Source organism: Nyctereutes procyonoides, unplaced genomic scaffold (assembly GCF_905146905.1).
Source record: "Nyctereutes procyonoides isolate TBG_1078 unplaced genomic scaffold, NYPRO_anot_genome, whole genome shotgun sequence".
Classification (NCBI taxonomy): Eukaryota; Metazoa; Chordata; class Mammalia; order Carnivora; family Canidae; genus Nyctereutes; species Nyctereutes procyonoides.
Window position 1 is genome coordinate 1,611,073 of NW_026575033.1, and position 60,948 is coordinate 1,672,020.

Below are 60,948 nucleotides of genomic sequence, written 5' to 3' on the forward strand. Positions count from 1 at the left end.
AAACAATGGAAAAACTAATTACCCAATGTAAATGTTAAACCCAGAGTTAAAGAGTAAGCCCCTCCTTATAGGATTGGCTAATTAAAAAAAAAAAAAAAAACCTTCTAAAACTCTGTTGGAAGCAAGAGGGGAGGGTGGTCCTTTTCCTCCCCTGGGAAGAGAGACTACTACTTTATCTATGAAGTAGCTCCTTTCTTACTTGTATACTTAACAAATTTTTGTCCCTTTCTCTACATGGCTTGCTCTTGAATTCTCTCTCTCAAAAGGTCAAGAACCCTCTTGGCGAGGGGTGTAAGGCCCTCCATCTTGGCCTGTCTGGCATCACAACTATGATAGCCATTAGAACAAGTATTAATAACGTTGAACTTACTTTTGAATTGCAGTATTATAAAGTATTAAACCAAGATTTTCAAAGATAATGAAGTACATTCCATCACATTGCTTTTACCATATGACTGTTACTATGAGAGCAAAAAGGTTTGTTGGCGCTTTCATAATAGTAATTTTTATTCCCTGTTGATTGCATATTTAATTTTAACTTTTCTTTTTGTTTTTATTTTTCTGCTTCATGATAACATATAACATTAATGCACACTAATAGCACATTGAAGGGGGTATATGAACAAAACCTTCATACTAGTATGGGATGGTCAGTCAAAAGCTTAGAGACCAGCTAAAGGAAGACCAATTGAATTAGTGAGAATATTTAAAACGAGTTTTGTTGCTTTCAGTAGTCCATAACTATAAGTAGACTAATGATTACTGGGAAACAGGCCTTTTAAGCACTTTGGACATTCTCACCATTTAGTATGTTTGTGTCATCATGATATTCATTAACATTTATTGATTGCCTGCTCTGTGCCAGGGGTTATTAAAGCCTGTGACATGCATGTATTTTGCTAATCCCCACGACAAACCCCTAGGATCTCATATTATTATTATAATTGAGGAAACTGAGACTTCTAGTCTTGAATGAAAGCTTCATCATAGCCAACATTGTGTGATTTCAGAGTCAGGGTTTGAACCCAGCTTTTAGCCATCATACTATACTAATGGCCCTTCCTCAGTTTACAGGGAAAAAAAATCAGGAAGATGGAGAGAATTTTCCAAATTTTTAGTTTCCCCCCAAAGAATTTTTTTCACTGTAGTATATGTTACCACTTGCTTGCTAATAAATTCTAGCAGATGACATGATTAATGAGGAAGTAGCTAACTAATAATGAAAAATCTCAGAATTTTTCTGAGTCTTGCATAGACTTGAATGTTTGACATCATTTTATGCACACAAACTTAAAGTTTTTATGTTATGCACAGTTTGGTAGTACATTGTTTCTGATTTGTGAGACAGAATTAACTATATGAAAGTTTTATGGGTGAGTCTTAGGTATTTTGCTAACTGATCAAATTGAGAATTCTTGGTACAGTAAAAAGGAGAGAGAAATAGAAACCTGGTTTGTAAAATAGTATTGAGTTTCTGCTTGAAGAATGGATGGATTTAGATCAAGAAGAATGGAAAGGAGATGACAAAAAACAACAACAAAAAAATCATATAAAATCTAGAGAAGGCTTGAGTTGTCCTGGAGGGACCAAGGAAGTCTATGAAGCATTTGGAAGCTGGAAAGTGATGAGCTTCATATATTTTAAAATGTGTTGGATAAGTTAAAAGCACTGTGTCAGTCTGATAGAACTTTCATAAAATGTCAGAGAGAATTGCTTTTTTTAAATATGTTAATTTTTGACAGAATTATTTTGTCTGATATAATATGCTAGGTTTGGTACCACATTACATTTCGTAGGTAATTATATTCTGATGTTGTTGGAACCATTTATTTTTATTCTAGAACTATCCCCTGGGCTTTTGAAGAAATAAAGCAAGCCAGTGAATGGGTAAGAAGAACTGAAGGACAATATCCATCTATCTGCCAACGGCTTGAGTTGGGTCAAGATTGGGACTCTGCCACTAAACAGCTATTGGGGCACCACTTCTCTTTACAGACTTCTTAATTACAGTCAGGGCTGAATCAACTGAAGTTGTTTTTTAAACATTACTCATGCTTCCATGTACAAAATAATCAGATATCTATAGATACCTATAATGAAGTTTAATTATGATTTTATTCAGTATAGCACTCACTTTAAAATAAACAGAAACAGGGGTGCCTGGGTGGCTCAGTCAGTTAAGTGCCTGCCTTCAGCTCAGGTCATGATCCCAGGATTCTGGAATGGAGCCCCCACATGAGGCTTCCTGCTCAGCAGGGAATCTGCTTCTCCCTCTCCCTCTCCTGCCACCTCGTACTCTCTCTCCTTTTGCTCACTCTATCTCAAATATAAAATCTTCTTAAAAAGTAAAAAATAAAATAATTGATTATTTTAATGAACTAAGAAGTGATAATAAAATTAATATTACAACATTACAGATTTTTTGTGTTTAAAAGTTTTAAGGTGATAAGAGACACATCTGGCTGGTCCTGGAGCCTCATTTCCTTCTCCTCTTTAAAGACTCCAGTAGAGAACGGCCCAGCTGGACTTAGTAAGCTGGACAGAAACAAGGTCTTGGCTGATGTCAGTGTTCCTGGCGTGCAAGCCTGTTTCCTGGGTCATGAGTCTCCAGACCTTTGCCCTTGTATGCATGGTCCCTGGTGTGGTTCCTTTTTTTTTTTTTATAAATTAATTTTTATTGGTGTTCAATTTACCAACATACAGAATAACACCCAGTGCTCATCCCGTCAAGTGTCCCCCTCAGTGCCCATCACCCATTCACCCCCACCCCCTGCCCTCCTCCCCCTCCACCACCCCTAGTTCATTTCCCAGAGTTAGAAATCTCTATGTTCTGTCTCCCTTTCTGATATTTCTCACACATTTCTTCTCCCTTCCCTTATATTCCCTTTCACTATTATTCATATTCCCCAAATGAATGAGAACATACAGTTTGTCCTTCTCCGATTGACTTACTTCACTCAGCATAATACCCTCCAGTTCCATCCACGTTGAAGCAAATGGTGGGTATTTGTCGTTTCTAATGGCGGAGTAATATTCCATTGTATACATAAACCACATCTTCTTTATCCATTCATCCTTCGATGGACACCGAGGCTCCCTCCACAGTTTGGCTATTGTGGACATGGCTGCTAGAAACATCGGGGTGCAGGTGTCCCGGCGTTTCATTGCATCTGAATCTTTGGGGTAAATCCCTAACAGTGCAATGGCTGGGTCGTAGGGCAGGTCTATTTTTAACTCTTTGAGGAACCTCCACACAGTTTTCCAGAGTGGCTGCACCAGTTCACATTCCCACCAACAGTGGAAGAGGGTTCCCTTTTCTCCACGTCCTCTCCAACATTTGTTGTTTCCTGCCTTGTTAATTTTCCCCATTCTCACTGGTGTGAGGTGGTATCTCATTGTGGTTTTGATCTGTATTTCCATAATGGCAAGTGATGCAGAGCATTTTCTCATGTGCATGTTGGCCATGTCTATGTCTTCCTCTGTGAGATTTCTCTTCATGTCTTTTGCCCATTTCATGATTGGATTGCTTGTTTCTTTGCTGTTGAGTTTAATAAGTTCTTTATAGATTTTGGAAACTAGCCCTTTATCTGATATGTTGTTTGCATATATCTTCTCCCATTCTGTAGGTTGTCTTTGAGTTTTGTTGACTGTATCCTTTGCTGTGCAAAAGCTTCTTATCTTGATGAAGTCCCAATAGTTCATTTTTGCTTTTGTTTCTTTTGCTTTCATGGATGTATCTTGCAAGAAGTTACTGTCTCACATTTATATCTTTCATCCACTTTGAGTTTATCTTTGTGTATGGTGCAAGAGAGTGGTCTAGTTTCATTCTTCTGCATGTGGATGTCCAATTTTCCCAGCACCATTTATTGAACAGACTGTCTTTCTTCCAGTGGATCGTCTTTCCTCCTTTATCGAATATTAGTTGACCATAACGTTCAGGGTCCACTTCTGGGTTCTCTATTCTGTTCCATTGATCTATGTGTCTGTTTTTGTGCCAATACCACACTGTCTTGATGACCACAGCTTTGTAGTACAACCTGAAATCTGGCATTGTGATGCCCCCAGATATGGTTTTCTTTTTTTAAAATTCCCCTGGCTGTTCGGGGTCTTTTCTGATTCCACACAAATCTTAAAATAATTTGTTCTAAGTCTCTGAAGAAAGTCCATGGTATTTTGATAGGGATTGCATTAAATGTGTAAATTGCCCTGGGTAACATTGACATTTTCACAATATTAATTCTGCCAATCCATGAGCATGGAATATTTTTCCATCTCTTTGTATCTTCCTCAATTTCTTTCAGAAGTGTTCTATAGTTTTTAGGGTATATTTTGAGAACCATTTGAATGGTAAATGGTTCTCCAACCTTTTATTTTCAGGTTGTAGGTGTGCTTTTGTCTAAAATGAGTCTCTTGTAGACAGCAAATAGATGGGTCCTGCTTTTTTATCCAGTCTGAAACCCTGCGCCTTTTGATGGGGTCATTGAGCCCGTTTACGTTCAGAGTTACTATTGACAGATATGAGTTTAGTGTCATCATGATATCTATTTAGTCCGCTGTTTTTGGATTTTTTTGTGTGGATTGTTCCACTGAACTTCTTCTTAAAGGGGAATTTTAAGAGTCCCCCTTAAAATTTCTTGCAGAGCTGGTTTGGAGGTCACATATTCTTTCAGTTCCTGCCTGTCTTGGAAGCTCTTTATCTCTCCTTCCATTTTGAATGAGAGCCTTGCTGGATAAAGTACTCTTGGTTGCATGTTCTTCTCATTTAGGACCCTGAATATATCCTGCCAGCCCTTTCTGGCCTGCCATGTCTCTGTGGAGAGGTCTGCTGTTACCCTAATATTCCTCCCCATGAAAGTCAGGGACTTCTTGTCTCTTGCTGCTTTAAGGATCTTCTCTTTATCTTTGGAATTTGCAAGCTTCACTATTAGATGTCGAGGTGTTGAACGGTTTTTATTGATTTTAGGGGGGGATCTCTCTATTTCCTGGATCTGAATGCCTGTTTCCCTTCCCAGATTGGGAAAGTTTTCAGCTAGGATTTGTTCAAATACATATTCTGGCCCTCTGTCCCTTTCGGCGCCCTCGGGAACCCCAATTAAACGTAGGTTTTTCTTCCTTAGGCTGTCATTTATTTGCCTTAATCTGTCTTCATGGTCCCTTAATTGTTTGTCTCTTTTTTCCTCAGTTTCCCTCTTTGCCATTAACTTGTCTTCTATGTCACTCACTCGTTCTTCCACCTCGTTAACCCTCGTCGTTAGGACTTCTAGTTTGGATTGCATCTCATTCAATTGATTTTTAATTTCTGCCTGATTGGATCTAAATTCTGCAGTCATGAAGTCTCGTGAGTCCTTAATGCTTTTTTCTAGAGCCACCAGTAGCTGTATAATAGTGCTTCTGAATTGGCTTTCTGACATTGAAGTGTAATCCAGATTTTGTAACTCTGTGGGAGAGAGGGCTGTTTCTGATTCTTTCTTTTGGGGTGAGGTTTTCCTTCTAGTCATTTTGCTCCGTGCAGAGTGGCCAAAAACAAGTTGTATTGGAACACGGGGGAGTATCTTCTGAATCTGTAGACTTTAAGTCCCTTGACTTCCCTGGAACTGGTCCGTCCGGCTGGTCTTCTGGGGGAGGGGCCTGCTGTGCTGATTTTCAGGTGTTAGCACTTGGGGGAGCTGCTCTGTCCCAGCCTGCTGCAGGGCTCAGTGGGGGTTGTTTACCCCGTGAGGTCCCAGGAGGAACAGCCGCAGTTGCTATAGCAGCTCTGGAAGCCTGGATTCAGCCTCCGCAGAAAGTACGGGGCTCTCTGTCCGCAGGGCCTGGAGGCACCGGGGCGGGGCCGCTGATCTGCTCAGCTCGGGGCAGGAGCGTCCTCGCTGTCCTGGGCCCTCCCGGCCTCTGCCTGTCCCGGGGGAGGCCGGATCCTGGGCTGTGTCCCGGCGCCCTGTGCTCCGGGGCCTGCGCTGTGGGATTCGCGCTCCCGCCCCGCAGCCCCCTCCGCGGAGCCGCCGCCCGAGCCCCTCCGAGCTGCTCTGGCCGCGCTGCAGCCCTTAGGGAGCTCGGCGCACTCTCCCGGCCCAGGTGTCTGTTAGTGTCCCCGGGAGCCCGAGGGCATCCCCGCCCTCCTGGGTCCTGCTCTAACTCCCTGCGGGCCCCTTTCCGCCCGCCCGGGAAGGTTGGTGCAGCTCCTGCTTCTCCGGGACGGGGCTCTCCTGTCCTGGGGACACTCGCCCCGGCCTCAGCCCGGCTCCTCGCGGGGCCCCTCCCCCTCGGAGGCCTTTTGTTTCTTTATTTCTTTTCCCCCGTCTTCCTACCTTGATAGAAGCGCGAACTCTTCTCACTGTAGCGTCCCAGCTGGTCTCTCTTTAAATCTCAGGCCGAAGTCGTAGATTTTCAGGATGGTTTGAAGGTTATCTAGGTAATTTGGTGGGGACAGGTGATTTGGGGACCCTACTCTTCCGCCATCTTGCCTCCCTGGTGTGGTTCCTAAACTATAGGTCCCTTGATACATTTTTGTCACTTAGAAAAGCTAGGTATCCTAAGTAATTCTTTCATGGATCTATCTAAAATCGTAAAGTCCTCTAGATTTCCTCCTATGTTATCTTGTAGAAGTTTTATAAATTTTGCATTTTATTTTTTTTTAAATTTTGCATTTTACATTTTGGTTTATGATCCATTTCATTTTTCATGAAAGCTGTAAGGTCACTTTCCACCTTCCTCCACACTACCACTTCCAGATTACCTCTATCTTTATGTAAAAAAAAAACCCTGCTTTCATTGAGATTCATTCTTTTGGCTGTCTTCCAATCTGTCCTCATTGCTGTCATTTGCCATATGCCCAGTTCCTACCCTCATTCACATGGTTCAGGATTTCCCTTTCTACTGCCAGTCCTGCCTTCATCTTGAGTGACTTCCATTAACCTGCCGTGTGACCCTCCTAATTCCCTGGACTAGAACCACAGCTATAATTGAGGGTTGGCAGAATGCCTTGTGATGCACTCAGAGGATGGGAAGTTTGTGAGGAATTACTGTGAGGCCTTCTCCATCTGCCTGTCTCCCTGGGAGGTAGATGTAAAACTATTTCTCATCACCTCCCAGTTCTGAAGTGATGTAAAGCTCAGGAGACAGTTGGAGACCAAAAATCCTAGCTGCATTAAGAATTGACTCCTCAGCAATGAGGTGTCCCACAACACACATCAAAATTATCTAGCTCCTTTCGGGGTGTGGGACAAGGACCAAGGGGAGCTGGCATCTTTGACTACTCTTTCTCTTGCTGTTTATGTAAGTAATAAACCATCTAAATCTAAAATGGCTTGTTATGTCTTTACTGGCTAAATCAATCAGGTCTTGCCCTTTGCCTTGTCTGCTTATTTGATATAATCACAGAAGATAAACTCTTTTCTTGTTCTATCAGATTAGAGGATAAAAGACTGATAGTACCTAGTAGCAGAGTGTGTGAAGATAAATAGACTTATGTTATCACTGGAAACATATACTAGTAAATGTATTTGCAATTTCTCCAAATTTAAATCACTACCCTCCTTGATCTAAACATTTCACTAATAGGAATTCCACTTCTAGAAATTCATCTTGCAAAAATATGGACACACACACATGCATGTGTTATATATGCACATATATATATTTCAGTTGCAGAATAATATGCGATAGAGTTCATTTAAAAATTATATAAATGGGTGTGTATACATGTATGAGATAAAAGTCTGTCATGTCATATTCCAAACTGGTTACCTTTGAGGAATAGGAACTTTGTTTCTATCCTATATATTTGAATTGGTTAAAAATTTTTACAGTGAATATATATATATATACATATATATATACTTAAAATTTTTATTTCAAAAATACATAAAAGCCAAGAAAATAGTATAATGAACATAAATCCTGTCATTTAAGAGATTTTGCCAGGTTTTTATAAATTGAGAACAGTCTTCTCTTCCCTCTTCTTTTGCTATTGACTTGTTAAAGAAACAAGGTCAGTTGTCCTATAGGATTGTCCCACATTCTGGATTTGTCTGTTTCCATTTTTTTCTTTCCCCATATTTCTTGTAAACTGGAAATTTGATCTAAAGTCCTGAATAGATTAAGGATCAATATTTTTATCAACAGGAGCCATATAGTTTGGCTGTTCTTTTAGCAATGCTAACAATGATCAGTGAGTTTTCCAATGTGAAGCTGTGTTTCCCCTACAACCAACAAATAGTCTGTGAAGAGATTCTTTGGCAGCCAATTCCTCATCAGTCTTTCACCTAACAGTTTTGTTGCTGAAATTATTTTCATGAAACATTGTGATTCTCTATCTTTTCTTCTACGATTAACTGAAATTCTTCTGAAAGAATGAGCTTTCCCCATCAACTAATGTTGTTTGATTATAGTATTTTTTAAAACTTACTTCAAGGGACACCTGGGTGGCTCAGTTGGTTAAGCATCTGCCTTTGGCTCAGGTCATGATCCCAGAGCCCTGGGATGGAGCTCTGCATCCAGTTCCTTGCTCCTTGGGGAGCCTCCTTCTGCCTCTCCCTCTGCCTTCTGCTTCCCCTGCTTGTGTACTCTGTCAAGTAAATAAAATATTTTTAAAAATTACTTTAAAAAGATAATTATTAGAATTGTTGCGTATCTTCTTTTATAGGTTAAGAGTCTGTGAAGGGCAGAGGGACTGTTAAGAGACAACAGGCCCAAAATGGAATTATCTGTGCCAAGTCCCACATCAGCAAACCAAGGCTTGATACCCAACCTAACTGCAATTTCAGCCTCTTCTGGGAATAGAATCTTAACCAGTAGTCTGGAATTTCCTGGTAATACTAGTGAGGTAATCCTCCGGATAGAACTCATCCCTCCCCCAAAAGACAGTGAATTGGTCTGAAATAATCCTTTCTTTTGTTTATGATTTCCTTGCCCCACCCCTGTTCTGCTATGAAAAGCCTGTCCTGCATTGCTTTGGAGCTCCTTTCTATTTGCTGGATAGGATGCTACCCCAATTGTTGAATAAAGCCAATAAGATCTTCAGATTTAGTCAGCTGAATTTTAATACCATGTTCTATTGTTGTTTGTATTGTTAATGCTTGGTATAGTCATGGTACACAGGATGCATTTAGTGAGCTAAACAAATAGTGACCCTACTTAAGATCTGATGAGCCTCTCCATGATGTGGGAAACAATGGCAAATGAAAAATTATTAAATTTCCTACTACTTACAGCCCCTTGACAAGTCCTTGAAACAGATAGAGTGACCTTCCTCTAGAGACTCAGCTGCCTCGATGTTGATACGTTGCTAAAGGCAAAAGGCAATCTTAGTCCAACTCTCCAAGATCTTGAGAATCTATCTTAACATTAAAAATTCCTTCAGGAAAAAAAAATTCCTTCAGAAACTTCGTCTCTATCCTACAAGACACGTGTTGGGGATCATCCCCCAAGCATACGGCCTGTTGATATTCATCTGAAGGTTCTCATGACTAAGGTTTATTAGACATAATAAATGACCTTTCCCAACAATAGCCAGCCCCCTCAAATCCTGGAAACCTTGCTTCCAAAATTCCTTAGAGACTGAACTCTCTCCCTAACCCCCTCCCAACTTGAAAGTATACAACAGGTCACTCCTCATGACCCCGGGACAGCTCTTCCTGCCCACAGGTCCCCTCTGGTGCTTTAATAAAACCACCTTTTTTTTTTTTTTAAGATTTTATTTATTTATTCATGAGAGACACAGAGAGAGGCAGGCAGAGACATAGGCAGAGGGAGAAACAGGCTCTTCAAGGGGGGCTCGATGTGGAACTGGATCCTCAGACCAGGATGATGCCCTCAACCGCTCAGCTACCCAGGTGTCCCAATAAAACCACCTCTTTGCACCAAAGACGTCTCAAGAATTTTTTCTTGGCCATTGGCTTAGAATCCTAACGTCTTTCCTACATCATCCAAATGGATCTGCTGGACCATAGATGATTCTTCAGTCAACTTCAGAGTTCATTTAAAAGAGTAATCTTATAAATTAAGTCCACCATTCAAAGAAACACAAATGAAAAACTCCTTGGGGCACCTGGCTGGCTGTCAGAAGAGCTTGCCATTCTTCATCTCCAGGTCCTGAATTTCAGCCCCAAGTTGGGTATAGATAACGTAAATAAATGACACTTAGCAGAATAAAAAAATCAAAAGCTCGATACCACAATTTTATTTGAATCCAAAGTGAGAAAACTATTTTACCCTTAGGTGGGTTATCACAGCAACTCTGGGTGACTATCTTTGTCAATCATCTGTAAGGTGGACAAAGTAATTTTATCACGTCCAGATGTTTTCAATGGGGGAAAAAAATCCCTAGAACTTGAAAAACAATTAGTTCTGGCCTGATACTTAAAATTTTTTTCCTATCTGCAGACAATACTAGACTATAACAGCACTGAGTGATGTTTGTATCGTCCACACGCGTTTAACGAATCTCAATCACACCGCATGCCCGGCCCGCTCGGTCCCGGCAGAGGTGGGCTCCTATTTTGGGGAACCTCGCAGCTGTCCGTCCCCTCAGGGCGGCCGTCAGGTCCCAGCAGCGGTCGGTTCCCTCAGGCACAGCCGTCAGGTCCCAGCAGCAGTCGGTCCCCTCAGGCGCTTGAGCTCCTCCAAGGCGAACAGCCGCCCTCCGCGGTGCCCCGGACGCCCCTTCCCCGCCGGGTGAGCCCGCCTCTCTCCCTTTTCACCGGCGCCCAGACAAGCCCCTCCCTCTCCGCCCACCCAAACCGGCCGTTCCTGCCCTTCCCCCCAGGAGCTCCAGAGCTGCCCTGCCCCGCGCCTCCCCAGCGCCGCAGCTGCCCAGCGCCTCACTCTCTGGGCCTATTCGCCCCGCCCTTCCTCCCGGGCGCCCCTCGGCCCGCCCACCCACTTCCCGTAGACTCCGCGGGTCCAGCGCGCCCGCCTCGACGTGATTGGTGGCTGTGTGTGTCGCTCCAGGGTCCGGAGGCCGCTATTGGCGGGTCTCCCTAGCAGCGTCACGTGGATTCGGGCCAAGCGCGGAGCGCGAGAAACGGCCAGGCTGTGTGTCGCAGCCGCTCTTCGTCGGCTGTTTGCTGGGCTCCGATGATGGCGGCGGCGACGGTCGCCGAGGGAGCGAGCGTGAGTGCGAGTCCTGTCTCAGGTGCCGCCGGCAATGTGGAGTCTCCTGAAGCTGAAGGAGAAGGTGTCGGAGCAGCGGGCGAAGAGAAGGACGCTGCCACAAGAGGCGCGGAGGCAGCCGGAGACAGCGAGGAGGACGGAGAGGATGTATTCGAGGTGGAAAAGATCCTGGACATGAAGACGGAGGGGGTAGGTGTGCGGCGGGGCGGCGGCGTTGGGCGTGCAGGGCGTGCCGGGCGTGCGGTGAGGCGGGAGCGGAGGGGCTTCTGCGGAGGGCGGAGGGCGGCCGTGCGTACACGGGGAGCCCTCCCAAGTTGTGCCCTCGACGTGGGCGGGAAGGAGCAAGATCGCTGGCGCCCGGCCAGCGTGCGGGTGTCGGGGGCGGACTCCGGCTGTGGCCGCGGGCTCGTGCGGGTTTCGGGAGCGGGGCTCCTTTCAGGAACTTTGGCCGGGTTGCGTGGCTGGGGGCGGGAAGCATCGGAGGTCCGCCGGCTGCCGCAAGATCCGCGGCGGTGTCGGCGTGCCTCCTCGAGAGGGCCGCTGCTCTGCTCCGGGAGGAGACTGTGGGCCGGTTCCCATCCCCGTCCGGGCTTCTTGTCGTCCGTCCAGTGCTCTCCAAAGCTTTGGTCCGTCTTCTGCCTTAAAATCCACGGGGATTCCCGTTCATCCCCAATTCATCCCCGAATCTCGCCCGAGAGGGTGGCGTTTAGAGGCCTTCCAAGTCTGGCCGTTGTCTTCCCTCTCACTTTGTTACGGGAGCGCAACCACAGTGTAGTCCTGAACTCCTCAGTCATACTGACCCTAGACCCCCCCATTCTCCCGCCCCCCAGCCTCTCAGGTCTCTGAGGATCAGTTTCCCTGGGAATCCCTGCGGAGTGAGATCTTCAAGTTTGCCCTCCTAGCAGTGGGTCGGACCTCTGAGCTTTAAAGCATTATTATATACGTGTTTGTCTCTCTCCTGCATGGTAGGCTCACTGGTTAAAGGAAATATGATTCTTACTAATTTTTGTATTACTGGTACTCAGAAGATTAAATGACTAAATGAGTCATGGACTGCAGGGTGGGATGGAGGAGAGAGGGTGCACAAGTAGGGAGACAGTCTGTGTCAGTAGGTAAGTGTGAGGTGACCAAAGGGCCCGTATGGTGATAGGGTCTCTGTCTTCTTTTTATATTATCTATTATTTTCTGTTTGACTATTCAGCAAACTTTTTTTTTTTTCTTCACACGCCGTGTGCTGGATGCAGCGTTAGGTACTGAGGATATGGAGATTAATTGTAGCATACACAGTTGCTGACGCTGAAAAATTTGTCGGGAATAAATTGTTGATATCCAATGTATTACTATTATTGCTAGTTGCAATACAGTAGATAGGAACTTTTTTTGGTGTAATTTTTCCAAATATATAACTAAAGTAGCTTGAAATGAGAGTAGATCCAATCTTGGGCTGTTTTTTATCTCCTTCATCTAACACAGTGCTTGGCACATAGAAGATATTTAGAAAAATATTTGGTTAGGAAAGTAATATCTTTAAAGTTAAGGTGATTCGCCTGTAAGTATAATTTTTATATTTTTAAAAATTTATTTAATTCCACTATAGTTAATATTCCTGGTCCCAAACAACTGTAGGAACTGTACATATTCTAGTCAAAAGCAGATGAAACTAAGAAGCTTAAATGTGGAAGACAGTAAACGATGTAAAGTTAGGTGAAAAATCTAGTTCTCAGTGCATTGTATTTTTAGGTGCTCTTGAGAATGATTTATAAGATGAAAAGTATTAGCTCAGCAGAACAGGACTACACTGGTTACTTTTTAAGTACTGCTAAGGGAGCCAGCCAATTGAAAACCATAAGGGTCCTGGTAGCTGTTTGTTTGGCTTCCTTAAGGTCTATGGTATTTCTGTTCATAAGCCATCAGACTGGTATTCTGTTACTAAAACTGTCATGATGATGAGTGATGGGTTGGAGGAATGCCATTAATGCTACATTTATATATTAGCCATGTTCTTTATTTCATTTTATTGCTAAATGTAATTTTTTGTATGTTTTCAGAACAGTTAAATTAATCTGACAGATCTTGGGGTTTTGAAGCCAAAAGCTGGCACTTTTTAATATTTATGGGAATTTGACTTGATTTTTTTAAGTGTATGAATATTTTAATTATATAACTTAGTAAATTATCATAAAGCCAACACCTGTATAACCTCCACCTAAGTCAGGAAATATTAGACTGCTAGTCCTAGAAACCTCTTTTGAATCCCATTACCGTTCAGTATTCTCTTCCATCCCCCAAAATCACTGTCCTGAATTATTATATGGTAATACCTTTCTTGCTTTTGTAATTTTTCCGCTTAAGGATACCTTCCTTGATACTTGAGTTTAGTTTTACCTTTTTGAGGGGGCACTTGAGTGGTTCAATCAGTTAAGCATCCTACTAGTGATTCAGCTTGGGTCATAATGTCATGCTTTGTGATGTCATGGTTTGTGAGATCGAGACCCACATCAGGCTCCACACAGGGCATGGAGCCTGCTTAAGATTCTCTCTTCTTCTCCCTCTGCCCTTCCCCCCTCTTTTTTTTTTAATTTTATTTATTTATTCATGAGAGACACACAGAGGGAGAGACACAGGCAGAGGGAGAAGCAGGCTCCATGCAGGGAGCCCCATGTGGGACTCAATCCCCGGACTCCAGGATCATGCCCTGGAGACGCTCAACTGCTGAGCCACCCAGGCATCCCCTGCCCCCTTAAAAAAACAAAACAAAAAAAAGGTTTTTTGTTTTTTTAGGTAAGCTCCACATTCAGCGTGGGGCTTAGACTTAAAATCCCTGAGATCAAGAGTCTCATGTTCTATCAAAGGAGCTCTCCAGGCCCCCTCAAATTATATACCTCTGATCTTAATTTAGCTATAGCTCATAAATTATGTTTATGCTATGTTTTTATTCAGGTAAAAATATTTTCCAATTTCCATAAATTATGTGCAAATATATTGCCTAATTTCCAAACACTTGAGAGTTATTAATAAATATTTCATGTCCTTTAAAAGAATTATTTTAACTGACATGTATTTATATATTGTTTAACACTGAGTATTTGTTTAATTAATTGGGTTATTTAAGACCTAATAGTTGCCAACAAGCAAATCAGCTGTTACTTAAGAATTTGAAACTGGAAATATGGGAAACTAATTTGAGAATAATTTGCACACATGAGCAATTCTCAATTTCATATTCCAAATATTATTGATTATTGTAACTGGCATTTTTTATGGTATGTTCTTGTCAATTTTAAGGCAACACTAAAGCCTGGAGTGGCTCAGTCAGTTAAGAATCTGCCTTCAAGCCCAGTCATGATCCCAGGGTCGTGGGAATGAGCTCCAAGTTGGGCTCCCTGCTCAACGGGGAGTCTGCTTCTCCTTGCCCCCACACTGTTTGTTCTCTACCTCTCGCTCTCTCTCAAATAATAAAATATTTTAAAAAAGATTTTATTCTTTCTGTGGCTGAATAATATGCCATTGCATATATATATATATATATATATGCACATATATATGTATTTCATATCTTCTTTATCCAATCATCAATCAGTGGATACAGACTGCTTCCATATCTTGCTATTATAAATAATGCTATGAACATCAGGATGCATTCATCCCTTTGAATTAGTATTCTTGTATTCTTTGGGTAAATCCCCTGTAGTATGACTGCTAGATCATAAGGTAGTTCTGTTTTTAACCTGCCATTAGGCTTATGTATAGTCTCCTCTGCATATGACAGTTTATATTAAGTTGATGGTCATTTAAGGTAAAACCCATTCTTTTCTCCTCCCCTGGTTTCTAGGTATATGTTAATAAATTTTTTCCTTTTTCTAAAATTTAAATTCAATTTGCCAACTGTTAGTATATTTTATATTCTTTGTGTGTGCATGTGTATGTCAGTGTGGGTTCCCTGGCTGATTTTTTACAGAAATAGTCATTTTTATTCCTTTTGTATTTCATACCTATTTACTGTGACTTTTGGTCTCCTTTCTACTTCAAGAGTTCCTTTTTAGATTTCTTGCAGTGGTCACAGACTCCTTTATTTATTTATATATTTTTTAAAAGATTTTATTGATTTATTCATGAGAGACAGAGAGGCAGAGACACAGACAGGAGAAGTAGGCTCCTCAAGGGAAGTCTGATATCCTGGGACTCTGGGACCACACCCTGAGCCAAAGGCAAAAGATTCAACTGCTGAGCCACCCAGGCATCCCTATTTTGTTTGTCTGGGAAACTCTATCTCTCCTTCTATTCTGAATGATAGCCTTGCTGGATATTGTATTCTTGGCTGCAGATTTTTCCCATTCAGCACACTGAATATATCATGCAGATTTTTCCCATTCAGCACACTGAATATATCATGCCACTCTCTTCTGGCTTGCCAAGTTTCTGCCAAAAAATCTGTAATCTTATGGGCTTTCCCTTGTAAGTTACTGACGACTTTTGTTTTGCTGCTTTTATGATTTTTTTTCTTTATCACTATATTTTGTAGATTTAATTACAACTTGTCTTGGTGTGCATCTGCTTTGTTGATTTTGTTTGGAGTTCTCGATGCCTCCTGGATCTGAATATCGGTTTCCTTCCCCAGTTTAGGGAAGTTTTCAGATATTATTTCATTAAATAAAATTTTCTGGCCCCTTTTTTTCTCTCTTGTTTGGGACTCCTATAATATGAATGTTGATTGATGGAGTAACTAAGTTCCCTAAGTCTGTTCTTTTGTGTAATTGTTTCTTTTGTTCACCTGATTACTCTCCATTACTCTGTCTTCTTGGTCACTAATTCATTTCTCTGCTCTTCCGTGCTGTATTCATTCCATCAAGTGTGTTTCTCATTTCTTTTATTGAGCCCTTTATCTCTGCTGTGTTATTCCTTATCTCTATGTTAAGGGTATCACTCATGTTTTCCACTCTTTTCTCAAGTCTAGTGAGTATCCTTACAATCATTGCTTTAAATTCTCCATCAAGCATGTTACTTATATATGTTTTGCTTTAGATCTCTGGCTGTGGCCTTGTCCTGTTCTTTCATTTGGGATGAGTTTCTCTGTCTCATTTTGTCCGCCTCTCTGTTTCTCTTAAGAAAGTCAGCTGTGTCTTCTGCTCTTGAAAGTAGTGAGTTTATGAAGAGGAGGTCCTGGTATGCCCTGCCATACAGTGTTCCCTGTTCACCAGAACCTGGCACTTAGAGGAGAGTATCCTGTGTGTGTTGTTTACACGTTGCTGTTGTATCTGTGTCACTTTTCCTCTCAGTGTAGTCATTTGTACTGACTCTGCCTGTTGTGGGCTATGCTTGCTGTCTGTGGTGTTAGTGGGACCCAGGCAGGCCAGCTCTGAAGGGGCGTATACATCAGGGAACTTTGGAGCAGGGCAGGGTTGTGAGCAAAATTTCATTTGGGCCACTAGTCCTGTGCTAGATCCCCTGAAGCACTGAGGCAGCTGGGGGCTGTGCCCTTGAGTGGCAGGGGGTGCAAGGTTGGGCATCTTGCATGAGGATGACTGGGTATGGCTGAGCCCAGCACATGATTGTGGGTGGGGGTGTTTGGGCGGGGTGCACATGGCGCTAACAAAATCCCCTTGAATGCAAGGCTTAGCAGGCTTGGAGTGGGTGACTCCTGAGGAGAACTCATGGGCATGGCATACTGCTAGCGGGTCAGGTAGCAAGTGTCTATGCAGCTCCCCTTCTTACAGGTGGCTCTGTGTTTATGCTGGTGGGTTGGGGAGGAAAATGGCACATGCAAGCTCTTTTGTTTTCAGAGAGGTCCCCCCAACATGGTCTGAAATCAGAATGAACAAATCTGCTTCCTATTTCCCCCTGGTATTCCATAAACTGCTGGGTTTGTTTGTTTGTTTTTTAAGATTTTATTTATTTATTCATGAGAGACACGGGGGGGGGGGGGGAGACACAGGCAGAGGGAGAAGCAGGCTCCATGCACGGAGCCTGACGTGGGACTGGATCCTGGGTCTCCAGGATCATGCCCTGGGCTGAAGGCGGCACTAAACCGCTGAGCCCCTGGGTTGCCCTAAACTGCTGTTTTTATGTTGCCTCTTCACACGCTGTTGTCTTTTTAAGGGCAGCAACCCACCTATCACTTACCCTATCGCTCACTGGTGGCCAGTGCAGCGTTAAAGTCAGCTGACTTTTTAGGCTCTGGGCTTCAAGCCCCACTGGTTTTACAAGCTCACAGAATTCAGCTCCTTTGGGTTTGTTTGTTTGTTCCTCTGGTTTTTAAAGCCAAACGTTATGGGGTCTTCTCCATGTGAGATACCTGGTTTGAGGACCTGTTTCTCTGCCCTCTTCACACACACCACTCCCTCCAGCTGATAGTCTCTCTCCACCTTTCTGACCTTCCAAACCTTTCAGATGCAGCTTTTTCTCTATATTTAATTGTGAAGTTTGTTCTGCCAGTCTTCAGATCACGCTCCAACTTATTGACTTGGATGTGGAGGATATCTAGTAGTAAATGTGGGCCAGGGTGGACTCAGGGTCCTCTTACTCCACCATCTTCCTAAGCTCCTACCAAAAAAGGAATTAAGAAAACAATTCCAGGGGCACCTGTGTGGCTCAGTCAGCTAAGTGCCAACTCTTGGTTTTAGCTTAGGTCATGATCTCTTGGGTCCTGGGATTGAGCTCCCTCCCCCTTTGACTTCAGGGCTCAGTGGGGAATCTGCTTGATTCTTTGCCTCTGCCCCTCCTCTAACACATGCCTGTGTGCAATTCTGTTTATAACAGCATCTAAAAAAATAAAATACTTCTTTTTTTTTTTTTTTTTTTAAGATTTTATTGAGAAAGCATGAGAGTAAGGGGGAGAAGCAGACTGCCACTGAGCAGGGAGCCTGACAGGGCTCTATCCCAGGATCCTGAGATCACGACCCCAGCTGAAGGTAGATGCTCAACTGACTGAGCCACCCAGGGACCCCTGAAAGAATAAAGTACTTAGGAATAAATTTAATCTACAGACTAAATGACTTGCAAACTTACTACAAAGCTGAGTGATTAAAACAGTATGGTACTGGTATATGGATAGACCTAGAAAATCCAAAAATGAACCTATATTTCTATGGCCTATTGATTTTTCATAAGGGTATCAAGTGCAATCAATAGGGAAGCAAATTGTGCTGAAATAGCTCGATTTCCACATGCAAAAAGGGGAGGTTGGACCTACCTCACGCCATATACAAAAATTAACTCAAAATGAATTTAAAGAGAAACCTAAATTTAAGAGGTAAAACTATAAAATTATTAGAAGAAAACGTAGGGGTAAATCTTCAAGACCTTGGATTTGACAATGCATTGGACGTAACTCCAAAAACACAAACAGGAAAAAATAGGTAAAAGGACTTCATCAAAATTAAAAATATTTTGTGCATCAAAAAACAGTATCAACATAGGGAAAAGGCAACCCATAGAACTGAAAAAAATATTTGCAAATCACCTCTGACAAGGGATTAATATCCACAGTATATAAACAACACCTACAATTCAAAAATAAGACCAAAAAAGTAAAAACAAACAAGACTGTCTACTTAAAAATGGACAAAGGAACATTTTTCCAATGATACACAAATGACCAATAAGCACATGAAAAGATGCTCAACATCCTTAGGGAAATGCAAATCAAAACCATGAGATATACTACCTCACACCAGTTACTAGATGGCTGTAATAAAAACATGGAAAACAAGTGTTTGTGAGAATGTGGAGAAATTAGATCGTTCTTACACTGGTGGTGGGAATGTAAAATAGTATAGCTGCTGTGGAAAACAGTTTGGCTATTCTTCAAAAAATTAAACAGAATTACCTCATGGCCCAGTAATTCCACTCCTGGGTATACACCCAAAAGAACTGAAAGTAGGAACTCAAACAGGTATTTGTTTAACCATGTCCAGTAGTGTATTGTTCACAATAGCCAATAAATGGAAACAACCTAAGTGTCCATCAACAGATGAATGGTTAAACAAAATGTGGTGTAAGCATACAATGATATACTATTCAATCTTAAAAAGGAGGGAACTTCTTATACAATCTGTAACAGGGATAAACCCTGAAAACATTGGGGTAGGTGAAATAAGCCAGAAACAGAAAGACATTTATTGTATGATTTCATTTACATGAAATACCTAGAATAAGTAAATTCATAGAGACAGAAAATAGAATGATGGATACCAGGGCTTCAGGGGAAGGGGACTTACTGTTTAATAGAGACCGCTTCAATTTGGAAAGATGAAAAAGTTCTAGAGATGGACAGTGGTGACAACTGTATCTGTGAATGTACTTAATACCATTTGTTTCTATGAATTTACCCTTAAAATGATTATAATGGCAAAATTTAAGATATATGTATACCAAAAACATAGTAAAACTACAATAAACAAGATTTTAAAATTATCTATAGTGTCTTTTGCCTATTTTCTCATTCATGTATAAGATTTTTTTTTTTAAAGATTGTATTTATTTGTTCATAAGAGACACAGAAAGAGGCAGAGACCTAGGCAGAGGGAGGAGAAACAGGCTCCATGCAGGGATCCTGATGTTTGACTCGATCCCGGAGCTCCAAGATCACGCCCTGAGCCAAAGGCAGACGCTTAGCCGCTGAGCCACCCAGGCGTCCCAAGAATTTTTCTTTTTAATGTTTCATGACTATCAAATCTTTATCATATATATTCCAATTTTTTGCTTCTCCGGATTTCTGGTTTATCATTTCTGCTCAATACCCAATCTGACTGAGAAGAATATATGAAATAGTTTTCAACATGAACTGCAGAGCACCATTCTAGCTTACACTTAACACTTACCTGATTTTATTCATACAACCACTGAGGCAATAAGCTTTCCAAACCAAAGCCGTGCTACTCCCTCACCTTTTACTCTTCAACATGCCTACACTGCCTTTCAATTGTTCTGTCACCTATTGAAAGACCAACATCAGCAGGATGTTGGATTGGAAACTAAGAAGTAATGGGAAAAGAGTACACTTAGATTCTTAAGTTTTAAAGATAATCCTGAAAATCCTCATGATTTTTTTTTATCCTCATGATTTTAACATCATAACTAAGTCTAAATTGATACACTTTTATGGTTCAGTTAAATAACAGGGTGAAGTGACAGTGCTTATATCAACTAAGAGTATATGTACATTTTTTTAAGCAAAATAGTATGCAAAAACAAAACCATTATATATAACTTAGTGCTTCTATGAAGGTATAGTTAAAACTGAAGATAAAGGTGAGACAGCATGGTTTAAGAGGCCTGTATGAGCGAAGGGGAAAGAAAAGAAGTCTTAGTCAATAGTATGCAGAACTGCCTTTAAAAAGCATTTTTGCTTAGTCTTGGTAAAAGCACAATAATGGTGTATTGAATAAAATGATCCTAATTTGTGGGCCACGTTTTTTAAGTAGGCTCCACCCTTAATGTAGGGCTTGAACTCATGATCCTCAGATTAAGAGTCGCATACTGTTCTGACTGAGCTAGCCAGGCACCTCTGGGCCACATTATTTTTATGTGTGCATAAAAACAGTAGTACAGGAGACGCCTGGGTGGCTCAGCAGTTAAGCATCTGCCTTCAGCTCAGGGCATGATCCTGGAGTCCCGGGATCAAGTCCCACATCAGGCTCCCTGCATAGAGCTTGCTTCTCCCTCTGTCTCTGTGTCTGTCATGAATAAATAAAATAAAATAAAAAATAACAAACAGGAGTACATCTGTTACTTAGGGTAGCTTTTTTTTTTAATTTAAAACCAATTAACAGGGGATCCCTGGGTGGTGCAGCGGTTTGGCGCCTGCCTTTGGCCCAGGGCGCGATCCTGGAGACCCAGGATCGAATCCCACGTCGGGCTCCCGGTGCATGGAGCCTGCTTCTCCCTCTGCCTGTGTCTCTGCCTCTCTCTCTCTCTCTGTGTGTGTGTGTGACTATCATAAATTTTTAAAAAAATAATAAAAAATAAAAATAAAACCAATTAACAAAAAATAAAACCAATTAACATATATTATATTATTAGTTTTAGAGGTAAAATTTAGTGATTCATCAGTTGCATATAACACCCAGTGTTCATTTACATCAAGTGTCCTCCTTAATGCCCATCACCCAGTTACTCCATCCCCCCACCCCTCAATGTAGCTTTTAAAAAGTCTTATTTACTTTAAAATGAGACAGGAAAAAATATATATACATATGTGTATATATATATATATATACATATATATAAATAAAGATAAAAGACAATATTAATGAGGATATGTATGAAGGTATATATGGGAGATTGTATATAATTCTTCTATCTTTTCTGACAATCAAAAACAGTAAAAACTAGTAAACATTTACTTCTACATTGAACACAGTTATAAATTTACTGCTAATTATCAATTAAATTCAGTCTAGTCAATGAGAATAAGGGCATTAACAACCATTCTCAAGTATTAAGTAGCACATCTCAATTCTACCTCCAGATTTAATTTGTTGATAACTGTTCCTGGTCTTTATTTCAGCAGTTTTGTTTCATTTATTATAGAAACAAATATTAGAGGATCACTATGTCAGGACCTTTGAGTCTTAGATATACAACAGTGTACAAAACAAGTGAAATCTGTGAATTATATGTTCTTGTATAGAAGTCCTGTAGATACAAATATTGCCCAAGCTTTGCCTTGTATTAAATTTCATGATAGCCTTGAGATTTAAAAACTTATATTCAAAATGCCAGAAACAGTCTATTTTCTTGGTAGCCAAGTTTTCTTTTAGCTTAATCAGTAAGCCAAACCAAGAGGTAGAAGATGGTCCTCCTAGCCTTCTGGATCGTATACAACTAGATAAGTAGTTAAAATTTTTTGTTGGAAAAGTGGATTCAAGTTTATGGTGAACATGAAGTGTTTAAGAAAAAAAGTCTCTAAGCATTTCAGTGGACCCCAAATGTGTTTTATAAAAGTAAAAATATCTGGTCTTTCAGTGTTGCTTGCTTGCTTATGTACGTACGTGTGTATGTGTTTTTAAGTAGGTTCCATGCCCAGCACAGAGCCCAACGCAGGGCTTAAACTCACAACCGCAAGATCTAGACCTGAGTCAAGATTAAGAGTCTGACACTCCACTGACTAAACCACCCAGGCACCAGGCACCACAAAGCTGTCTTTTTTTTTTTTTTTTTAAGTAGGCTCCATGCTGTGCACTAGATTGTGTTACTTGCATATCCCTTTGGCACTTTATACACTGCACAGCGTTGGATAACTTCACATATGCAGAATCTGGTTAAGTGCCGTTGGGTTTTATTTTTTAGCTGAATTACTCTTAAGCTGTATAATTTTTACTAGTTACTTTATCTAGAAGCTTCAGTTTCCTCTTCTATAAAATGAGTAATAGTACTTCACAGGGTTGTTGTAAAGATTAAATGAGCTAATAAATGCCAAGATTTAGTCCATGGATGACAGATTGTAAAGCCCTTGACACAAATGTAATTCTTCTTTTGATTTGTTTTCAACCATTTAAAAATGTAAAACCATTCTTAGCTCACAGGACGACCAAACCAAAATAGGAGACAGGCCCTGCTACACTTTGCTGACGTCTGATATACGGAGATGAGCTCTTTTATCTGGTGGAAATAGAGCATCTTCTCTTGAAATGTGTTTTCTGATAGTGTGTTTTAACAGTGTTTAGGTGGCTTTATTATTTGATCCCACTGATATCTCTTTGGGAAATTTATTTTAGCAGTGTGACCAAAGATGTATGAGTATGTAATAGCTTTGCTTATGAAAACAAAATCAGAAACAAAACAACCTTTGGTTTCCAAAGGGACAGTTTTTGTTGTACTTTTTATTGTATTTAGAACAATCAGTAAAAATCATGTTTTTGAAAAATAGAAAAACAAGAAATGTTCTATAAGTGAAAAAACAAAGTAAAATGATAGTATTATCCCAGTCTTTTGAATAATACACATAAAATACGTATTTATAGTTATATTTGTAAATGTAAAGAGTGAAGGAAAGATCAAACTTTTAGTATCTGTGAGTGATTTTTAAAAATTATAATTTATTTTTAAAGTTTTATTTAAAATGAGTTGACATAGTATATTATTAGTTTCTGAGATAGAATTTAGTGATTCATCAGTTGCATATAACACCCAGGGTTCATTACATCACATGAACCCTCCTTAATGCCCATCACCCGGTCACCCCATCCCTCCCCCTCCTCCCCTTTAGCACCCTCAGTTTGTTTCCTGTAGTTAAGAGTGTCTCATGGCTTGTCTCCTTTGATTTTGTCTTACTGTCTTTCTCTCCCTTTCCCTATGTTCATCTTTTAGATTCTACATAGGACTGAAATCGTATAATTGTCTTTCTCTGACTTATTTTGCTTAGCATAATATCCTCTAGTTACATGCACGTCATTGCAAATGGTAAGATTTAATTGTTTTTGATAGCTGAATAATATTCCATTGTATATATGTACCGCATCTTCTTTATCCATTCATCTGTTGATAGACATCTGGGCTCTTTCTGCTCAATCTTGGCTATTGTGGACATTGCTGCTATAAACATTGGGGTGCAGTTGCCCCTTCGAATCACTGTTTGTATCCTTCGGATAAATACCTAGTAATGCAATTGCTGGGTCATAGGTTAGCTCTTCTTTTTAACTTTGAAGAACCTTCATACTGTTTTCCCAGAGTGGCCGTACCATTTTGCATTCCCACCAACCGTGTAAGAGGGTTCCTCTTTGCATCCTCACAAACATCTATTGATTACTAATTTGTTAATTTTAGCCATTCTAACTGGTGTGAGGTGGTATCTTATTGTAGTTTTGATTTGTATTTCCCTCATGATGAGTGATGTGGAACATTTTTTCATGTGTCTTGGCCATTTGTATGTCGTCTTTGGAGAAATGTTTACTCATGTCTTCTACCCGTTTCTTAAATGGGTTGTTATTTGGGTGTTGAGTTTGATAAGTTCTTTATAGATTTTGAATACTAGCCCCTTATCTGATAAGACAATTGCAAATATTTTCTCCCATTCTGCCAGTTGTCTTTTGGTTTTGTTGACTATTTCCTTTGCTGTCCAAAAGCTTCAATAATCTCAAGTTTTGCTTTTGTTTCCCTTCCCTTTGGAGAGGTGTCTAGCAGGAAGTTGCTACAGCTGAGGTCACAGAGGTTGCTGCCTGTGTTTGCCTCTAGGATTTTGATGGATTCCTGTCTCACACTTAGGTCTTTCATCCATTTTGAGTTCATTTTTGTGTATGATGTAAGAAAGTGGTCCAAATTCATTCTTCTGCATGTGGCTGTCCAACTTTCCCAACACTGTCTGTTGAAGAGACTGTCTTTTTCCCATTGGATATTCTTTCCCGCTTTGTCAAAGGTTAGTTGATCATAGAGTTGAATCCTCATTTCTGGGTTCTCTATTCTTTTCCATTGATTTACATGTCTATTTTTGTGTCTGTACCATGCTGTCATGATGATCATAGCTTTGTAATACAGCTTGAAATCAGGCATTTTGATGCCCTCAGCTTTGGTTTTCTTTTTCAGCATTTCTCTGGCTATTTGGGGTCTTTTCTGGTTCATACAAATTTTAGGATTATTTGTTCCAACTCTGTCCATGGTATTTTGATAGGGATTGCATTGAATATAAATTGCTCTGGGTAGCATAGACATTTTCACAAAATTTTTCTTCCAGTTGTGAGCATGGAATGTTTTTCCACTTCTGTCTTCCTCAATTTCTTCCATAAGTGTTCTGTAGATTTCAGAGTATAGATCCTTTACCTCTTTGGTTAGGTTTATTCCTAAGTATCTTATCGTTTTGGGTGCAATTGTAAATGGAATTGATTACTTGATTTCTTTTTTTTTTTGTCTCATTGTTAGTGTATGCAGGTGACTTCTGTGCATTGATTTTATATCCTGCCATGTTGCTGAATTCCTGTTTGAGTTCTAGCAATTTGGGGGTGGAATCTTTTGGGTTCTCAACATAGAATATTATATAGTCTGAGAAGAGTGGTAGTTTGACTTCTTTGCTGATTTAGATACTTTTTATTTCTTTCTGTTGTCTGATTGCTGTGCACTGTTTAAAAGCAGTGGTGAGTGTACATCCCTGTCCTGTTACCAACCTTAAGGGAAAATCTCAGTTTTCCCCTTTGAGGATGATGCTCACTTTTGTTTCTTCGTATATGTTTTTTATGATACTGAAATGTATTCCCTCTGTCATTTATGGGTGATTTTTGTTTATTCCTGCTTTTTTTGATTTTTAGATTACTCTTTGCTTATGTTATCAGGGAAAGACCTCGATCTTCAGTTTATGAAAAGTAGATCAGTAATACTGTTTGTTTATTTTAGTTTTTAAAAAATGAGATATAATTGACATATACCATTAGTTTCAGGTATACAGCATAATGATTCTATACTTTTATACATTGCAAAATCATCACAATAAGTCTAGTTAACATCCGTCACCTTACATAATTACATTTTTTGTGTGTGTGTGATGACAACTTTTAAGATCTGCTTTCTTAGCAACTTTTAAGTATGTAGTACACAGTATTATTAGCTTTAGTCACCATGCTGCATGTTATATCCCCATGACTTATTTTATGACTGGGGGTGTACCTTTGACCCGCCTTCATCCATTTCTTCTACTTCTAACTCCTGCCTCTGGCAACTTCCAGTCAGTTCTCTTTTTCTGTGAACTTGAGTTTTTGTTTTGTTTTCTTCCATATTTAATTGAGATCATGAAGTATTTGTTTTGCTCATTTTACTTACTATAATGTCTTTGAGTTTGCAACATGTTGTCATGGCAAGTTTCCATTCCTTTTTATGGCCAAATAATATTCTAGCGTGTAGAATTTTCTTCATTCATCTGTTAAGGATATTTGGGCTATTTCCACTTTTTTGGCTAATGAAATGATGATGCAGTGAATGTGGGGGTACATATGTCCCTTTGAGTTAGTGTTTTTGTTTTCTTCGGATAAATACCCAGAAGTGGAATTGCTGGATCATATGGTAGGTTTTTTTGTTTCTTGCTTTTTTTTTTTTAATTTTTTTGGGAACCTTTATACTGTTTTTGCATAGTTACTATACCAGTTTACATTCTTACCAACCGTGCACATGGGTTTTCCTTTTTTCTTAATCCTTGCTAATACCTGTTATTTCCTGTCTTTTTGATACCAACAGGTATGAAGTAAGGTCTCATTGTGGTTTTGATTTGCATTTCCCTGATGATTAGTGATTTTGAGCATCTTTTCAGATATTTGTTAGCCATTTGTATGTCTTCTCTGTTGGCCATCTGTATGTCTTCTTTGGAAAATGTCTATTCAGGGACGCCTGGGTGGCTCATACGTTTAGCACCTGCCTTCCGCCCAGGGCATGATCCTGGAGTCCCGGTATCAAGTCCCACTTTGGGCTCCCTGCATGGAGCCTGCTTCTCCCTCTGCCTATGTCTCTGCCTCTGTCTCTCTCTGTCTCTCTCTCTCTCTCTCTCTGTCTCATGAATAAATAGTAAAATCTAAAAAAATTCTATAGGGAAATGTCTATTCAGATCTGCCCATTTTTAAATCAGATTGGTTTTTTGTTATTGGGTTGTATGAGTTCTTTATATATTTTGAATATTAACCCTTTATCAGATACGTGATTTAGAAATATTTTCCAATACAGTAGGTTGCTTTTTCATTTTGTTGGTGGTTTCTTTTGTAGTATAGAAGCTTTTTAGTTTGATATAGTTCCATTTGTTTATTTTTACTTTTAGTGTGACACTTTCCTTAAATGCACTTGCTTCAGGAGGTGAATATACTTTATAATGATATTAATCTCCATTTCAGGTTCATTCATATATTTTCAGGATTATATGTTTTTGGAAATTTAATCATTTAAATTATCAAGTTTAGTGGCCTTTATATGATTGTTTTTAATTCTGTAACAGGGTAAAATCCTTTATAAAGTTCGATGGAAAGGATACACATCAGATGATGATACCTGGGAGCCTGAGATTCATCTTGAGGACTGTAAAGAAGTTCTTCTTGAATTTAGGAAGAAAATTGTGGAGAACAAAGCTAAACCAGTCAAGAAGGATATTCAGGTATCATGTTTTATTTCTTTTTCTTTTTTTTTTTTTTTTAGTATAATAAACTTCCTATAAATTTTACTGACATAAAGGAATGTGCAGTAAAGAATTTACAAATAGGGGTGCCTGTGTGGCTCAGTCGGTTAAGCGTTTAATTTTGGTTCAAGTCATGATCCCAGGGTCCTGGGATTGAACCCCACATCAGCTCCCTGCTCAGTGGGGAGTCTGCTTCTGCTACCTCTGCTGCTGTTCCCCTACTCGTGCTCTCTCTATCTCTCCCTCTCGAATAAATAAAGTCTTTATAAAATTTTTTTTTGTTTTACGGAGGGGTTTCACCACAGTAGTGTCTGTAAATATCTGTAAATATTTGATTAGTCCCCCTCTCTATTTAAATGTAGGAATATTGCTTATTTAGGACTTAGTAAACATCACAGAAATTAGAAATGGTTTCTAACCTAACCCAAAAAGGAGTACCTGGATGGCACAGTCAATTAAGCATTCAACTCTTGGTTTCAGCTCAGGCCATGATCTCAGGGTCAAGAGATCAAGCCCTGCATCAGGCTCCGCATACAGCAGTGAGTCTGCTTGAGATTCTCTCTTCCTCCCCCTCTGCCCCTCCTGCTTGTGCTTTCTCTTTCTTTCTCTCTAAAATAAATAAACATTTTTAAAAACTAGCTAAATAAAATAACCGCTCAAAATGGTTGTTAATGCTATTAATCAGAAAATATGCATAATGTAGAAATGGTATTTGTTCATTAAAATGCTTTTCATCATTTAACATTTGATTCTCTTTTTATCTTTTTATTGACCATCAAATATTTTAAACTAAAAAAATATTGAGATGCTATTTAACATACGTATGTGTGATATGGTCTAGCCCTTTGTTTTTAATGGACAGATAATCGACAGATAGGAAACCACTGGTCTGCCTTGAGCTTCAGTGGTTGATATTATATGACAGTAAACCTCTACTGCTCTGCTACATCAATGTTTTACTATGTATACCTTGTTAGGTTTTTTCCTTTATTTGGGGATGGCATTTTTAATAAACAGTGTCTGATAAGGTCTAGACCCTTATTTATAAAGAATTTTATTAAGGAAAATTTGAACATACAAAATTGGAAAGAGCACTGTCACGAGACTCATATTCATCATCAATGGCAGTTTACAGTACTTGGCTATTCTTCCTTTTTCTATCCACTACTCCCCCTCTCCCACTTTATTCGCTATATTTTTTTGTTTTGTTTTGTGTGTGGGTTTTTTGTTTTGTTTTTTTCTTAGAGAGAGGGGAGGGGATGGGGGGAGGACTAGAGGGAGAGAGAGAATCCCAAGCAGGCTTCAAACTAAGTGTGGAGCCCAGTGCAGGACTTGATCCCATGACCCTAAGATCATGACCTGACCTAAAATCAAGAGTCGGACACTTATCAACTGATTCACCCAGGCACCCCTATTAGCTAGAATATTTTCAAGCCAATTCATGATTTGATAAAAATCTACATATTTATATATCATTAATAATCTTACTCTAAGCAGTTTCTTCCCCATGTTTATTTGATGAAGAAACCACATCATTTTCTGTATGCTAGGTTTGGCTGCATGCATGGTGGGTTTTAAAACGTTCCTCTAGCCCCCATATTCCTATAAACAGATAGCTAAATATGGAAGCATGATTATATTAACATTTAGGTGTTTTTTGTTTTTTGTGGGGTTTTTTGGTAAGGATAGTTGTAAAAGTTGTTTACCTCCTGCACATCAGAAAGCACATATTTAGTTCACTCCTTTACCGTGGGGTTAATAAGACCATTGAAATTTGGTATTTTCAGTCTGATCCTTCATTAGAAAACTCACAGCTTTTCATGTGTGGGTTTTAGGAGCCATTAATCATTGCCTAGAACCATTCTCTCATTAAAGGGTGGGAAATAGTGATTTTTTTCTAAATCTGTCATTCATCCCTCTGTGTTTATTAGCAGGAGTTCTGGAGACACAGGTTAATAAATAACCTAATATAAGTAATCTTTGAGACTGAGACTCTTGTTCCTCAGTAACCTCTCATCCCATGATTTTAAAATACTTTGATGCTTCTTACCTCAGTTAGTTATTCCTGTGATGGTTGTAAATACTGATTTTTTTCTTTTTTTTTTAATTTTTTTCTAATTCTCTTATTGTATATTTTTCATTTGTGTTTCATAAGGAATAGCTCCTCCCTGGAAATTTTTTTAGTATCAGTACACACAGAATCTTCATGTCAGTCATCCATTACTATTGTTATTCATATTGGTGATGCTAAAATGGTTCTAAATTTGGCCAGTAGGAGCCAAGGCAGGTCTTGTGTCCTTTTGATATTTCCCTTTCTGTTTTGAGCATATCATTGCTTCTGATAAAATGTTGCAGTTTTCCTGCTCCATCCCTGTTATCTATCATTTCTCCAAGGAATCCTGATTCTTTATAGAGGAGGATAGGATTAAAAACCAAGATGCTACTAGAGTATGACTATTTCCAGGCCCTTTAAGTAGACAGAAATAAAGGAAAAAATATGTGAGTTTGTTTAAATCATAAATTCATATTGGTATCTGTGGTTTCAGTCCATGACCTCAGGGTCTTCCGCCTATCCTACCTGGCTGTAGTCTGTTTCCCTTTTCCTACTGGAGAACTCCGGTTCCCACCAACATGGTATATAGTCATTTACTCAGTCCTACAAAAATGAGAAATTAGTTTCAGATTTGCTATACCTGGGGTGCCTGGGTGGCTCAGCAGTTGAGCATCTGCCTTTGGCTCAGGACATGATCCAGCAGTTCTGAGATCGGGTCCCACATCAGGCTCCCTGCCTGGAGTCTGCTTCTCCCTCTGCCTGTGTTTCTGCCTCTCTCTCTCTCTCTCTCTCTCTCTCTCTCTGTGTGTGTGTGTCTCATGAATAAATAAATAAAATCTTTAATAAAAAAAAATATTTGCTCTACATACTACTGTAAAACACCAAATTTATTTGCAATTCTTTTTGTCCATATGTAAGTATATTCACTGAGGATGTTTAGTGTTCAAAAGTTCTTTAGGTTGATTTTTTTTTCTTTTCAGTGGTTATGTTATCAATTTGATAAACAGATTCATTTGATTGTTAATTAGTATCATTCTTCTTGCTGCCTTCCCTCTCTACATATCTGATTTGAAGTACTGTCCCTTTACTCTCAGTTTAGAACTACAAGGCAATCCGCAAGAATACTATGTGTTAATATCTTTTTACCATTCTTTCCCCGTTATTTTGATAGGTGCTTTATTATCAAGAGTCTTTAGTGACTGTTACATACTATACTCTCTTATAGCCATCATTCAGTCTTAATTCTAGGAGCAAATATCCATTTAATTTCTACTTATCTTTATTTTGATATCTATCCAGTCATTATTGGTTATCCAGAAGCATCAGTTATCATTATCTGGGAAGGTGTTAGAAATGTAGTCTCTGGGCTGCACATTGTTGGATAGGAACCAGCTGCCTGTGTTTATGGAGTTTTTTGGTTGGGTTTTTGTTTTTTAAGATTTTATTTATTTATTTTAGAGAGAGAGCAAGCAGGGGGTGGGAGAGGGAAAAGTAGCCTCTGTGCTGAGCACAGAGCCCAAGACGGCTCAGTCCCATAACCCTGGGATCACGACCTGAGGCAAAATCAAGAGTCTGATACTTAGACACTTAACTGACTGAGCCATCCAGGTGCCCCATGCCTGGGTTTTGATAAGCCCTTCTGCATTCTGATGCCTGCTAAGGTTTTAGAACCACCTCTGCAATAGAAGGGCTCGTGAGAACAGTATTCCCAGAGTTCTTGTATTTCATAATAATTGTTGGCATCTTTATATCTGAAAGCCAGTTTGACTAGATATAAATGCCTTGGCTCAAATTTTCTTTTGTTGAATATCTTAACATGTTATTCCATTATCATCTGGCATAAAATAACTATTCTCTAAAGATGAATGTGAATTTTTCTCTTCTAAGTGATTTAGTTTGTCTGATGCCTCAAAATTTTTATTTTCTCTACTTTTTTTTTTTAGATGTTATTTATTTATTCATGAGATATACAGAGAGAGGCAGAGACATAGGGAAAGGGAGAAGCAGGCTCCCTGTGGGGGACCTGATATAGGACTCGATCCCAGGACCCCGGGATCACACTCTGAGCCGAAGACAGATGCTCAACCACTGAGCCACCCAGGCATCCCCTCTCTACTGTTTTGCAGACGTGTCTTTCTGGCGTGCTTTTATTGTTTTTAGAGTACTCTGTTCCTTAGTCTTTCTTATAACAGCATAGTAAAATATTTTGCCCTAATAATTTTCTGCTGCTTATATTGATACGAAATTACTTTTTTCTGAAATTTTGGAAGGCAAAAGAAGAGAACAGGATATTTTTTTTTTAGCTTAAAGGCTCCTCACCCCCATATCAGAATCTTCTCTTTTCTTCGTTTCTATTTTTCTTGTTCTACTTTACTTGGAATCTAATCTCAGCAGTTTCTCCTCATTTGGGGGCTTAGTCTTGGAAGTCCTAGTCTTGGAAACCAGTTACTTTTGAGATTTACAAGACCTAGACCCAAGCCAGCCCTTAACACTGTCCACAGACACCTGCAGGTACCCTTGCACATGTGCAGCTTCTGCCGCTTCCTTCCACTCTTCTCAGATTGTTCTGTCAGTTTTCATAGTGATTTCTCCCATTTGCTTTCTCCTGTGTAGGTATTCATAATAGTCTTAGAGCTGTTGGTGGTTTGTCCCCATACTTATATTTTGGGGCTCACTGGGATGCTTTGCTATTTAGTTTTATTGTAGATGTTGTCCGTGGAGATTTTGTTTTCCTATCCTAGTAGCTTTGTCTATTTATGTAGGTATGTATGTCAACTCTACACCCAACATGGGGTTTAAATCTAGGATCAAGAGTCACATGCTCCTACCTATTGAGCCAACCAGGCACCCCATAGCTCTATCTTTTTATGGAGTGATTTGAAGAGATTCAAAAAGATATGCCAGTTCTACCATGCTCTTACTATCTTGTTAACTTCAGTAGTGTTCATTTCTTTAGACCATATAGGGAAAACATTTTTAAAATGTACCTATCTTTTCCTTCCCTTTCCAACCTCGTAATTTAGAAGAAAAGAATTTGGGGAAATGGGAACTGAAAATACTTTGCATAGTGTTTTTGTGTCTATTATAAATATTTTTAAGGTGTGGTTTGAGTTGGTTTCTATTTTTATTTTGTTTTTAGAATTGGAAAATATGTTTCCAGGAGGTTTTTCAGGTTATAACACAAATCAGATCAATTGTGGAAATAAGATTTGTGTGTAGTCTTGCTAATTCTGTATGTAACTGTGAAATATAACAGCGTCTTTAAGGATATGTTGGATCCCCTCTTTTAAAACCTTGCGTTTTGATCAGTAACTACTTTTTTAACAACCAAGACAATCTGTACAAATTACTTTCTTGGTGTTTGAAATCATATAAGACACACCATACATAAGGCTGTTACTGTTTATTTCTGCTTTAGTTTAGAACCTTCAGCAACACTAAACATTTTTTGTCACTGTGTTTATCTGCTTTTTCAAAATGACACTATCATCAACAAGACCTATTTGTTAAATCAGAGACATAAATAATATATAATTCAGTTTAGATAAATAATTTTAAGAAGTTGAGAAACTGCTTGAAAAAAAAAAACATTTCTACCAGATTTCATTAGTATTACTTTTCAAAACCTTTAAATTGCTACATTAATGAGTACTTAAGTCTTTTTTATATTTTATAGAGACTGTCCTTAAATAATGACATATTTGAGGCAAATTCTGATAGTGATCAGCAAAGTGAGACAAAAGAAGATACTTCTCCAAAGAAGAAAAAGAAAAAATTGAGGCATAGAGAAGAAAAAAGCCCAGATGATATGAAAAAGAAAAAAGCAAAGACTGGGAAACTAAAAGATAAATCCAAGCCAGACCTGGAGAGCTCTTCTGAAAGTTTAGTTTTTGACTTAAGGACAAAGAAAAGAATTTCAGAAGCCAAAGAAGAATTAAAGGAATCAAAAAAGCCCAAAAAAGAGGATATTAAAGAATTAAAGAAAGTTAAGAAGGGTGAAGTAAGAGATTTAAAGACTAAACTAAGGGAAGATTCCAAAGAAAACAGAAAAACAAAAAAAGAGAAAGGTGTTGAATCTCAGCTGGAATCTGAATCAAGTGTACTTAATGACTCCCCTTTTCAAGAAGATGACAATGAAGAGATACATTCTGACAGCAGAGAAGAGAAACAGAAGATTAAAAGTGTAAAAGATAAAGCAGGACAAAACGCAGTTCAAGATGTTTTTGATAAAGAGTCAGACGGCTTTGTGAGTGCTGATGAGGATGTGGATGTCAAAGCAAAGAGAAAAAGAAAGAAACTGAGAAAGACCGAGGAACTTAAAGAGAGCAAAACACTAGAAAACAGGAATCTTTTCCTAGAGAAGAAAGCTATATATAAGAAACAAAGGAATCAGGACAAAAGCAAAAGCACCACAGAGTTAGATAAGCTACTGCCTGCACCTGCCCAAACACAGAAGAGTTCAAGAGCAGGTGTGGAAGAGAGAGGCCTCAGGTCCACCGACTCAGCTGGGGAGGTGAGTACTCTGGGGAGTAGGTGAAGGACAGTCAGAATCTTACAGATTACAGAATGCAGAAATGTTCGGATCAAGCTGGCACTCTTGAATGGTCAAGAAATTTCACAAAAACACAGAGGAAATAGTAAAACAAACTATTAGAATAGTTTTTCTGTGGTTAGGGGGTTGCTTAATGTGTGACTAAAATACACAATTGAAGATCCTCCAGCTTTTGGACCCCTCAAGCTTCTCTCCTAGTCCTAAAACTTTGTTTGTTTGTTTGTTTTTGAATTACAACTAGAAAATTGAGGGCTAATTTGTAAAGAAAACGATTTGGGGGGGTGTACTCAGATGCCATGCCACATTGTGTGGTAACACTGAAAATAAGCTTCATCAGCTTAGTGTTTCCTTACTTAATATTTTTCCCTTCTGTCTTAATATACTGTTTTTTACTTAATAATGTCCACTGCTATAAGCCTTTTAAATTTAAAAAAATGTTTAATAGGATTTTATCCCACTATTATAAAAAAATTTTATATGGTTTTTCAAAATGTAAATATTTTCCACATTATGTAAGTATTCATATTTTTTTTCATCCATTACTGTTTGGATTTTTCTTAAGGAAATTATTAAAAGGGGGAAAAAGCTAGGTATACAAAGATATTTATGGCAGTGTAGCCTCACTAACACTAACAGTCTGACTAATTGTCTAGCCATAAGGAAAGTTATTTTTAAAAAAAAAAGGAAAATTATTAAGAAAATGTTGTATTGACTTTGGGACTGTTATCTATCCATTAAAATATTAATTATGAGATCAATGTAGCAAAAATAGAAAAGGTTTTAAAATGTGATGGTAAAGAAAATTGTATGAACCCAGTCATGTAAAAATATCTATGCAATATAAATAAAGGAAAATACATTTTAAACAACAGAATTCTCTGTAAATTTACAAATCAAAGGGAAGAATATAGAGAAAAAAGTTTGGCTAGTAGGACTATAGGAGAATTTTTTTGGAATTTTCTTTATTTTTAATAATGAAAAAATAGAGTGAGGTGTTGGGTTTTGAATTTGATATTTTATAAATCATCACGGTTGAGGGAGATCCTGATTGAGGAATCCGTTGATGTGAAAAAAGCTTTAATAATCAGTTATGTGCCATCATATCTGAAACACAGCCACTGATGCCAAGAACCTGCATTTTCCAGTTTTCAGATACATAGTATCAGTTCCTTCTCTGTTCTTGTTTTGGGTCTTACATATGTCTCTTTCAGGAGAAAGAGATAAAAAAAAATGAACCCAAAGAGAAAAACCAGAAAAGGCATGATTTGGACAAGGAAGAAAAAGGCCGTAAAGAGCCAAAGGGATTAAAGAGTGAGTGTGCATATTAACATTCTACCATTTACTGTTGCTAATTTTTTTTTTTTACAAAGAATTTAATTTACTGTAAAGACCATCTCTCTTTTCTAACCTGCAGTGTCATAGACATAGAAAATTTCATTCACTGGAGAATTCAGAACTTTATTTTTGTTTAAAATGTTACTTTAGTTTATTGTATAACAATTCATATTGTTTCTGTAATTTTTTTTTCTCTTTTGTTCACTTTATTTTTTCTTCTTTTAATGGAGTACACCAGAATTACAGAGACCCTAAATTAGTTGTGGTAGAAAAGTAAATGTCTCTGTTTATAGTGGTTGCTAACTGAGAGAAACTACTGTTAATACATGTAACATATTTAGCTCTGAGTCATTTGTATAAATATAATATTGAATATACATTTTGGATGATAAAGATACAACATACTGAGAATCCATGACATGTCAGTATTAGAGTCAGGTACTTTATAAAACATTCACGATTACAGTACTTGGAACAAACACATATATGTTCTTGTGAAGCAGTAATTCTAAGAGATAGATAATTTTGCCAGGTTTTTCTCCCAAAAGCTGTATAGAGCTGAGGGTAATACTCGAAGTAGATTTTGGTTCTAAGCGTAAACTGGGACTTAGTGGTAAGTAGGAGGATATTAAAAGCTGAGAAGGAACACTTGCTTTGATGGATTATGCATAAAGTAATTATAATTTAAAGGCTATCTAGTCAAAGTTTTAAACATGTATGATTCTTCAAAGAGTAGAGATTCAAAATACAGTAAAATTGGAGCTGGTTAATTTTTACTTCCTCCTAGTATCTTGTCAATTTCAAATACACTTTTACTTTGAATATATAGTCTTAAACTACTGTTCATTCCATTTATAATGTTACTCACTGGGAGTCGAATTTTCAGCATCCCTGCTAATAGACCTGTCTGCTGTGTACAGAGTTATAATGAGGCTTTTCCTAATTTTCTTCTGCCCTTTTTGGAGGTTATTATGTCACATCTAGTGTTGTGCCAGTCTTCTTTCCACTTTTATCTTTGGTTAAAAGCGAAGTGGGTGTTCATAGACATCAGGTGTAATTTTACCAGATGTATGGTCAGTATACTGGCACCGTTCTATTTCCCCCATTCACTACCAGGAGTCATTTTTTTGCAAGGTGAACTTTAGGATACAGTTGTAGGCAGCTGTTTTAGCAGAACAGTGGTGGCACGACTAGGATTATTTTGAGTCTCACCATCTTCAGTAGGCCTTAGTCAAAACTGGGAGTAGTTCTGAACACCTAATTAAGAGTCATTCACTTTGCATCCCCTTCCTAAATATTGAATAGCCAATTAAAAAGCCAGTTGAAATAACTTCATGTGTTTTGGAATAGTAAATCTGATCATGCTTTATAACCAAGGCAAATATTAGTAAAAATTTCAGAAATAACTTTAACAGCCAGATTTTCTTTTGATTAATCACAGCAGAAATTTGTGACTTGTATTTATTCTCAGTTTTATTTTTTTACCAGCACTTAAGGAAATCAGAAATGCATTTGATTTATTTAAATTAACTCCAGAAGAAAAAAATGATTTTCCTGAGAATAATCGGAAAAGAGAAGAAATACCACTAGATTGTAAAATCACAGAAGACCACAAAACCAAGGAAAACAAGCAGTTACTTAAAGAAAGGAGAAATACAAGAGATGAAACTGATACTTGGGCATATATAGCTGCAGAAGGTGACCAAGAGATTCTAGACAGTATGTGTCAAGCAGATGAGAATTCTGGTATGTTTGTAGTAATTTTGCAGTATTCTTTCAGGGTAAATGCACCATATTATCTCAATTTCCTTACTCTCCTCCCCCAGTATAATTTTGATGAAAAAAAAAATGGAGTAGATTTTATCAAATCTCCTGAAATTTTAAATACATTTTTATATTGAAGACTTAAGTCATTCTGTGATTTCTAAATTAACTAAACAAATATTTTCTGAGTTCCTGTACTGTGCATTTAAAAATTATAAAAATTTCTCATTTTCTAGATTACCTACTCTTGCCAAGCAGTCTGTTTGTATATTTTACTAGATTTCTTTCAGAAAATTATCAAATATAGCCTTATTCGTTTCTGCCATTTTAACTTTGCAGTAACACTTGCTAAATAAGATTTTATTATAATAAATGCTATCCTGGGATGTTCAAATTGGCTGCCAAGGAGGGGAGAATCATGTATAGAATATAGAGTACAGTAGCTTGGGGGAAGAGTAATAAAAAGAGTATGTGTATATAAAACTAGGACAGAATAAACAAAAGAGGTTAACCTTATAAAACTGTTATTTGTGAATCTTGAGAATCAATTGAAGATAATTTTTTAAATATTTCAGAATATATGGCAGGCTAGTCTGAGTGGCTCTCATACTGCAGAACAACTAGATTCTGCATATTGTATAAAACAACCTTTTTGAGCTTGCAGGAAATTGGGATACTTTCTAGGAGAAGTAGACAAGGGGGAGGAAAGATGTTTCCCAGAGGGCAAATGCAAGATAGCAGTACTGCTCTTGGGATATTAAACAGATAATGGGTATTGGTTCGCAAACTCAGAATTTCCCTGGGTGAGATCTGAAACCAGCCCCAGTATGGGGAGTACAGGAAATGCCGAAAGAAAAAGGCTGACCATTCCAGATTGATATAGGTGGCAGGTTTATTTTTTTTTTTAAGTTAAAAAAAATTTTTTTTAAATTTTATTTATTTATTCATGAGAGTCAGAGAGAGAGGCAGAGACACAGGCAGAGGGAGAAGCAGGCTCCATGCAGGGAGCCCGACATGAGACTCCCAAGATCACACCCTGGGCCAAAGGCAGCACTAAAACGCTGAACCACCTGGGCTTCCCAAGTGGCAGGTTTAATAAGCAAGGGAACTTATTTTTTTTTTTAAGATCTTATTTATTCATTCATAAGAGACACACACAGAGAGAAGCAGAGACACAGGCAGAGGGAGAAGCAGGCTCCATGCAGGGAGCCTGATGTGTGACTCGATCCCGGGTCTCCAGGATCACACCCTGGGCCAAAGGCAGGTGCTAAACCGCTGAGCCACCCCAGCGATCGCAAGGGAACTTATATACAAAGCTTGTCTTGCTTGGCCACAAGCTGAGATTGATCTGTGCACATGCACACAAATATATACTCCTCCCCCAAGTCTTAAAACTTTTTATAGAGGCCTTAACTGGGTTCAGTCACATATTTAGTCCATATGGTCTCAGCAACGCCTTACACTCTCAGGGCTATGTCCTTGAAATAGCCCCTAGTATGGGAATGGTGGGTAGAATGTACACTCTAAGGAGACACCTCTGATTGCTCAGGTCCAGCCTGTGGGTCAACGAAAAGTCACATCCTCTCCATGATCTCCAGTAGTAGAGAGTGCATCAGTAAAGCCAGAGGTTGGTTCATTGAAAAGACTAGTTAGACAAGCTTCTAGCAGCATTGATTAAGGAGAAAAAAGGACACTTACACAAATAATATTTCTAGTGAAAAAAGAAAGAGACATAGTTTCAAATTGTGTCCAGATTAAAAAAGACAATTCTATGAGCAATTCTTTACCAAAAATTTGAAAAGAGAATGAAATGGAAAAATTACTAGAAAAATATAATTTAACAAAACTGACTCAAGAAGAAATACAAAAATTGAGTAGTTTTACAACTTTTAAAGAATGTGAAATAGTAATTTAAAATAGCCTTAAAAATTTAACACCAGTCACAGATAGTTTGGTATGCAAGAGCTTACCAAACTTATAAAAAGGTCTTCCTAAAAATGAAGAATGCTAATTTGTTCTGTGGGCCCATTATTATTTCAGAACCATAATGAGACAGAAACTTTGTAAGAAAGGAAAATGACAGGCCAAGCTTACACATGAACTCAGATGTAAATATACCAAAAAAATTAGTAAATTGAATCTAGCTGTATATAAAAACATAACCTCTTATGATCAAGTTAGGTATTCCCTAGGAAATCACTGAGTAAAGGAGAAATTGATTTAATAACATTCTTGATTTTTAAAAACAAAACCTAGCAAACTATGAATAAAAGGAAGCTTTCTCAGATTAATAAAAAGCATCAAACCTTTGGCAAACATCTGTCACCACTATTACTCAACATTATTCAGAGGTCTACCCAGTACAGTAAGGCAGTGAAAAACAAAAGATACAAGCATTGGGAAGGAAGCTTCTCCACACACCCGTTTCCCCCCTTCCAGATAAGCTGTTTATTATAAGATGTTATCATATATGAAAACTCCACAGATTTTTAGAAATGTTAAATGTTTAGCAAGGTGACTGGCTATAAGACCAATATATAAAAGTTAACTACAGTTCTCTATTTCTTCTTTCTTTCTTTTTTCAAGGTTCATTTATTTATTTGAGAGAGGGCAAGCACACAGAGGGAGAGGGAGAAGTCGGCTCCTGCTAAGCAGGGAGCCAGACATGGGGCTCAATCCCAGGACCCTGGGATCACAACCTGAGCCGAAGACAGACACTCAACTGACTTAGCCACCCAGACACCCTTCTATGTATTTCTATACACATTTCTGCATATGTAATGTAATCTTAAAAAGTTAATTATCTTCAGTCAAAAAAAAAAATAACAAGCATTGGTGAGGATATGGAGAAAAAAGAACCCTTGTGAACTGTTGGAGGAATGTAAATTGGTACAGCCTCTGTCGAAAATAGTACGGAGGTTCCTCAAAAAATTAAAAACAGATACCATATGACTCAGTAATTCCACTACTGGGTATATCTAAAGAAAAGGAAAACACTAATTCAAAAGATAAATATATACCCCTATGTTTACTGAAATATTATTCATAATAGCTAGGATATAGAAGCAACCCAAGTGTCCCATTAGTGGATGAATGGGTAAAGAAGCTGGGGGGCTACCCCACGCACACAGAGATATTACTTGGTCATAAAAAAAAGAATGAGATTTACATAGACCTAGGGTATGCAAATATAAGACCTTAGGGTATTATACTAAGTGAAGCAAGTCTGAGAAAGAAATACCTCCCCATATGATATCACTTCTGTGTGGAATCTAAAGAACAATAAATAAAAAGCAGAAACTGATCCATAAACACAGAGAACAAACTGATGGTTGCCAGAGGGGAGAGGATAAGAGGAAAGGCAAAATGGGTGAAGGGGAGTGGGAGACACAGGCTTTAAGTTATGGAATGAATAAGTCACCAGGATAAAAGGTACAGCATAGGGAATATAGTCAATGATATTTTAAGAGTTGTGTGGTGACAGATGGTAGCTCCACTTGTGGTGAACATAGCATAAGGTATAGAGTTGTTGAATCACCATGTTGTACACCTAAAACTAATGTAACATTGTGTGTCAGCTACATTTCAATTTAAAAAAGTAGAAGGGGGATCCCTGAGTGGCGCAGCGGTTTGGCGCCTGCCTTTGACCCAGGGCGTGATCCTGGAGACCCAGGATCGAATCCCACGTCGGGCTCCCGGTGCATGGAGCCTGCATCTCCCTCTGCCTGTGTCTCTGCCTCTCTCTCTCTCTCTCTCTGTGTGACTATCATAAATAAATAAAAAATAAAAAAGTAGAAGGATGAGAAAATTAACTTTCAATAACACATTTAAAAGATTGCTAAGAGGGTTCCCTGGGTGGCGCAGTGGTTTAGCACCTGCCTTTGGCCCAGGGCGCGATCCTGGAGACCCGGGATCGAATTCCACGTCGGGCTCCCCGTGCATGGAGCCTGCTTCTCCCTCTGCCTATGTCTTTGCCTCTGTCTCTCTCTCTCTCTGTGTGACTATCATAAATAAATAAATTTAAAAAAAAAAGATTGCTAAGAACATTGTATATGAAGATCTATAAAACCTGTATGGTGAAAAGTATAAAAACTTTTTGAAAGTCACTAAATTTATGCCATTTTATTAATAAACATAATATTAAAAATTTGCCATTTTCTTCGAGTTGGTCTGTGATCTCACTGTGGTTCCAGTCAAACTTCCCAACATAATTTTTCATGAATTTATTGATCCTGATTCTAGAATTTACATGGAAGACTAACCAAAAGCCAAAACCAGTTATCCCAGTAGTAATCAAAACCTGTATAAAACTATAGAACTAGATACAGTATTTACTTGGCACAAGAAGGTTAGATTGAGTAAAGTCCTCAGAGTAGAACCCTTGCAGATGTGGAAACTGGATACATGGTAAGTGGCAACACAGATCTGTGGGGAAAAATAACCTCTTTATAGATGATGTGAGGACAATCGGTTATACGTGTGGAAGAAACCGTACGTAAAAACCAAATACTGATGGGATTAAGGCCTTAAATATAAAGAGTACAGTTAGGTATTAGGTATTTGGAGAATAAAGGATCATATCTTTAAGACCTTGGAGGTAGGGAAGGTTTTCTGAAACAAGACAAAAAAAGTACCATAAAAGAAAAGACTGATAAAGTTGACTACAAAACAAGTTCCATTCATCAAAGTTCCCATTAAAGAATGGTGAAAAAGGGATTGGTACTCAAAATATATAAAGAATTTCTTCAGTATGAAACTTATATTAGTTACAGTCTTCCAGAGAAACAATAAATAGGAGATAAATATATATTTATATATATCTAGAGAGATTTGTTACGAGAAATTGGCATGTGTGATTATAAAGGTTTAGAATTGTCGCACAACCTGCCATTTGCAGGGTAGAACCTGGAAAGCTGGTAGTGTAATTTCAGTCTGAGTCCAAGGCCTGAGAACTACAGAGCTGATGCTATAACCCCTGGAGTCCAGAGGTCCAAGAACCAGGAGTCCTGATGTCTTAAGGAAGAACATGGAGGTCCCAGCTCAAGAAGAGCGAAATGTCTCCTGCAAAGCAGAGGATTGGATGATGGCTGCCTACACTGTGAGGAAGGCAGATCTTTAAGTCGTTCTAATGATTCAAATGCTGATCTCCCAGAAAGGTCCTTAGAGACACACCCAGAAATAATGTTTTACCAGATATCTGGGGTTCTCTTAACCCTGTCAAGTTGATACATAAAATTCGCCATCGTAGATGCCAATTTTATAAAGCTAAGAAATAAATAGAACTGTAGATTTTTTAGGATATATTTATTTATGGCAAAACCGTTTTTAAAAAGAACACAGATGAATGACAGATTCAAACTCCTGATCCATGCCATCGTTGTGGTAGAGGGTGGCAGGGGGTGGGATGTTTAGGCCCAAGAGTGGTTCTGTGCACAAGTGAGTGCTATGTTCACAGATGTTCACCTCTTAACATATTCTTTACTGTTACTAAAAGTAAACTTTATTAAAGGTAGTAAAATAAAGAGAAAAGGCTAAAATTACTTAATGCTTAATCAAGATTCAATACTTGGTAGGGATGAAAGTAGGATTTTGAATCAGTTGGTTATGAGACCAAAATCCAAGCTACAGCCATAACCTTTTCTTGTTACTTAGGTTGTATGTTATTACTTCTAACAGTTCTGTAAATTAGGTGGTGGTATCTCAATTGATACAACCCTCATCTGTCCTGCTTCCCAGATCTTTCTGTGGGGCTGTGGGGCTGCACAGGAGAGAGAGGAGGTCCAGTTGTGGGTTCAGATACGTGTCCGTGAGATGGCTCTTGGCTTACTCGTGTGTCTGAGCAAATCACAGAACCTCTTTGTCTTGTTCTCCTTACCTGTAACGTGTATCCCCGTATTGCTTATCATGTATGGATTAAATATGCTTATTTATGTAAATAACAGTTTCTACTGGATGTTAGCCACTTTTATTATTACTGCTACTGTTACTCAGAAAGTGAGGTGTAGCGAGTTTACATGACTTACTGAAAGCCACACAGCTTACATACGGCGCTGCGATACAGAAAATACAGTATACTCAGCTCCCAAGACTGCTCTTTCTACAATGGAATGCTCTTGGAAGTAGCAAAGAGAAGTATTGGTTTGAGCTAAAGGCTTTGGAAGAATTTCCTTCCTTCATTTCTTTGCATGTCTTTTACAAACTTCATTTTTATGGCAAGGTTCACTGCCTAACATTTGTATAGTTTGAGAAATTGGTTTTAGGTGAAAATACTTGGACTCTTACCATAAAATTTTTTGCTTTTTACTTTTTCAAATAGCACATTTGAGGGGTGTCTGGGTGGGTGGCTCAGTTAGTTGGGCGTTGCCTCGATTTCAGCTCAGGTCATAATCCTCAGGGTCATGGATGCACTGAGTGTGGAGCTTGCTTAAGATTCTTCCTTCCCTCTCCCTCTGCCCCTCTCCCCTGCCTCAAATAAATACGTAAATAAAATCTTTAAAAATAGTTTTTAAAATTACTCTCCAATGAGTTATGCTCAAATCTTACTTGTTGCACTGCCAATAGTGGTGAACATGTCCTTTCTTAATGTTAGGAAAGCCACTGCATCAGACACATGAGAGAGGAGTCTAGCACTTGTTTTGTGGGTAGAACAGAGCACAGAGGGCTTCCAGGAGGAGAAGCTGGAGCTGGGTCTGAAAGATCAGTGACACTTATTTACATACAGATCTAGTTTACACATTTAGAATGGCTTTACGTACGTAAATGAATGGAGGCAATGTATATCCCAGAAAAATGGCCAAAAATAGAAATGTTAAGAGATTCCTCTTACAGAATCCCTGTGATTTCTCTCTTCCTTTGGGCTACTTAATCTTGTATTTAAAATTCATGGTTCATTACTTTATATTTAATAGATTACCTACTTATACCTTTGAAGCACCATGACATCTAAACATGGATAGTTTATGGAAAGGAACTATCTGTACCGCAGGTAGCACACATTTTAAAGACTTATATATGGTGATTTGCCAAAAGAAAAAAGAAATAAATTAAGGACCCTGTAAAAAATAAAATAAAAAAATAAATGGATAGTTTGTATTATTTGACCAAGAAAAGCAGAAATTTAATTAAAGACTCAATTACATAATAAATTGTTAAAAAGTGTAGATGCTTTGCTTAATTAAGACACCACAAATTTAAAACAGCATTGTTACGGGAAAAAATATGTATTAATAAGACCCTTCTGTGTTCCAGATGGCAGACAACAGATTTTGAGTTTGGGCATGGACTTGCAGTTGGAATGGATGAAACTAGAAGATTTTCAAAAGCATCTTGATGGAGAAGATGAGAACTTTACTACAGCAGATGCAATTCCAAGTAGTGAGTACTTTGGGAATTTTGGAGGTCCTTTTCCTAAATCTAAATATGTAAAGTGCAATTTATCTTAATTCTTTCATTGTAGATTTATTGAGGGATGCAGTGAAAAACGGGGATTATATTGCTGTGAAGGTTGCACTTAACTCAAATGAGGACTATAACCTGGACCAAGAGGTAATGTTTTAGTAAAGTCTCATGAAATAAAGACGGAAAGTAGCTCTTTTAACATAATTCTGTTTCCTTTTTCATTTTTTAAATTATAAAAGTAATGTTCATTTTATAAACTGAAAACACAGTAGTAATGTATAATGTAGAAAATTATAGGCCTTGTAATTCTAGCCCCAAGAATGACCATTTGGTTTGGCTGTGGCCTGTCTGGTTTTGTCTTGTTGGACCTCTGTTGCTCTGAGGGCCATAAAATGACTCCTCGTATCCGTGTTACTGTTGATGGTATGTTGGTAGTTACCTGTTCACAACAGCTGTACATCATTCTGTTGCTGCAGGGTTTTCATTTTGATTTATAGGGGACAGTTTTGTTTTGTTTTTTAAGATTTTATTTATTTATGATAGACATAGAGAGAGAGAGAGAGAGAGAGAGAGAGAGACACACACACACACACACAGGCAGAGGGAGAAGCAGGCTCCATGCTGGGAGCCCGATGTGGGACTCGATCCCGGGACTCCAGGATTGCACCCGGGCCAAAGGCAGGCGCTAAACCGCTGAGCCACCCAGGGATCCCCTGGTTTTTGTTTTAATGAAAACATATAACCCTTTCTTTCTAGTTTTTAGATTTTGCTTTGAGATAGTCACATCTGTCAATCCTTTCCTTTATGGCTTTTCGGTGTCTTGCTTACAAAAGATTTTTATATTTTCTTCTTCAGTTTTCTTAGTTATTAAGTGGTAGATTTTTTTAGGCTTAATCCTTAGGGTTACAGTTCAAAAGAATTATTGGAATTTTAAGTAAAATTGCATGAAATCTATAGATTAATTTGGTTGAGAATTGACATTTTTACATTTTGAGTCCTCCAAATAAGAACTCTACATTTATTCAGCTCTTCACTTATTCCTAAAACAAAGTCTTAAAATTTTGTTTTTTGCTTTGTGTGATTCTTGCACTTTTATTCTAGATGCATTCCTACATATTTGATAATTCTTAAAGTATCTTAGTATGATCATTAGGATCTTCCCCCCCCCCCACATTTTGTCTAATTGGTTTTTATATATATTTGGTGAACCTATTGATTTGTGTGTGTATATGCATGCATGCGTGGTGTCTGCCTCCAGACACCTTTTCACTTTGTGAAATTCTCTTACTGTAATAATTTTTAAGTCGCTTGCCTGGGATTCTCTGAGCAGAGAATATCATCTGCCAAAAAGTAACTGTTTTGTTTCCTTTTTTTCCCAGTAATATTTCTTTTTCTGGTCTTGTGAACTTGGTGACATTTTGAAGAATAGTGATGATGGAAGTGATTCTGTTCTATCTCTGATCTGAGAGGGGATCCTGTTCTCTGATCTGAGTGGGGACTTCCCCTTAAGCTCTGTGTGAAGATTCTTTTTCTTTTGTACCATTGTTGGCTTCTTGTGGACAGTAGCCTTTCTCTTTCTAGACTTCCTTTCTTTGCTTACCTACTTTAGTTTTTATCAGGGATGAATGTTTGGTTTTATCAGATGGCTTTTTCCCCCTACTTTTTTTTTTCCCCCTACTTTAATACTAATGTAGCTCAGTCTTAGTAAAGTTTAGAAAAAAAGGTTTTTTCCCTTTAACATGGCTTTTAGGGGTTTGGTTTTTTTTTTAAGATTTTATTTATTTATTGGAGAGGGAGAGGGAGAAAGAGCACAAGCAGAGGGGAGGGGGAGAGGTAAGAAGCAGACTCCCCATTGAGCAGGGAGCCCAATTTGGGGCTTAATCCCAGGACTCTGGGATCATGACCTGAGGCAAAGGCAGACGCTTCACGGAGTAAGCCACCCCGGTGCCCCTAACATGTTTTGTAATATATTTTACAAATGAGAGAAAGTACAATGTCTTACTTCACTTGACTTTTCTTATATTAGTGTTCCTTCAGATTGCACATACAGGTGAATTCTGCTAAACTTCAGATTGTAGCCAAATTAACAACACTGTTAGAACCTGTTTTTAGGGGCACCTGCGTGGCTCAGCAACTGAGCTTCTGCCTTGGGCTCAGGTCATGATCCCAGGGTCCTGGGATCGAGTCCCACATTGGCTCCCCACAGGGAGCCTGCTTCTCCCTCTGCCTGTGTCTCTGCCTCTCTCTGTGTTTCTCTCATAAATAAATAAATAAAATCTTAAAAAAAAAGAATTTGGTTTTAGCAGATGGTATTTAATAAATGGTTTGGTATTCCTAAGGATTTGTTTCAGTTAATGATTGGAAATATGTTAGCTATTGATTACCTTTTTATTTTTTTGTCAACTTTATGTAATTTTATCTTTTTAAAGTACTTCAATTTCTCTGTCTTGTCACAGCCTCTTAGAAACCAATCATATTCGTGTCCTGTTTCCTGCTTATGAATTTTCTTCTTTATCTTTTGAGCAGACTGTCACTTCCCAATAGTTACATTTGTATAGGCCATCCATTGTGATGACACCATTCAGTTAGCCTTTCATTAATAGAGTGGAATTAGGTCATGTCTAGTGGTCATTTCTAGCCTTAGCACTTTGGGCCAACTGAGTATCACAGATGTTAGTTTCACATGTTTAACTTACAACACAAGGAGACTCTTGGGCCTGAAATGTGTGATAAATAAATATCTTTGCCATTTTTATAGCATCAAGATGAATACTATTCATCGTATGTCATGCAGAGTGCTGAAACACATGGAAGTTGTAAAATTTTATGGTATTTATGAAAGAAATTATATAGTATTAGTTTCTGATTGTTTTTTAGAAGGATATTTTCATGAAAACCTTAAGTAGCTGCTTAAATCAGTGCATTTAAGTGATTCCACATTGAAACATCATAGATGAAAAGACTTAATTTAAAATTTTTTCTGATAGACATTGACATGTTTTTTCCCTCAACAAAACCAATGAAGGATTCGAGCGGGATGACCCTGGTGATGCTCGCTGCAGCAGGAGGGCAAGATGACCTGCTGAGGCTCCTCATCAGGAAAGGGGCTAAGGTGAATGGCCGACAGAAGAACGGGACCACCGCCCTCATTCATGCAGCTGAGAAGGTTGGGAACTCAGAAGGCATCAGTTACTTAGTCTTTGGGAATTCCAGCTTGTGGACCAGAACAGAGTCTGTTTCTGTGGTGAAATATAACCCTCATATAGTCACTTAGGACTTAGGAATAAATTTTTTTGTAATCAACAGTAGTACTTTATAACTGAATTTTCAAAATGTGATTTAACTAGTGGGAAGTGATTTATATTGAAAACCTGAGGGTACTGATTGGCTTATTAGTCTGTAGAGCTTGAGACTGTTGATCTGAGAGTTGTGAATTCATGCCCCAAGCTGGGCATAGAGATTACTTTAAAAAGGGGAAAGGGCCTCTGATTAATGTACTAATGCTGGTTTCAGTCTTAGATCTTTTAAAAATCTTTTCCAGTTGAAATTAAGTGTTCCTTTTGATTAAGAATTTAATTAAAATGTTCCCACATTATTTTTTTAAAGGATTGATATACAGAGCTTCTTATGTTGAAACCAGTAGTTAAACTTCAATCGAAGTTGCTATCGAATTGTGTATGGCTGTGCATTCATACATGCTCACCTGCCTGCATGCAAATCCAAGTATTTTCCCTGGTGGCTAAAAATTTCAAGTCATCAAAAACTATCTTCTAAAGAATTTTGGGAATTAAGTTTCCTTTTTTTTTTTTTTTTTTTTTAATAGAACTTTTTAACTACAGTGGCTATTCTTTTGGAAGCCGGAGCTTTTGTAAATGTCCAGCAGAGCAATGGTGAGACTGCTCTAATGAAGGTAAATACTTCACTTTGGTCTTGACAGATGTTCCTGTTGATGCCTCTGATTGCCAGGCACTCTGCAGGGTCTGGGAATATGATGGGGAACAGGACACAGATGTGTAGAAAAAACAAGTCAGCAAAATTAGAAGGTGGTATGAACAACAGTGTGATAGGAATAAGCTGAGAGAGCCATGGGGTTACCTAAAAGTGATCCCAGGCTCAGCAGTGTGGATTCAAGGTGGGACAAGGTGGGATAAATGCTGGCTCAGTTGGTAGAACATATGACTCTTGTTCTTGGGGGTCGTAAATTCAGGCCCCATGTTGAGTATAGAGATTTCATTTAGAAGGGGGCGGGGGGTGAGACAGGGGATGTGATGTATCTGAGCTGCATGCTGTGTGGATATATGAACTATGTGACCAGGAACTGGACTAGGCTATGCACAGTTAGGGAGTGGAAAAGAACACGATGTGCTTTCGTTATTACTTTACATGGGTGGATTCATCCTTAGCTTCAATTCTTCCTGTGTGTTTGGAGTTATGGTTTGTGGAACGTTTTGAGTGGAAAGTTGTTAAAGCTTCCCCCACCCCACCCCCCAGGACTCTCCCTTTAATTACCTTTCCCTGTTTGGCACTTTTGTATTAGCCTCTACTTGGGCTCAGCCCAGTCTGGCATGTTTCTATTCTGGTTCTTGGACTAAGATGCTGTTAGGACATGGCAGGTCCTGACACCGAGCCATGCTTTAGTTCCCCATATGGAGGCTCTGCCTTATTGCCCCCTTCCTAGATGCAGTTTTGTGCAAGGAAGTTGGCCGAAGTAAGTGTTAGTACTACCTATTTTCAGCAGTCTTTCGTGAGTCTGGAAGAGTGCACAGATAGTTAGCCTAGTTAGCCCTGAGCCTGGTCCTGAGTGTGGTCTTGAATCTGTTATTCTCAAGGCCAGGATCACCTGTCCCTTCAACCTTCTTCCACACTCGGGATGTGAACCTTGCTCACTGCTTCTATTGCCGTTTCATTTTTGGTTTATAGAAATGCTTATTTTGTTCAGGAGCCCTACCTTTGAATTTTAATTTTCCTTTGTGTGCTTCTCTTGCTGTATACTTAGAGCAGAGGTGGCACCTCACACATGAAATAAGACATTGTCTTATTGAGCAATCAACATGTACATTCTAAAGAGCAAATGCTTAAGTAGTCTGGCACATAAACGTGTGCACATGGGGCAGTGAGCATGGACATGGTCTGCATCCGGGCTGAGGAATTAGGACAACTTGATCCTGAGAGCAGTTGGGAGCCACAAAGGTTTAAGTTGGAGAAGAACATAATCAGACTAAAGGTGGTTGTTTCTCATTCCCCTAGTTCAGTAGGGAGATTGAATTAATTAAAAAGATGAACGGTTTGCAGACTTACAGGGATGTTTTTAAAATCAAGTGAAAATATAATCTGTTCCTATATAGTGACCGTGGAGAGAGAGAAGTGGATGATAGACCAGTATTTTAAGAAGGTAGAATTTGCAGGACTTGGTAATTGAAGGTGATATTTGGTAATCCTGTTTCTTAATTTAGGGAATTCAGGCAGTATATACAATGGGATTGGGGTTACATTTGAGCTGGAAACGCTCAGATGTTTCACATATGGATCTTTAGCTCAGGAGAGAGGGTTAGGCTATAGATTCAGATTCGAGTTCATCTGTGTAGACAGCACAATTACAGGCCCAGGCTGAGAGTGGGATTACCACTGAGAGTTAAAGGCCAGAGATGGAAGGCAGCCACATAGGAAAGACCAGAGAAGGTGAAGGAAGATCAGATCAGCAGAGTGCAATATCCTGGGCGTTTCAAGGAGGAGCTGACCTGTAGCGTCTGTTGAGGCAGAGATGCCAAAGAAAAATAGGCTGAGAAGTGCTTTTGGGAGGTAGCACTGGAGAGGGTGTTGGCATCTTTGTTTGTTGGGTTTGAGGGGTGTGGTTGCAGGGAGTGAGGATGTGGATGCTGGATTTTGTAGGCACGTAGGACTTGAGCTGAGGAGGAGGAAGGCAGTGTCCAGAGGGGAAGGGGTCGAGGGACAATTTGTTGCTTCTTCCCAGAGAAGATCTCAAAGGATATTTAACTACTGTCTAAATAAGACTGCCGATAACTGTATGTAAATTTTGTTTTTGTTTTTTGTTTACTTTGATCTGGTTTTTGTTTGTGTTGGGATTTTTTTGGTACTTGTTTCTTCAGCTTTAAGGATTTAGTGTATTACATTGGTTTTTAGAATTAGAAGAAATAAACATGGGAAGAGATTTTCAGAAATTTTTGAAACAATTTTAAAAACCTATCATCTCAGAAATAATAAATAAAATTGGTCGTTACCAGAGTGTGAGGGTGTGGAGAAACCACATTCTCACCTGTTGATGTCGGGCATATAATTGGTTCCAACAGGGCTTCTCAACCTTCCCCTTCCTGACATTGTGAGCCAGATCATTTGTAGGATGTGCAACAGCATCCCTAACCTCTGCACCAGATGCCATTAGTACCCATCCTCGGTTGTTAACAACCCGAAATGTCTCCATACACTGCCTGAATTCCCCTGGGGGCAAAACCACCCCAGTGAGAACCACCAGGTTACATACATCTTTGGAAAGGCATTTGTCAGATATACCCGAGATGCATGCCCTTTGACCTGGCAGTTGCACAACTTAAAAATCTACTCTGTAGAAATACAGTCTGGAGTAGTAGCACACCTGATAGCCTTGTTCTTACAGGAAAGCCAACTGGCTTGCCCTCATCCTTTACGGTGTGTTATATGGTATCAGCCTCGGTGTTGTAAGGCAGAAGTACCGTTACTCACTTTGGACAAATGGAAACAGTGAAACTCAGAATTACACTGAAAAAGATACACATGTGAAACATCTTCTGAGCCTTTCCAGCTCAAATGTAACCCCCCTCCCATTGTATATACTGCCTGAATTCCCAAAATTAAGAAACAGGATTACCAAACATCTTCAGTTACCAAATTCTGTGAATTCTACCTTCTTAAAATACCAGTCAGTCTATCCACTTCTCTCTCCACTGTCACTACATAGGTACAGACTATATTTTCACTTGATTTTAAGTGAAATAAATAAACTAATTAATTACTTGAAGCCCCACAGGGAGTAAGTAACAGGAAAGAACCTGGAGGTGGTAGGTCTTTTTACTCTAGAAATGGTCTTTGTGCCCAGCTCCATCTTAAATTTGCTGAATTCAAATTTGTATATATGCTTAATTAGTCTCCTTTAAAGCAACTTCTAGGGAAGTTTTGAAATTATTTTGTGATGCTCAGAGACTTGGTCTGAAGAGTGGAGCGCTCTCTAGATCTTAGAAAGGCCTGGTGTTTGTTCTGTCTTGGGACAGAGTATCTTTTTCAGAGTTGCCCAATTCTCCACGATTCAGGGGTTTTCGAAATTGAATGTAGCACAGATTTCAGTACTGTTCACTGACTAAAAGGAGTGTAACACTTTTCGGTTACTATCAGATTGTAATCCTTGGTGAGACCTAATGCCAGGTTTTCTTCCCCTCTCCAATGTTCTTGCCCTTCTCTTCACAAAGAACTGCTGGGCTCACAGGAGGAGAAAGGGACAAACACTGATCGCTGTCTAACTTATCTTACAGTTAACTCCTTTTTTCCATTGTAGGCCTGTAAAAGAGGAAATTCTGATATCGTACGACTCGTGATTGAATGTGGAGCTGACTGCAATATTTTGTCAAAGCACCAAAATAGTGCACTGCATTTTGCAAAGCAGTGTAACAATGTGTTGGTGTACGACTTGCTGAAGAATCATTTAGAGACGTAAGTGTGAGTGAATGTGCCATGGTTAGGTCACAAGATGTGTTTGGACATGTCGTAATTAGAATGGCCTGTGTAAATTGCTCAGAAGAAGATTGTTAAATGGAAGTCCTAATAGGTTTCTGTTCTCAAAAGATCATAAATTTAATAAGTGGCATATGAATTATTTTTCTGACAGTTATTAAATCTCAAACTTTAAAAAAGTTAACACTGTTCTATCTGGGAGTATCTCCTTAAAATCTTAATTATTCTCGTAATTGGGCTTATGCTTTCTTAAAACTAATCTGTAGTTTGTTTTTTAATAGACTCATTTTTTAGAGCAGTTACGGGTTCGCAGTGAAGTTGAGCTAAAAGTACAGAGAGTTTCTGTGTATACTCTGCTTCCATACATGCACGACCTCCCCTACTAACATGTATTACTGGAGTGGTGCGTTTACTAAAACCAGTGAACCTACATTGATAGTTGCTATTCAAAGTCCATGTTTTACATATGGGTTCACCTTGGGGGTGTGCATTTTGGGGTTTTGACAAATGTTATAAGGACATGTACCCACCATTACTGTCATACAGAGTAGCACTCCCTAAAAATCCTCTGTGCTCTGCCAGTGCAGGCCTTCCTGCCCCCCTACTCTGGCAGCCGCTCATCTGTTTATTATCTCTACTGTTTTGCTTTTTCCAGGTCATACAGTTGGAATCCTAGTACTTGCCCTTTTCACATTGGCTTCTTTCAGTTAGTAATATGCATTAAATATTCCTCCATGTCTCTCTTCTTTTTTTTTTTTATTTTTGTTTGCTCTAATTCCAGTTAGTTAACATAGTGTTATATTTCAGGTGTACAATATACTGATTCAGCAACTCTATACATTACTCAGTGCCCATCATTCTTAATCCCCTTCACTGATCCCCCCAAGACACCTCCTCTCAGATAACCATTAGTTTGTTCTCCATAGTTGAGAGTCTTTTTGGTTTGTCTCTTTATTTTTCCTTTGTTCATTTGCTTTGTTTTTTAAATTCGATGTATGAGTGAAACTATATGTATTTGTCTTTCTTTGGTTTACTTCACTTAGCATTACACTCTCTTGCTCCATCTATGTTGTTGCAAATGATAAGATTTCATTCTTCTTTATGGCTGAATAATATACATACCACCTCTTGTTTATCAATTCATCACCTGTCCATGCACACTTGGCTGCTTCCATAATCTGACTAAATGCTGTATAAACGTAGTGGTCCTCCATGTCTTCATGGCTTGATAGCTTGTCTTTTTTAAGATTTTTTTATTTGTTTATTCACAAGAGACACAGAGAGGCAGAGACACAGGCAGAAGGAGAAGCAGGCTCATTGCAGGGAGCCCAATGTGGGACTTGATCCCAGGACCCCAGGATCATCATCTAAAGGATGATCCGAAGGCAGACACTTAACCTCTGAGCCACCCAGGTGTCCTGATAGCTTGTCTTTTTTTTTTTTTTTTTAAGATTTTGTTTATTCATGGAGACACAGATTGAGAGAGAGAGGCAGAGACACAGGCAGAGGGAGAAGCACGCCCCCTACAGGAAGCCTGACGTGGGACTCCATCCCCCGTCTCCAGGATCACACCCCAGGGTGCAGGCGGCGCTAAACCGCCATGCCACTGGGGCTGCCCAATAGCTTGTCTTTTTAACTCTGAATAGTAGTCCATTGTCTGGATGTACTACAGTTTATCCATTCAAGTGAATTCTAAACCATTTTATTTTAATTGAAAGTTCATATAAGTAATTTAGTACTTTTTTCACTTAAGAATTATTTGGGCTTACTCAGCCATCAAAAAGAATATCTTGCCATTTGCAACATGGTTGGAACTAGAGGGTATTATGTTAAGTGAAATAAGAGAAAGACAAATCTATGGTTTCACTCGTGGAATTTGAGAAACAAAGCATGAACATAGGGGAAGGGAGGGAAAAATAAGATGAAAATTAAGAAGGAGGCTAACCATAAGAGACAACTGAGGGCTGCTGGAGGGGATGTGGGTCAAGGATGGGGTAACTGGATGATGGGCATTTAGGAGGGCATATGATGTGATAAGTACTGGGTGTTGGATGCAACTGATGAATCACTAAATGCTGCCTCTGAAACTAATAAGTTATTTTGGCAACACATAACAGAAACTTGACAAACAGTAGCTAACACAGGTGTTTATTTTTCAAAATAACAGGGATCCAGGGGTAGGCAGTTTTGGGTAGGAAAAGCCATTCTTTGCCTCTCTTCCTCCTCCAACACACTTAAGGGTATGACTTGGATCTTCATGCCTGTATAATGGTCACTCCCAATTCCAGGATTTATATTCTAAGCAGAGAAAGTAAATTTCAGATGGGAGACAAAAAACAAAAGGTCGTGTACATGGTGAATTATACGTGGAATTCCACTCCTAAAACTGGAATATCATGGCCACCAAATAAGTTGGTTACCTTCCAGCAAGATTATTTTAAAATATTTTGTGAATTAGCCCTGATCATTTAACTACTTTCTAATCTAAGTACTATAATAAGACATATGTTTATATGTGGCAATTCCCAAATTTGCTGTTTAATGGAATTTTCACTATCGTTAGACAAGTTACTGAGCGCTGTGTGCCAGGAAGTATTCAGAGGGCTGGGGATGGACAGCAACGAGTGGAAAAGACTTGCCCTCTTAGAGCCTAAATTTCCCTGGACAATATAGACAGTAAGACAGTTACATAGTGTATCAGATACTAAGTGCTACAGAAAAATAGAGTGGGGACACAGGGTGACTAGGAAGTTATATTTCTTTTTTTTAAAGGTTGATTTGGGGGACGCCTGGGTGGCTCAGTGGTTGAGCATCTGCCTTCGGCTCAGGTGGTGATTGTGGGGTCCTGGGATCTAGTCCCACATCAGGCTTCCCACAGGGAGCCTGCTTCTCCCTCTGCCTATGTTTTTGCCTCTCTGTGTGTGTGTCTCATGAATAAGTAAATAAATAATTAAATCTTTTTTTTAAAAAAAAGGTTGATTTGGGAAGGACTTACCACTATTCAACAGTCTGATAATACTGTGGCTCGCGATTATTTTCTACAATTAATATTAACAACTCTTACTATCCTTTTTGATTAGACTTTCAAGAGTAGCAGAAGAAACAATAAGGGATTACTTTGAAGCACGTCTTGCTCTGTTAGAACCAATTTTCCCAATAGCATGTCATCGTCTCTGTGAGGGGCCAGATTTTTCTACGGATTTCAATTATAAACCCCCACAGAACATACCAGAAGGTAAGCCTATGTTTTCTCTGATTGAAAAGTGACACTAAATATCAAATGATTTTTTTTTAAGGTGTTTATTTCTTTATTTGACAGAGAGATTGAGCACAAGCAGAGGGAACGGCAGGCAAAGGGAGAGGGAGAAGCAGGCTCCCCTTGGAGCAGGGAGCCTGTTGTGGGACTCAATCGCAGAACCTCGGGATCATGACCTGAGCTGAAGCCAGATGCCCAACCAACCAAGGAGCCCCTCAACTGATTTTTAAAAAGAATTCTGTGAACATGACCTCAAAAGAATTCCATTATATATCACAATTATGTAAAATACTGAATAGCAGAGCTACTCTGGCAGAAAAAAAGAGACCCAGCTAATACCTACCATCCCAGGTGACTTTAAGGGATCCACAGAGCACTGTTTAAAAAGCATAGGGGAGAGCACCTGCATGGCTCAGTCGGTGAAGCATCCCCTCAGATCATGATCCCAGAGTCCTGGGATAGAGCCCAAGTCGGGCTCCCTGTTCCAACGGGGAGCCTGCTTCTCCCTCTTTCTCTCCCTGCCCCTACCCCCCTGCTTGTGCTCGTTCTGACAAATAAATAAAGTCTTTTAAAAAATAAAAAGTAGGGGAGCCCAGGTGGCTCAGCAGTTTAGTGCCTTCAGCCCAGGGCGTGATCCTGGAGACCAGGGATCGAGTCCTGTGTCGGGCTCCCTGCGTGGAGCCTGCTTCTCCCTCTGCCTTTCTCTCTATCTCTCATGAATAAATAAAATCTAAAAAAAAATAAAAATATAAAATAAAAGCATAGGGGTGCCTGGTGGCTTAGTTGGTTAAGCGTCTGACTTGATTTTGGCTCAGGTCATGATCTCGGGGTTATGAGATTGGGCTCCACATTCAGAGGGGGGTCTGCTTGAGATTCTTTCTCCCCCCAGCCCCTCCAAAATAAATCAATCTTTGATTTTTTTTTTTTAAGATTTTATTTATTCATGAGAGACACAGAGGCAGAGACATAGGCAGAAGGAGAAGAAGCAGGCTTCATGTGGGGAGCACGACATGGGACTCAATCCTGGGTCTCCAGGATCATGCTCTGGGCTGAAGGCAGTGTTAAACCGCTAAGCCACCCTGGCTGCCCAATCTTTTAAATTTTTTAAAAATAAAAAGGACAGAAGTTGAGGCTGTTCTTTCTGCCCACGAGTGCTATTCCCCATGCTTTAATGAAACCTTTTTTGCACCAGAGGGGAAGAAGAAAAGTATGAAAGTTGGATCTTAATAACTCTACTTTTTATTAAAATTGAGTTATATGAAATTTACACTAGCTTTAAGATTATAAGCCCAGAATCGGTGTTTTTCCTGAATTTCACTAAAAGTGTCTTGGCCCATAGGAAAGTTGAGTAGCCGGAGATGGGAACTTTGGTTCTGCTTCCTAGCCTCTTCTTAACAGCTGCTCTGCAGGCAAGACCATGACATGGTGTGGCCTTTCTCTAGGACATGGATCCAGGGTGTTTACGTGGAGGGAATACGGTTTCTGCCTTTATGGAAGTATGCAGCTGGGTTCCGGCTTTTATGTTAAAAAAACAAAAACATTTTTAAAAATGCGTCCATTAATGAAGATTTAATTAAAGACAGTCATTTATAACACCAGTGTTTAGTGAACTTGACATTGAAGAATCATTTGTGGTTTCAGCTGTCCAAGTGGATCATTTGCACTGCTGGGGAGTGAGTCTTGTTTTGGGGGGAAACAAACTAAAAAAAAATGGGGGGGTGGGGGGTAGGACTTAGGGCAAAAATCTCCAAGTTTCATCTGGTAAGACACTGCAGATTTCTCAGAATTTCCCTAAGGAAAACCTATGACCAGAGAATCTTTGAAGTAAACTACATAAATCTCCTCCTCCCCCCCAAAAGATTCCAAAAGACGCAGTTGCAGCAGGTGTTCTTCTCAGGGCTGGAGCTTTCATTCCACTTCATACTCTGGCCTCTGCACCTCTGTTGTCCCTTCGCTGGGGCAGAGCTGAGCTGGGCCAGGCTCCTGGGCTCCTGCACCTGGACTGCCTGAGGGTTACTGAATGTTTTTTGTGCACATGCAGTGTCTGTGGCCACCAGAAGTCTTCTCTGTTTATCTAAAATGTTACCAAAGAATCATCCGCAGGTAGAAAATCCTGCAAGGTTTTCCTCTGCCTGCTCTGGGAGCTCGTTAGAAATGCAGACCCTCAGGCCTCTCCCAGACCTGACTCTCAGTTGTCACCTTGGTGAGATGTCAGGTGATTCATGAGCACACTCAAGTTCGAGCAGCGCTGACCTTGGTTCCTCGAGATTCTGATTGTGATTAACACCTCATTTGGCTAGAGAAAAATGTTGTTACTGGTACCATGAAACAACTATTAGCAAACTAGGGTCCCTCCTGTCCTTTTATCTCTGTGAACTTGAAGCGTTTGTCAGAGTAGAGCTAACAAACACCCCTTCCTTAGATCTCAGTCTGGTTAAACAGTACCCGAATGCAGAAATGCTAGTCCTCATTTGGGTCTTTCTGAAGTTCCCACCACTCTCCTCTATGCAGATAGTAATACTCAACCTCCTCTCAGATCAAATGCCCCTTCATGGTGGGGCTGAGGGGGGAAAGACAAAGGGGGAGCTTTCTCTATGTTGTCTGTAGACCTTTTCTTTTGAAGCTCAGCACTCTGGGGGTGGGAGAGGGGGTATTGCATTTTAAAGCTAGAGAGCAAAATCAGTATGACAAACTTCAAATAGCTTGAAAGGAGAGGTAAAGAGAGCCAGGGGCACAGAACAAATAAAGCAAATGGTTCCTTGGGGTATTTTTGATGAAGTCTCTTCATAAAAGGAGTGGTTTTTTCATCTGGATCAGTGTGTTTTTTTTATCTTAAAAAAGGCTTATCAGAAAGGTCATGAGAGTTCATAGATTTTGTTCTATTAAAAGTATGGTGTTCAGAAAAAGGGAGTTATGCAGAATATTTTGGATAGTTACTGGAAGCTTCGTCTCATGCTTCCCTCCCCCCCCCCAAACAAGTTTTATTATTAATCCAAAAACTTGGAAAAGGCAAAATACTATGTGGAAGAAAATGGACAGTCATTCAAACTCACACCCAAAGACAGCTGTCATAGAAATTTACCTCCATGGACATTTACACATTTAGCAGCAATTTTTTAAAGATTGTACTTACTGCAGAGAGCACAAGCAGGAGGGGCAGAGAGAGAATCTCAAGACCACCACCCAGTGAGTGTGGAGCCCGATGTGTAGGGCTCAATTCCCAGACCCTGAGATGATGACCTGAGCTGAAACCAACTGTGCTACCCAGGTGCCCTAGCAGCAACTTTTAAATACTTTTTTAAGGCCAAAATTAATGTAGAAAAGTGTATTTTTAAATATTTGTTCCATGAGCTGTCAGTAGGGATTACTTGAACAAAAAATAAAAGGGGTCTGGGGTTGAATGCCAGGTAACACTAAATTGGAGGACTCCCGATTGCTCAGTATGCATGGGCATGGTATTCGGGGATACTCCGGGGACTTCTTCCAACACATACAGGTGCACCTTCTGCAGAGTTGAAAGGCGGCCCTGTTAGGCCTGGTATTAAAATATGTTTTTACATCTCCCTTATTCAGGCTCTGGCATCCTGCTATTTATTTTCCATGCCAACTTTTTGGGTAAAGAAGTTATTGCTCGGCTCTGTGGACCATGTAGTGTACAAGCTGTAGTTTTAAATGATAAATTTCAACTTCCAGTTTTTCTGGTAAGATTTTTGTAGTTCGTTATTGAAAAGTACATTCTTCTAATACAGAAGCACAGATGACTTTTGTGTTTTAATAAAACACGCTAACTGTAATTAAACCAGTTGGAAATAAGGCTGTAACACGTAACTATAAAGTAATATTATCTTAGATTTTGTCATTAAAAGCCTGGACTTTTTTAAGGTTTTATATATATGCCTTAACTTACATTTACCATAATGTCATTTGAGCGTTCTGGATATAAACTCTTAAGGTATAAGAAACATACTGTCTGATTTTAAATAGTTTGCCTTTTCACACCGTTATAATTACATTCACTTAAAGGGAATTTAGGAAATTTTTAAAGTACACCCATTCTGTGCTTCAAATATGTAGAAAATGGGTGTTTTTATGCTTAGTTTTAGTGCTTATAGCTTTAGGGAGACATTTTACTGTAATTTTGATGTATAATAACTATTAGTAACTATGTAAATTTTAACAAAAAAAATGGTCTTGAAGAATCTTTGTGTACGTTTCCTTCTCTAAGAATTCTTTCCTTGGGCTGAATTAAGCCCTTAATGTTTATGAAGATTTAATTTAAACATGCTGTATGTGGCTGGATACATGCTAATCCTAAAGATTTATCTGGATGCTGTTTTTGCAGATAAATCGTAGAAGCTTTTTTTGCCATGTGTATCATTTTGAAAAATCAAAGGAAAAATTACCACAGCGAATTGCTTTATATAAAGCATAAAATTTGTGTTCTTTTATGTAATTGTCTGCGATGTTTTTGTTTAGAGCGATGCCCTTCAGATGTAGAAGTTTGTCTGAGAAAACACTCTTTGTGGTCTTTCTCCTAGGATAGTCATTTTGTTTACTCGTTCAGCCCTGCTGCAGGCCTCAATAAACTCTTCATAAGGTTGACGGAAGCGCCTTCTGCTAAGGTGAAAATCCCTTCCTCACGTTCAGTGCAGCTATTCCTATTGCTACTCCAGATTACTTTATCACCACCAGAAAAAAATTCCAAGAATGCCATGTATGCTGTGTTCCTGGTGTGCCTGTCCTGGAAAACACATGATCTCTGGGATAGCTGTGCACCAGAATCTACAGGTGTTAGACATAGACTGTGTGTCATCTCCAGGACTGAGCAGTCAGAGCTGTATTCTCGGGGTTTATTTTTTAATGTATGACATATGTATTTTTCTAGACTGTTTACTAAACATTTCTTTGTAAAATGAAGCTGGACCAAAAATCTATGTAACAGATAGTACAGTTATATAATAACCTAAAAATCAAATCGTCAGCATTTAAAATCCAACATCCTGAATTGATGACCAATTTGAAAACTTTGCCAAACAAGATTGGCAGATCTTGGTCGTGCATTTTCCTTCTTCTGAGAAAGGGGAACTTGGTAAGGGATCTGTTCTGAAACTTAGGTCTCTCTTCTTTCAACAGGTTAAGCTGCTAATAGGTGCATATAGAGTACAGCTGCAGTGACTAACAGTTGGGATGGAGTTCTTTCTGGACCCGTTTTGGGACTCTGGCACAGCGAACACCTCCAGATTTGATGTTTCAACTGTAAACCTCTTGCATTTTCAGGACTGTTATCTGTTACAGGCTCTAAGATGGGACATGGTGATTCTAATATATTATAAAATAGAGATGTAAGTATTTGTGCCAGTGTTCTGGAATTTCAATGTTGTCTGCAGACTGCATACTTAAGTATTTCCACAATGTGGAATGGTACATAGGATTATTTAAGAAAATTAAAAATCTTTTTTCTAACTTGCAATTTTCTATTAGCCCTGGTGAATTTCTGCATTAAAAACAGTTGAGTATATGTGATACTCAAGTTACTCAAGCACTAAATAACGTGTGAATTTGCTGCCCTTGAAGGATGATTTTCTAACTTGGTAGGCAGATTCGAGGGAGGAGGTCTGATCTGTTTGTAATATGCAGTTCCCAAAGATGCTGAATTGGGAGGTGACAATGTTGTGTGTTTGCAG

The 60,948-nt window shown here is 39.1% G+C and overlaps 1 protein-coding gene across 1 annotated transcript; it reads left to right on the forward strand.

Moving 5' to 3' along the window:
• The first annotated feature begins 10,984 nt into the window (after window positions 1–10,984).
• Window positions 10,985–60,734, forward strand: MPHOSPH8 (M-phase phosphoprotein 8). Its single transcript, XM_055317257.1, has 14 exons — window positions 10,985–11,298; window positions 27,011–27,166; window positions 32,917–33,753; window positions 35,004–35,103; window positions 36,616–36,873; window positions 44,140–44,265; window positions 44,348–44,436; window positions 47,315–47,455; window positions 48,113–48,199; window positions 51,833–51,987; window positions 55,089–55,243; window positions 58,838–58,965; window positions 59,803–59,886; window positions 60,398–60,734. Exons 1-14 carry the CDS (start codon window positions 11,074–11,076, stop codon window positions 60,437–60,439), a joined length of 2,583 nt encoding a protein of 860 aa, XP_055173232.1. The 5' UTR covers window positions 10,985–11,073; the 3' UTR covers window positions 60,440–60,734.
• Window positions 60,735–60,948: the final 214 nt, after the last annotated feature.

Coding starts and splice junctions, on each gene's coding strand:
- MPHOSPH8 (XM_055317257.1), top strand. CDS start 11,074: ATGATGGCGGCGGCGACGGTCGCCGAGGGAGCGAGCGTGAGTGCGAGT. Junction 44,266..44,347: donor AGCAGATGCAATTCCAAGTA/GTGAGTACTTTG, acceptor CTTTCATTGTAG/ATTTATTGAGGGATGCAGTG. Junction 51,988..55,088: donor CTGAAGAATCATTTAGAGAC/GTAAGTGTGAGT, acceptor CTTTTTGATTAG/ACTTTCAAGAGTAGCAGAAG.